Consider the following 72,089-nt stretch of genomic DNA (forward strand, 5'->3'; position numbering starts at 1 on the left):
ACTTTTTTTGGTCATTTTGCGCATTCTCTAATTGGCCAAATACTTCTAAGTTGACTCTGCATTCTCTGATTGGTCCATTGCTTCAGTGTTCTGAAATTGGGCTAAAATTACAGAGTTGTGGTATTTCCATTGAATTCGAATAAGCATCCCTAATAGAATACTTCTAACAAATGTACATGCCATGTAACATGAGACGATGTTACCCACAATTTGCTAACACCAGGGGTATTTGGGTAACACCATCATGAATACAGGCGTACATGCAGTAATAAGGTTCTTCATTATTGCAGCAGTAATAATGTTCTTCATGATTGCAGATACGCTATAAAATGTAGATTGACATCTATTATGTTTCCTACTTTGAGTGTCACATGGTAATAACTGATTTAACTATCTGTTAACTGCATCCAGAGAGAAGGGTAGCAATATTCATTGGCGTTTGGGAAATTTTGCCAAGAAAGCTCATATGCAATCCAGCACTTTACGTCTATATGCTGTTTATATTCACTTAGTGGATCACCACCAACATGATTGCTATTATAATTTGAGTTGTTTCAATTCAAATCAATAAATGTCTCTTTAGTAGGGCAACATAATGTAACCTCCAGAATGTAGGACCATTTTTGGAAAGCATGGAAGCCATTCAGGCCTGGAATCCACTACAAATCGCAAATCGCTATCGCAATCGCTAGCGTTTTTAATGAGCGTTTTGTAAGCAATTTCTGCCAAATTTGGTAGCGATTTTAAAAATTATAAGCTTTTCGCCAGTGATTGTGCACCGATTTGCGATTAGCGATTTTAATTCTGATGGGTCCTTTCAACTAATTTTCATTTTTTTACAATGTGCAGTAATTTAATTTAAAACCTGTGTAGGTTTTGACAAGCGATTACGCCAGCGTTTATATACTTTACATTGCAGAGATGGCACGCAAAATGCTAACGCTCAAAAATGGTGCATGTCCTGCATTTGCGATTTTGGAAATCGCAATCGCTGCAGGGGAAATTGGCCCATACATTGGCCCATACATTAAGCGTTTTGAAAACCTCCCTAAACACTAAAAAAAATCACTCTAGTGGGTTCAGCCTTCAACCATGTTTTTTTTGGGGGGTTTTGAGAGGACCTGGACAACACAAAGGAAAGACACAAATATGAGAAAAACATATAAAATCCACGCAGATGCTATGGGACTGGTGATGTGTGGCCCAAGCGCTAACTACTTAATCACTGAACTAAATGGCAATCATTTATTTTTGTTTGTAATACCAATCAATGTACAGTAATGCCCAGGAAATGCTCATGAAGATACTACCTATACCGAAAATATACTTAATTCCACTAAAAAAAGAATATGTGCTCTTTTTCAGTGGAAGTCAGCCAGTAATGGGAGAATTCTTTTGTAATGTTTTATTACAAAACTGCCTTATTGTGACAATATTTGCAATTGGCCACACCTGTTGGTGACTTTCCATCTGACTTCTGATCACTAAAGATGGACTAACATGTTCACTGGGGCAGAGCCGTCTCTGTCATTAGGCAACTCTAAATTTTGGCCTAGAGCGCCGTGGGTGGAAGTGGGCGCTCTTTCGCCGCGCTGTGTGTGTGTTTATTTTTTTTTTTTCACTATCAGGTCGGCGCCGGCTGTGACAGGCAGCTCAGCCTGTGCCTGGTGCCGCCTACTGGTCCGCCCCCTTCCTCTCCCTTCAGAGCGAGCAGCCGGCTGTGACAGGCAGCTCAGCCTGTGCCTGGTGCCGCCTACTGGTCCGCCCCCACTACCTCTCTGTGCAGAGCGAGCGGCCGCACGCTAGTTCGTCTATACGTGCGGCGCCGCCCCTACCTCCGCCCTCCGCCTGTCATACGTGCTTGAAGGCACCGTGTGACGCACCAGGGACCAGTGCCACCGCCGGCTGGCTACAGGAGACTTCAAGGCACCGTGTGACGCACCAGGGACCAGTGCCACCGCCGGCTGGCTACAGGAGACTTCTGCAGGTGAGTAAATGCTGCCCACATTAGCATAATTTACTGGTGATTATCTCCTTATCTCCTACGATTATCTCCTGGTGAACGCTGGCCGCATTACGATTATCTCCTGGTGAACGCTGGCCGCATTACGATTATCTCCTGGTGAACGCTGGCCGCATTACGATTATCTCCTGGTGAACGCTGGCCGCATTACGATTATTTCCTGGTGAACGCTGGCCGCATTACGATTATTTCCTGGGGAACGCTGGCCGCATTACGATTATTTCCTGGTGAACGCTGGCCGCATTACGATTATCTCCTGGTGAACGCTGGCCGCATTACGATTTTCTCCTGGTGAACGCTGGCCGCATTACGATTATTTCCTGGTGAACGCTGGCCGCATTACGATTATTTCCTGGGGAACGCTAGCCGCATTACGATTATTTCCTGGTGAACGCTGGCCGCATTACGATTATTTCCTGGTGAACGCTGGCCGCATTACGATTATTTCCTGGTGAACGCTGGCCGCATTACGATTATTTCCTGGTGAACGCTGGCCGCATTACGATTATTTCCTGGTAAACGCTGGCCGCATTACGATTATTTTCTGGTGAACGCTGGCTGCATTACGATTATTTCCTGGTGAACGCTGGCCGCATTACGATTATTTCCTGGTGAACGCTGGCTGCATTACGATTATTTTCTGGTGAACGCTGGCCACATTACAATTATTTTCTGGTGAACGCTGGCCACATTACGATTATTTTCTGGTGATAGCTGGCCACATTACGATCATTTTCTAGTGAACGCTGGCCACATTACAATTATTTTCTGGTGAACGCTGGTCACATTACGATCATTTTCTGGGGAACGTTGACCACATTACGATCATTTCCTGGGGAACGTTGGCCACATTACGATCATTTTCTGGGGAACGCTGGTCACATTACGATTATTTCCTGGGGAACATTGGCCACATTACGATTATTTCCTGGGGAACGCTGGCCACATTACGATTATTTCTTGGGGAGCGCTGGCCACATTGCAATCATTTCCTGGGGAACGCTGGCCACATTACGATTATTGTATGGTGAATCATTGCTGCATTATAATTATTTTATAGTGAATCATTGCTGCGTTATGGTTATTTTCTGGGGAAAGTCTGCCGCATTACTTTTATCTTATGGTGAATCTTTGCTGCGTTACGATTATTTGCAGCAGGGGGGCACCACACGGGGAGGGGGGCAACACCGGTATTCTCGCCTGGAGTGACAAAATGGCTAGAGACGCCCCTGCACTGGGGAATAATGGCTGTTCACCCGTTCTCATTCACTGTAAGTTTTCGTTTCCAAAATTTGCATTTGCATTCAACATTGAAGTCAATGGCTGCCAAATTTAGTGCTTAATAGCAAAACCCCCATGCTAGGAACAAATGGGAAAAATGAGATATCACCATGAACCCCGCCCCCCCCCCCCCCCTCCTGGCATCAACAGTCCCCAACTCCTCCTGGGAACCAGAGATAGGGAAGAGTGATATCATATTTCTCCTTGTTCCCACTGTTCTTCTTAATATACCCTGTGAATTTGGTGATTCTAGCATGTATGGTGCTTTGCTAGTAGACTAGCCACCCCTCAATTATATAGCATAAATATACATTAACAAACAAAAAACTAGTTGAGGGTTTGTGGGCCTGTATTTTGGAGTCAGATATTCATAAAATGTAATTATTAATTACAGTAGCTTTTGCAGGAGATCGTGTGCACAGACGCGCACGCATCTCCGCTTGAATGACGGAGCTCCGCTCCATTATCAGTCTCCGCCGATAGCTGCTAGAAGACTGTTAGATGGCGAAACCGTCATCTATTTCCATCGCTCAGGGCTACAATCTATGGCAGCGCTGTACTGGGAACAGCCATGTGACACGGCTGTCCCCCTGGGAGGCTCAGGAGAGATCGGCTGTCATACGCATCAGCCGTTGTGATTGGCTGGCAAGGGAGGGAGGGAAAAAAATTATTAAATAGGGCAAATTTATTAAAAAATCCAAACAAACATAAATAAAAATAAACAAATAATGCAGCAGCGATCAGAGCCCACCAACAGAAAGCTCTGTTGGTAGGCAGAAAAAGGGAGGGCCCTGCAGCGAGCGCTTAAAGCTGAAGTGGCCTAAATTGTACAAAAATAGCCTGGTCACTGTGGGGGGGGGGGGGGGGGGGGGTGTAAGCCTATGGTCCTGACGTGGTTAAAGATCATGACAAATGATAGTTAAAAACATTATGTGTGAAGTCCAGTATACAACCTCATCTCAAATGTTTTCTAGGTGTCACCTATCGTCTGGTCAACCAAGTAAAAGTCAGTAATATAATTCAGTAAATCACTGAAATATTAGTAATTATAGCAGTCTGATTAGCTGCGTATCCCAAAGCTATTGGCTGTCGAGTTGTGAGCGACTGTAATGTATTCCTCAGAGGCGCAATGGCACGTTAGGAGCTGGAGTAAGTTGAAGCTTTTTAACTCACTCCAGTTTCTACCATATCATTGCCACGCCAAGAACTAGGTCACAGCCATAAACATCTCGACAGCCACCAACTTTGGTATGCAATGTTAGCATTAGCACTGCAGTATTTTACATCAAGCCGGATCATCAATCGTCAAGGTTTCCGCCTTGGAACCCGGACCCAATTGTTGCGTGCAAATGGTCAACTCAATACTGATATTTGCATGATTTGACCCTCCCAGCAGCACCTGCCCTTGTCTATTTGAGATCTTTCTGCAGGGACAAGCACATCTCTATTTGTTTGAGATTATCCTTATGAAGTAAAACAAACATTTTCACACCCAATTACGCCTCATATTGTCTCTATCTCCATCAGTTCTCTGACTTTAAAAAATATCTACTCACAAGCCTCATGGCAGAAATCCTCCTTACAAGGCTACATCACTAGGCAGCTGTAAAGAAAAATTGCTATGAAAGAGGCCACAGCTAGGGACTGAACAGCACACATTGCCAACAGCTGCTACCTGGAGATATTAGTGAGAGTAAGTAGCTTCACATAGATGTCAGTGATTATTATTCTGGACCTCAGTGAAAGTAAAGAGCTTGAGCTAGCCCAGCCCATCCAGGGAGACACAGAGAAAGATCCAGCAACAGGAAACATTTTTCCTAAACACTTTATGGCAAATATTTACATTATTTTTTGTCATTTTAATGTTCTAGTTCAGGCAAATAAAAAAAAATAAATATCTATTATAGATCTTTGATTATTAAAAAGTGCATTTAAAATTATACTGTGCAATTTTGTTTGTGATTCTCATTCCAATAATTTAGAATCGCAATGCTATTGCAGCATTTGCTGAACGTCGGTGATCAGCAAAGCACATAAGGTGAGGTGAAAGCGCCTGAGTGAGAATGGGGCCTTAAAGAGAACCTGTACTGAGTAAAATGATTTAAAATAAACACATGAGGTAACTTCAATTGAACATTACATAGTTATCTTGCCATCAGTTCCTCTCAGAAGCTCACCATTTTCTTCTGACAATGATCCCTTCCAGTTCTGACAACATTTTGTCAGAAGTGAAATATATCAGTTGCTGTCAGTTATAGCTGAGAGGACAACTGCTGTGCCAAGTAATGTCCATGTTTCCCTATGGCTCAAGTGGGCGATGTTACAGTTTAACTGTGTGCTGACCAGGAAGCTGTTATGAGGTAACGGCCATTTTTAAAATGGAGGACAGAGATTTCTCTTGATCACAGTGGACAAACAGGACGCAGGAGAGGAGAAAGAGATTGAGGAGTAGACTACATGGGAGGTAAGTATGACCTGTGTATGTTGTTTTCACTTTTAATTTTCAGTTCAGGTTTTCTTTAAACCTTGTATATTTTAACCTTTTTCTTACTGAAAGGCACGCCCTCTTTTTCCCTCTTTTTGGTAGTGACCACTGTGATTGGCTCACAGTGATCACAGGGTCCAGACCCAATGAAATTGTCTTCTGACCAGCCAATAGACCTCAGATCTATCCAGAAAGAATAAGAGACTCCAAGCAGGGTGTAGGTTTTAATGTCCTGCATCCGTTTAAAGGTTAAGGTGTGTGTGTATGTATGAGTGTGTTTGTACAGACATACTGTATATCTTAGTGTATGTATGTTTGTGTCTGTGCATGTGTGTGTCTGCATGTGTGTGTGTACAGAAATGAGTGAGCAGGGGCGTTTTTAGGCATAGGCAGTACAGGCCACTGCCTGGAGTGCCATTGGTCCTGGGGGTGCCATGCCCCTAATTAAGCCACACACCCTGAACTAAGCCCACACTTGGATGAAGCCACACCTCCACGGCTGTTTCTGCCTCCTTGTGGGATCTTTAGTCCCCCTGTGCCACCTCTGCCTCCTGTGCATCCAGAGATGGATTAAAGTAACAGCCACTCTGCTTTTTTGGCATGATTTGGTGGGGGTTAGCATAAACTGGGCACCTAGAATCTCTTTAAGCCCTAGGCATCTTCCTAAGTTGCCTTTTGGATGGATCGGCTTTGTGTGCATACCTCTGTGCTACCCTCTGTCCCACTATGCCTCCTTCTGCCCCCCTTTGTGCCTCCCTCTGTTCCCTTGTCTCACTATCTGTTCCCATCCCCTCCTGCGCTCCCCCAGTCCAGTTTGTAAAGGTAGAGTATAGCGCAGCCAAAGCTGTGTTTTAATCACCCCTCTGGAGTCCTGTGCTGTGCCTGTGTGACCATTCTGCCCCCTGTAGTGCTGGCTCTACTCATGTGGCGTGTACTTACTCTACATGTGGTAAGAGATGCTGGGCACTAGGGTGAGCAGACAGAGGAAAGCACAGTACTGGATTGCAGCGGAGAGCTGAGAACACAGCTTCTGCTGCACTACTGTATACTCTGCCCTTACACACTAAGCTGGGATAGTGCAGGAAGGGAGTGTGCAACCAAATGTGACAGGATTGGTGGGTTGTTTGTATCTCAGGGACTCCCTGTATTATGCATCCACCCTATATGGCACATGGTTTATATTCTCTAGTATGTGGTGTTTTTATTTGGGGGGTGGGGTGGGTTGGAGACACAGGACTTCTTGCCTGGAGTGACACAAAGGCTTTAAACTCCCCTGTGTGTATGTGCATGTGTGTGCACGTGTGTGTATGTATGTGTCTGTATATGTGTAAGTGGAAATGAGTATGTGTAAGTGAGAAAGCCTGTGTGTCAGTGGTATATGTGTGTGTGTGTGCGTGCGTGCGTGCGTGCGTGTGTGTGTGTGTGTGTGCGTGCGTGTATGTGCGTGTGTGTGTGTTTGTCTGTATGTATGTATGTATATGTGTAAGTGTAAATGAGTATGTGTAAGTGTGAATGCCTGTGTGTGTGTGTGTGTGTGTGTGTGTGTGTGTGTCAGTGGTGTGTGTGTGTGTGTGTGTATGACAGTAGTGTGTGTGTGTGTGTGTGTGTCAGTGGTGTGTGTGTGTGTGTCAGTGGTGTGTGTGTGTGTGTGTGTGTGTGTGTACGTGCGTGCGTGCGTGCGTGCGTGCGTGCGTGTGTGTGTGTGTGTGTTTTGCGATGAATACTCCATAGAGCTTAAACCGTTTGTTATCAGCAATCACAGGAAGGAGTAATGGTATATTTAAAGCCGTTTGGCATAGTCAGCCCAAAATAAGAAATGAGCTGTGCAAATCTTAGTAAATTATCTCTAGAGACTTCATGACCAAAAGCTCAACTTTTGTCTACAAACAGTAAATCTCTCATTAAAACCATAGCAATTAGGGTGAGCTATGAGTCCAGAATAAAAGCACTGCCGAGATGCTGTCTATATCCAGCTAGCCTCTCAGATTTATGCCTGAGAGATGAATGAGAATATCCCAGAAGAAATAAATTAAGGCCACATATCTAAATGAATCTAAAAGTAATTTAAAACACCATCTAATACTTCCAGGTAAAAACAAAAAAAATGTGATGAGCTATATTAACTACACAGGATTAATTATGTCTGACTTCAATTAATGATTTTTTTTTCACAAGGACACTTTTGTTTTAAATTAAGAGCATCAACAAGTATCAGTAGATCTTGCTGGTGCTTTAAAGATGTTTGTGAATGCAAATTTGTGGAAGGGAAATAGATATACAGACTGGAAAAGAAGCAGCAGACGGACTCACATCTGCGGATCTAAGAAAGGTTTCTAGCTGACTGACTCGCTGCCTACAGAACATTTTGTGCTCGGTTTTGGTAATATTGTGTTAATATTAGTATTACACATTTGTCAGGATTACAGATTTAACTCTTGAATCTGTTGTTCTAAGTAATGTATAAATCATTTTTGCTCTTAGTTTATTTACTCTGCTTGCAATTTGTAAAAAGAAAACAAAAAAATAATCTGGATCTTTCACTAAAATGATAGGCCTGGCAACAATAAACATTAGCATAATTTTCTCATTACAAATCGCAAGAAAACTTCCCATTTTCATTCCCATATTTTTTTGTTAAATGTTTTTGCAAACCTTCATTTATTTAATGCACCTATTGCGTCACCTATTCTAACAACATAAGGAATGTGATAAGGGAATAAGAGTTGTTATAGATTGTGTCATTAGCTAGATTTTCCTAATTATCACCTATTATTTAGTAGGGATGGATTAACTAATTAGCCGGGGAAGAGCACCTGGCAAATAACGATCATTCACCGTTAGTTTTGCCCACAAATTTTTGTGGTAAAAATTTGCGTTTGCATTTAACATTGAAGTCAATGCCGCCAAATGTAGCGGATAATAGCAAAGCCACTGTTCTTGCTAGAATTGGGGTATATTAAAAAGAAAAGTGGTAACAACTGGAAAAAAGATTTTTCAAAAACATTTTGTGGCTTTTGAGTAAATTGATTTTGAATACTTGCACTGTGCAGCAGATACCGGCTATGTTGACACTTGTAGTGCTTTAGGTAAAGGCTATGCTGGCACTTTTAGAGATTTAGGTGCTATGTCAAGGCATGCCCAGCTTTCGTGCAACCTGTTTCTCCGCATGTAGCCTACACTGTCCCAGGGGTGCCTCTCCTGGTCTGATGAGCTTGCCGTGTAATTAGCTCCCATCCTCCCATACTCCTGTCCTCCTCCTTCCCGGAAGTCCACAAGCCGCTCTGTAATAATTATGAGTACTAGGCACAGCTTTCTTCTTCTCCTTCTTCTTCCAATCCTCCTCCTCCTTTTCCTCAATCAACCCCCCCCCCCCTTCCCACACACACACACACACACACACAAAAACAACAACAACAACAAAAACATAACAGTGAAAAAAAAATAACTACAGAGCTAAAGCTCTATTTTTTTCTGTAATAATTCCAATTAACAATGTAATGTTGCTAAGCTTGCCAGCAACCACAGTGCCAACACAGCCAAATCAAGCACATATTATAAGATAATTAAATTACCACTAGATAGTCCCTTGCTCTTTTTCGATCTCTTGTCTTTGATAATCAACACTTATTGAAAAATACTAGGGGTGGGACGACGAATCCGGCGAATCCACAAATCCCTCGAATATTGGGAAATATTCGAGATTCGTGGATTCGAATCCCGACGCCATTTTTCACTTTTCGAATCCGCCGAATTCCAACGCTGCATCGCCGCATACGCCGCTCCCCCCCCCCCCCCCGCTCGCACTCGTCCTCCCCCGACCTCCTCCGAACCCCCCGCGCCTCCTCCGTTCACCAGCATCAACTCACCTGAGCGGAGCGCAGAGCGGCAGACCTCTCGCCGACTTCCTGGTTCCCCCTAGTGACCGGCTCTTACCATGATGTCATCTGTAAGAGCCGGTCCGGCCACTAGAGGGAACAGGGAAGTATCGAAGAGGTCTGCCGCTCTGCGTTCCACGGAAAGGTGAGTAGATACTCATGCAGGGGTGAGCGGAGGAGGCACGGGGGACGGAGGGGGCCGCAGGGGGGTTGGCGGTGAGCGGAGGAGGCACGGGGGGGGATGGAGGAGGCCGGGGAGGGGGGTTGGCGGTGAGCGGAGGAGGCATGGGGAAGGCCCCTATACCTACCTACAGGCCCCTATACCTACCTACCTAAAGGCCCGTATACCTACCTACCCATCTACCTACCTACAGGCCCCTATACCTACCTACCCACCTACAGGCCCCTATACCTACCTACCTAAAGGCCCCTATACCTACCTACCTAAAGGCCCGTATACCTACCTACAGGCCCCTATACCTACCTACCCACCTACAGGCCCCCCTACCTACCTACCTAAAGGCCCCTATACCTACCTACCTAACTACCTACCTAAAGGCCCCTATACCTACCCACCCATCTACCTACCTACAGGCCCCCCTACCTACCTACCTAAAGGCCCCTATACCTACCTACCTAACTACCTACCTAAAGGCCCCTATACCTACCTACCTACCTACCTAAAGGCCCCTACACCTACCTACCCACCTACCTAAAGGCCCCTACCTACCTAAAGGCCCCTATACCTACCTACCTACAGGCCCCTACACCTACCTACCCACCTACCTAAAGGCCCCTACACCTACCTACCTAAAGGCCCCTATACCTACCTACCTACAGGCCCCTACACCTACCTACCCACCTACCTAAAGGCCCCTACACCTACCTACCTAAAGGCCCCTATACCTACCTACCTACCTAAAGGCCCCTATACCTACCTACCTACATACCTACCTAAAGGCCCCTATACCTACCTACCTAAAGGCCCCTATACCTACCTACCTAAAGGCCCCTATACCTACCTACCTAAAGGCCCCTATACCTACCTACCTATACTTAAGGCCGTATACCCTGCTACCTATACTGAAGGTCCCTTTACCTACCTACCTAAAGGCCCCTATACCTACCTACATACCTACCTATACTTAAGGCCCTATACCCTGCTTCCTATACTGAAGGTCCCTTTACCTACCTACCTAAAGGCCCCTATACCTACCTACCTAAAGGCCCCTATACCTACCTACATACCTACCTATACTTAAGGCCCTATACCCTGCTACCTATACTGAAGGTCCCTTTACCTACCTACCTAAAGGCCCCTATACCTACCTACCTAAAGGCCCCTATACCTACCTACCTAAAGGCCCCTATACCTACCTACATACCTACCTATACTTAAGGCCCTATACCTATACTGAAGGCCACTTTACCTACCTACCTATACTGAAGGCCCCTATACCTAGTTAACTACCAATACTGAAGGCCCATATACCCTGCTACCTTTACTGAAGGCCCATATACCCTACTACCTTTACTGAAGGCCCATATACCCTGCTACCTTTACTGAAGGCCCATATACCCTGCTACCTATACTGAAGGCCCATATACCCTGCTACCTATACTTAGGGCCCCTATACCCTGCTACCTATACTGAAGGCCCATATACCCTGCTACCTTTACTGAAGGCCCATATACCCTACTACCTTTACTGAAGGCCCATATACCCTACTACCTTTACTGAAGGCCCATATACCCTGCTACCTTTACTGAAGGCCCATATACCCTGCTACCTATACTGAAGGCCCATATAGCCTGCTACTTATACTTAGGGCCCCTATACCTTGCTACCTATACTGAAGGCCCCTATACCTTGCTACCTGTACTGAAAGCTACCCATATTGAAGGCACCCATACCTAGCTAGCTATACTGAAGGCACCTTTACCTCGCTACCTATGCCTGGGTACCTATACTGCGGGCAACTATACCATGGATCGCACAATTCTTATGTGCAGGATTCGTTAGATTCGGGATTCGAAAGGTTCGAGATATTCGAGAACCTTTTTAGATTCGCATCCGGATTCAGATTCGAAGAAATTGTGGATTCGTCCCATCCCTAAAAAATACCCAATGTTTTCAATTTTTGTTACTAAAAAACCCTTTTCTAATGTACAATGCAATCCCATTTAAATAGGGTAGCATATGATCATTTTTAACTACCAAATCCAAAAGGCTGAAATTCTATGTCTATTTGTTTTTGTAAACCTTGTACTCAGTGTATGTGAAGTCTCAGCTGACAACACAAGGTGTTTTTGTTGATGCTTCCTAGGAATGAGCCATGACTTAAATGGTGTTTGAATTTAGGATCTACTGCAAAAATTTCTGAACCTGTTTGGGGAAATTACCTGTAAAGCAAACCTGAACAGAAAATTAAAAATCAAAATAAACATACACATGTGATACTTACCTCCCCCATAGTCTACTCATCAATCTCTTTCTCCTCTCCCATGACCTGTTTGTTCACTGTAATCAATGGAATGATCCATCCTCCAATTTGAAAATGGCCATTACCCCGTAACAGCTTCCTGGTCATACTGGTGCTGCTGCTCTCTAAGGCTGCTCCAGACATTACATCTCATTTCTGCTACTTTAAACCTCTTAATGGAAAGACTGGACTGAAATTTCAGTGGATTCTAATGTATCACTTCTCCAGCAACACCTATAACCTTTCAGAACACCTGGATTACTTGGGATGGCAAAGATTTAAGCTAGATTGGATCTTTCTTAGTATCACTCACTGCTGAACACTGCACACCTTCCTTGGAATTGACCTGAGACCTTAAAGACCTTCTGCCTCTTTGTGCCTGCCCTTTCCCATCCCGTGAGTAACTTTCATCGATTATCTACAGCATCTATGCTCAATAGACTATATTTTTCTACATATATTATATATTATATCTTCAAACTCCTAAACAAAGGACTGTGTTTTCAAATCCATGCTGTCCATCCATACATCTCTGTGTAAGGACAATTCAGTCTACACAGGCCCTTTGATCTCTGCAGGATACCAGCCGCAGCTGAGAAAATTCACACCTTGACTCTAAATAGGGCCTTTCTCAGCAGGAGCCCTGAGCTGTCGCTTTTGTCCATTCTAATGTGTAAACATCAATATTCAGTAGAGACACTTTTTGCTGTATACCAACCAAGAAATATCTATCCAATTGACAAATCAACAATAATTCTACTTAAGTCTGTTGGAATCCTCAGAAAGGCTCGAAGAGGGTCCAGAGGGCGTGGGAAAAGATGTTCTCCACTGCAGAACCAAAGTAACTCTGTGACAAAATCTACAGAGTACAGCCAGGCAACAACCCTAATAGCTCCAGCACAATCCAGCAGAGATGACAGCCACACATCTGGAGATTGTTCTCTCCTGGAGCCCTCAATCTCAGACCCTAGCTCCCAGGTAGTGTTGGGCGAACACCTAGATGTTCGGGTCCGCGAACGTTCGCCGAACATCGCCGCGATGTTCGGGTGTTCGCGCCGAACTCCGAACATAATGGAAGTCAATGGGGACCCGAACTTTCGTGCTTTGTAAAGCTTCCTTACATGCTACATACCCCAAATTAGCAGGGTATGTGCACCTTGGGAGTGGGTACAAGAGGAAAAAAATATTTGAAAAAGAGCTTATAGTTTTTGAGAAAATTGATTGTAAAGTTTCAAAGGAAAAACTGTCTTTTAAATGTGGAAAATGTCATGTTTCTTTGCACAGGTAACATGCTTTTTGTCGCCATGCAGTCATAAATGTAATACAGAGAAGAGGTTCCAGGAAAAGGTACCGGTAACGCTAACCCAGCAGCAGCAGCACACATGATGGAACAGGAGCAGGCGCAGGAGGAGAAGGCCATGCTTTTTGAGACACAACAACCCAGGCCTTGCATGAGGACAAGAAGCGTGCGGATAGCATGCTTTTTACCGCCATGCAGTCATAAATGTAATAAAGATAAGAGGTTCAATAAACAGGGACCGGGCGTTAACGCTAACCCAGCAGCAGCAGACGTGATGGAACAGGAGGAGGCGCAGGAGGAGAAGGCCACGCTTTCAGGTGCAACTCAGGCCTTGCATGAGGACAAAAAAATGTGTGCGCAAAGCAATGCAATGAGTAGTTTTCAGGACACAATGGGCTATTCGGAGGAGCTATTCCCACCCCCACAATCTTCTACCTGTGAAAGGTCAATGGAACAGCCACAAATGTTGTGCCCGGATTCACAACCTTTTTCTGTGGAAAATGCACCTCACACTGAAATGCAAGGCGAGGCCGAGGATGAACATGACATCAACAACGCAACATGACGCAAAATGGGGGCGGAACAGAAAGCTGCTTTTAATGTTTTGAAGGCCTTAATTGCCTCCGGTGGCCAGTTAGATGCATCATTTATCACACCCAAATCCCAGAGCAATGTGTGCAGGAATTTGAATCGCAGGAGGTGTACCGAGATCATCTGGACAAGTGACCAAGTGACCAAGTGACCAAGTGACAAGTGACAAAGTGAAAAGTGACAAAGTGACCAGTGACAAAATGACAAAGTGACAAAATGACAAAGTGACAAGTGACAAGTGACAAAGTGACAAGTGACAAGTGACAAAGTGACAAGTGACAAAGTGACAAGTGACAAAGTGACAACTGAGAGGTTGTTCTGGGGAGCTCCACTGCACTCAGTCGCATATGAGGAGAGGTCTCGTCGGGACTGCTGATCCTCCTCAGCTTGCTCAAAGCCTTGAGGGTTCCTGAAGATCCTCTGCTTGGAGTTCGCCGGGGTTCAGCTTGGTGTCGGGGTCGGCGGCGTCCTCCTCACTCCAACGTGGCAGATCTTCTGTTGAAGGAAAAAAAAAAAAACATTGTTAAAAGTCCAGTACCGCTTCTGAAGGACTCACCAAGAGATGCAGGAGCGCTTCAATCTAGCGCACCATCGCTCGCTGGGTGATGTCCCTCCCTACGCGCTGGAATTCTACGCTGCACATGCTAGCACGCTTTTGCGCAGTGCCGAGGCGCATTCCAGCAGCTAGCTACCAAGCTTCTGTGGATCTGATTGAGCCACCATGTTGGATCTCTGCCAAGTCCTCCAAAATTTTGAGCAATCCACGTTGCGTGACTGAGCAGTGACAACTCTACAGTCAGCATTACAATACCACTGCTGTGTTTACTGAAGAAATCAATGTTGAAGATGGAAAACCGCTGGCATGATGCAAGTGGGGGATTCTGAAGATGAAAACGATCAGCGTGATGATACCAACATCAGGCAACCTGCCTCAGGAAACGCTGGTCCCAGCTATGACAAAGAACAGGACGAGGAACAGCTGGAGTTGGAGCAGGAATTCGATGCCCCCACTGCCGAGGGACAGAGCGGTGCACGTTGGACTTCCACAATTTAGCGGGAATGGACAGCAGAAGAGGAAGAAAGTGATGCTGGTGACGAATATGGTGCATCACAACCATCACAACGCTCACAAGAACATGAAGACAGAGGAGTCTGGCAGGACTCTCTGGCACACATGGCTCAATTCATGCTAGACTGCATTGAACGCGGCCCGCGCATTATTCACTATACATTATTATTCATTATTCTGGAATCTGGACAACACCAATTACTGGGTTTATACCCAGTTTATACAAACACAATGTTAAAAAACTGATTGAAGAACGTGTCAGACAGGTCAAAAATGGAACAATTCCAGCAGGCCCTTGAGGATGGAGACTTTAGAGAGGAGATTGACATCCTCCTCCTTCTCTAGCCAGTTGTACGCCGACAGACTGACTTCAGCAAACCCAGGAGGACCAGGAGGGCAGCAAAGAACACAAGCTGCTGCTAGTGCCGAAAAGGGAATGGTATTGGCAGTGTCCTTGGAGTGGGAACATTTTCTGACACCCATGCAGCAGCCCACAGAACAGCAATCGGGCAGTTCCACGTCCTCCAACACCAATCGCCAGGAGAAGATGGTCAAGGTCCAGGACTACATGTCAGATGGCGTAGCTGTGTTGAACAATCCATCTGCAGACAGACGGTGAGTGTGACAGGCAGCACAGAAGGACCATGGCAACTCACTCATAGTACCACAGTTTGATAGTGCTGCCCAAAAAATTATATGGATCCGTGGACCCGGGCACTGCGGGCAGTACTGGGAAGTGGGAACGCAGATTTTAGTACCTAAACACACGATACAACATGTTTTCCGGGGTCGGACTCTGAGGCACATACAGATGGTCCCGATCATCATCCTCATCATACAACTCTTCTCCTGAGTCTGACCCACCCACCACCTCTGCCACCCCAACATCCCCAGACACAGACCCCTCATCGTCCTCAACATTAACTTGGGATGCTGGCCTGAGCCAGACCTCCTCCTCCACATCAGGCCCCATCATCTCCTCAATGGCAGCCCTCATTAATCGCTCTGGCGACGGACCGATGGACACAACGTTCTCCTCCGGGGAGGGCTGCTGCTGACCACTGGCTGCTGGGGTGGATGTTATAGCTTGCGTGGGGCGTTGGCTGTTGCTGTTGTTGGGAGTGCTGCTCACAGCGGAGGTCTCTGAGGAACTCATGGTGAGCTCATATAGTGGTTGGCGGTGAGTGGAGTATTACTGATCCCAGCAATATACACACTGACTGGCAGAGTACGCAATGCTATATAGTCTGGCTGAGCGGTGTACACAGAGTGGCAGTACACACAATGCTATATAGTCTGGCTGAGTGGTGTACACAGAGTGGCAGTAAACAATGCTATATAGTCTGGCTGAGCGGTGTACACAGAGTGGCAGTAAACAATGCTATATAGTCTGGCTGAGCGTTGTACACAGAGTGGCAGTAAACAATGCTATATAGTGTGGCTGAGCGTTGTACACAGAGTGGCAGTAAACAATGCTATATAGTCTGGCTGAGCGGTGTACACAGAGTGGCAGTACACACAATGCTATATAGTCTGGCTGAGCGGTGTACACAGAGTGGCAGTAAACAATGCTATATAGTCTGGCTGAGCGGTGTACACAGAGTGGCAGTAAACAATGCTGTATAGTCTGGCTGAGCGGTGTACACAGAGTGGCAGTACACACAATGCTATATAGTCTGGCTGAGCCGTGTACACAGAGTGGCAGTACACACAATGCTATATAGTCTGGCTGAGCGGTGTACACAGAGTGGCAGTAAACACAATGCTATATATAGCGTGGCTGAGCGAGGTACACAGTGGCAGTACACACAATGCTATATAGTCTGGCTGAGCGGTGTACACAGAGTGGCAGTAAACACAATGCTATATATAGCGTGGCTGAGCGAGGTACACAGTGGCAGTACACACAATGCTATATAGTCTGGCTGAGCGGTGTACACAGAGTGGCAGTAAACACAATGCTATATATAGCGTGGCTGAGCGAGGTACACAGTGGCAGTAGGGCTGAGCTCTCGGATTCCGAATTTCGAGTTTGCCATCGGAATTTGGCAGTTCCGAGTCAGCACTCGAAACTCGAAAATTCTGCAATTCCGAGTACCGAATTCGTGTTTACATTGAAGTCAATTGTGCTAAATTCCGTGGTGAATTGTGAAGCCTCCTTACATGCTATCATCACCAAATTTGGCATGTATATTAAGCAGATGAGTCGGAACATGGTAAAAAAAATTTTTGTGAAAAGACCTTATAGTTTTTGAAATAAACGATTTTAAAGTTTCATAGGAAAAATTATTTTTAAACTGTGTAAAATGACACTGCTGCAGTACAGGTTACTGCATTCCGAGTTCTGTATACATATTGTATACATTTCATGAAAACAGCGATAGCTCTGTGTGCCGCTGGTCTGGTATTCTGCACTGACACTGTCCAATCACGCTTGCGCAGTACTCCCTGTGAGAGCATAATTGGACAATGCAATGCAGGAGACCAGACCGGCAGCGGCACACAGAGCTCTTCTCTCGGTAAGTGATTCCCGTTTGCTGCCGCTGCTGGCTGCAATTTTGGAGGGGGAGCACGGAAGGGGGACCCTAGGTGAGGGAGGGGAGGCTTCCCCCCCCCTCCCCGCCGCTCTGTGCCCACTTTCCCACCTTCCTGCGCTGTGCGGTGCCCCCCTCTATCCTCTTAGGAGATCCCGCGCACCTGCCGATCCTGCAGAACTCCTGGGGATGAATGGCTTTAGACAGCCTCTGCAATCTGTATTTCATAAGCTAGAAACATGAAAATTGTTTGCTAAAACAAGAATTTTCGGCAAACAGTGTCATAAACAAAATGGCTGCTGGGGAATCCCCGTTCCCCGGAGGCCACCTCAGAGTGTCAGAATACGTGTTATTTCACATGAATGGGTGGGTCCAGGGGATTAGGGCACCTCCTGCTCTGGTCACCTGGACCCACCATCTATGTGAAAAATCACTGGTTTCGCCACTCTAGTGTGGCCTCCAGCGATCGGGGCCTTTCCAGTGGCCATTTTGATTGCATCACTGTTTGCCGAAATTTCTTGTTTTAAAGACAAAATTTTCGTGTTCTCAGCCTCTGCTATACAGATGTAGAGGCTGACTGTGACCATTCAGTGGTGGGAGTTCGTCAGTGTGGGAGGGAGGTGGGATGTCATAAGAGGATACTGGTGTGGGACCACTCCTGAGGTTACTGGCGTGAGATTATTGCAAGGTAAGTATCACTGGTTAATTTAGAACAATAAAGGACTTTTTTCGTTGTCGTGTTTTTATTTCTTTTTTTAACTCTGCTGAAATGGGTAAGGGGTACCGTGTACCCCTATACTCATTTCTCCTGGGGAGGGGGCGGCTTCTGGGGTCCGCTTGTTAAAGGGGAACCCCGGATGGCACCATGAACCCCCCAGGACGTCGGCGGCCCCCACCTCCTCCTGGGGCACCGGAGGTGGGGAAGAGCCCCTTGTCCATGGATTGGACAAGGGCTCTGGGGGAGAGGGGGAGGTTTGCCACCCCTCTCCTCCCGAGTCCCCCCATACCATGGACCATGCGGGCTGGTATAGCTCAGGGTGTGAAGCCCCACGTGGCCGGGACTCTGCATTCTGGCTATCCCAACCTGCATGGGGGACAAGGGGTTAAGGAGGCTTGGGAGGGGGGACCCCACGCTGTCTGTTTTCATGAAATGTATACAATATGTATACAGAACTCGGAATGCAGTAACCTGTACTGCAGCAGTGTCATTTTACACAGTTTAAAAAACATTTTTCTTATGAAACTTTGAAATCGATTTGCTCAAAAACTATAAGCTCTTTTCACAATTTTTTTTTACCATGTTCCCACTCATCTGCTTAACATACATGCCAAATTTGGTGATGATAGCATGTAAGGGGGCTTTACAATTAACCGCAGAAGTTAACACTATTTAATTCAATAGAAATGCACTCGGAACACGAAAATTCGGAACACGAAACTCGGTTTTCGCATGCGGTACACGAAATTTCGACGAAATCGGAATTCAGCTGTTCCGATCAGCCCTAAGTGGCAGTACACACAATGCTATATAGTCTGGCTGAGCCGTGTACACAGAGTGGCAGTAAACACAATGCTATATATAGTGTGGCTGAGCGAGGTACACAGTGGCAGTAACCAATGCTATATATAGTGTGGCTGAGCGAGCGGTGTACTACTGTTCCCAGCAGTGACACACAATGACTGGGGGGGACCCTGGCTAGCGTGGCTGGAGAGCGAACTACCCTGCCTGCCTACCCAAAGCTAAACCCACAGAGAAATGGCGGAGATATGACGTGGTTCGGGTATTTATTTACCCGAACCACGTGACCGTTCGGCCAATCAGAGCGCGTTCGGGTCCGAACCACGTGACCCGTTCGGCCAATCACAGCGCTAGCCGAACGTTCGTGGAACGTTCGGCCATGCGCTCTTAGTTCGGCCATGTGGCCGAACGGTTTGGCCGAACACCATCAGGTGTTCGGCAGAACTCGAACATCACCCGAACAGGGTGATGTTCTGCAGAACCCGAACAGTGGCGAACACTGTTCGCCCAACACTACTCCCAGGGTAGCCCCATCAAGGCTGTCCTCTGCAACCTCAGATCAATAAACAACAAAACAGCAATCATACATGATCTAATAGAGTCTTCTGATCTGGCCTGCCTGACTGAAATCTGGCTTTCTGAACCAGTTGGCCCCACCCTGGAGTCCGCCGTGCCAACAAACTATTCCGTGATATACTGCAACAGGAAAGAACGCAGGGGTGGGGGGGTTGCACTTTGCTTTAGATCAGCTTTGAAAATCAGACCACTTACTGTAGGACCTACCAACTCGTTTGAATGCTTGGGGGTGCAACTTTCAGCTGAGAAAAACATTAACATATTGCTGATCTACCGCCCACCAGAAAAATACTCAGACTTCCTTAAGGAACTTGTAGATCTCCTATGCAACCTAACACTGGAACACCCCAGATGGATTGTTCTTGGAGATTTCAATACATGGGTGGATGACTCCTCTTCACAATTTGGAATAGAGCTACCTCGTGCCTTACATGAACTGGGTTTCTTCCAATCAATCAGCTCTGCTACTCACAGGAAAGGTCACACTCTGGACCTTATATTCCATACTGGGCTGTCAATAGCCAATGTGGAAATTAATCCTGTTGCCTGGTCAGACCATCACACTATCCACTTCTCCCTCTCAATACCAGCTGTCAAACACCAGGTCAAGAATCAAATAAAATATCGCCGCTTAAAAGGGCTAACACCTCAAGATATCCGAGATAACCTTAGCTTTGATGAATTGACTGAATCCAGTTTGGACTCTGATACTCTGGTGTTTAAATACAACAAATGTGTGTCCTCCACCGTTGAGACCATTGCTCCTCTGTGCACCAAATATCTTACTCCACACCATCATGCACAGTGGTTTGATAACGCCATAAAAGAGCTGAAAAGACAAGGCCGGAAACTTGAGAGACTGTGGCGCAAATCTCAGTCCCCAGAAGACAAACATGCCTTAATCCTCCACTTGAAGAACTACCAAAAGGTAATCACGGGAAAAAAATCATCCATTCTATCACAAGAGATTGCAAATGCAGTTAACAAACCAGCCCAACTGTTCTGCACAGTGGAAAAACTCTGCAACCCGGCATGTCAAAAACTTAATATCGAGTCTTCAAAGGACCTCTGTGACCAATTTGCCCATTTCTTCACAGACAAAGTCTCCGCAATAAGGTCTGCCATCTAACTTACAGCATCTGAGCCTAATATAGAGCCGAAAACCATTAGCAGAGACAACATAACACCTTGGTCAAACTTCAAAGAAATTGATGAAGAAGTCACATCAAGCATCCTCCTTCACCTCCGCCTAACTACCTGTGACCTGGATCCTGGCCCAACACAGTTCATGTTGAACTGCCCCGACCTGTTCGTACTGGTATTCCTCAAAATTGTTAACTGTTCCTTACAATCAGGGATATTTCCTGCTTTACTGAAGGAAGCAATCATCGGGCCTCTCCTCAAAAAACCCTCCCTGGACCCTGATGCAATGACCAGCTACAGACCTGTCTCTAACCTCCCCTTTCTGGGCAAGCTAATTGAAAAAGCTGTGTACCTTCAGCTAGAAGCCAAAATCCTACAAAACAACAGTTATGACCCATTCCAGTGTGGCTTCAGGAAACACCACTGCACTGAAACTGCCCTCATCCAAATATGCAACCACCTGCTCATGGCAAGAGACAGAGGAGAGTGCTCAATCCTCATACTGCTAGACCTTTCTGCAGTCTTTGATACAGTTGACCATGACATCTTAATAAACAGGCTACAGGAATACTGCGGCATTGATGGCATAGTTCTTCAGTGGTTCCAATCCTTCTTGAGTGGCAGAACCCACAAAGTATCTATGGGCCCCTTCCTGTCCACCCCTGTATCACTTAAATATGGGGTGCCCCAGGGCTCAATCCTCTCTCCCCTGCTTTTCACGATTTACATGATACCGCTTGGAAAACTAATTCAAAAACATGGCCTGACATACCACTGCTATGCAGACGACACCCAACTATATCTTTCCTTCAAGCCTGGTGTGACAGACCCAACTCGAACTATAAACGCCTGCTTACGTGAACTACAGCAATGGATGAATGACAACTGGCTGAAACTAAATGCAGACAAAACGGAAGTCCTTCTGATTGGAGGGCAGCGCATGATAACAAAACATCTTAACTTGCAGTCTTTACTACTGGGAATAGGAGGCACGGATCTACGCAGCTCTAATCATGTGTGTAGCCTGGGAGTTCTAATTGATGGGGACTTAAACTTCAGAACTCAAATCTCTGCTGTGGTGAAATCATCCTATTTTCACCTGAAGAACATTGCAAAAATCAAGCACCTCATCCCCCCAGAATATCTGCTAACCTTAGTCCATGCCTTCATCACATCCCGACTGGACTACTGTAATGCTCTCTACACTGGCCTTCCAAAAAAGGTCTTGTACCGCCTACAGCTGATACAGAATACTGCTGCCAGACTGCTAACCAACCAACCAACCCCATCACTGCCACATAACGCCAGTCCTGCACTCCCTTCACTGGCTACCTATAGAATGGAGGGTCCTATTCAAGATCGGCCTACTGACATTTAAATCCCTGAATAATCTAGGTCCTGAATACATGAAAGATATGTTGCAGCTGCGTAGCAATCCCCACATTCTCAGATCCACAGGTTCTAATAATCTAGTCATACCCAGAGTCCATTTGGAAACTTTTGGTCCCAGAGCCTTCTGTCATGCTGCCCCTACGTTTTGGAACTCCTTACCTCAACAGATCAGGACAGCTCCATCCCTGGACGTGTTTAAATCCAGACTGAAAACCCACCTGTTCAGTTTGGCATTTGCAGAAATATAACTTTTGTTGTGTGAATACTTCATCCTACTACCAATTACTGAATCTGAGAGAGCCTAAGCGCTTTGAGTCCTATGGGAGAAAAGCGCTATAGAAATATTATTGTATTGTATTGTATTATTGTAACACTGTTAAACTGTAATATCGCCCACTTGAGCCATAGGGAAACATGGACATTACCTGGCTCATCAGTTGTCCTTTCAGTTATAACTGACAGCAACTGATATATAACTGACAGCAACTGATACATTTCAGTTCTGACAAAATCTTGTCAGAACTGGAAGGAATCATTGTAAGAAGTAAATGGTGAGCTTCTGAGAGGAACTGATGGCAATGGTGTGCAGCTCCCCTCTTGTAATATTCATTTGCTAGTACGTCATGTGTTTATTTTTATGTATTTTACTTTGTTCAGGTTCCCTTTAAAGTGAACATAGGCAAGCTCAAGCAGCATAGTATGGCTTGTTTGCCTTTTATCATTTAACAACCCGGTGTATCCAGGGCCGGCCCGCTCATAAGGCGGGGTGAAACTTTTGCTTTAGGCGGCAAACTTCTAGGGGTGGCACCCGCCCGTCCGTGGGTGTGGGGGGCCGGCCGCCAAGTCGGACCCCCCCTCCCTCGCCTGGGTCCCCTGATCTGTGCTTCCCTCCAGCTGTAAATAGTTAGGAAGCAGCCGATAGTAAGAGGCACGGGCGGGGAGGACTCACGGGGGACCCAGGCGAGGGAGGGGGGTCCGACCTCCTTCTCACCGCTAGGCCCAATACCCCCATCCTGCCTGCTACCCTTCTGGCTCGGCGGTCCCCACGGGGGGAGGGGCGGCAATTTTCTTTAAATTTACCTCAGGCAGCAAAAAGTCTAGGGCCGGCCCTGGGCGTATCCCTCTTCAACAATACCAATCTGAGTCCAACTAAGTCACTGGTGATATCCAGGGTGAAAAGCTAAATTATAAGGCTGGCCTCTTAGAGGAATGTATTGAACACAGCTGTTGTTCAATTATCTTACCACCCCTTCAATACATACTCTTTCTCTAAAACTTCTTACTAACTCAACAAACCAATCTCTAGTTTAGCCATCTGGTTTAAATCATTGCTTGAAGCTCTTTTAGACTGCCGAAAAACTGCCTAACTGCCACCTCACAGTTATATGTTGAACACAAGGAAAATTCTGAGCACATCAGTCAGTAAAAACCCTGAATGACTCTTGAAATGCATTCCCACAACCTGTAAAATGTTGCAGGATTATAGCTAAACAGTATTGTAATGATGGTATGTAAAACAAGAAGGTAGACAATCGAGAGCTTGAATCGTGTATTATTGATAATACAATGTAATATATGGTATGTAGTGAATAATACTGACAAGTATGGGTTGCCAAGACCAGGCAACCACTCAAAAAGCAAGAGGGGAGATTAGGCCTGTCCCCACTCAGGGTAAGAAGTTGCTCTCCGTAGAACAAGTGTGGTCACACCCATCCACCAGGTGGATAATTATCACTTAGACAATACAATACAGAGGCGCCAACAGAGTAAAAGTATCAAGTTAAAAAGGTATAAAATAAGGGGCAAGGTTGGACTTACCTCCCCAACAAAAACACAACTATTGTATAAGATCAAGAAAAACAATATTTATTCTTACTACAAAAAGTTTTTGTATTGTCTAAGTATTGTAATGAATTCAAATTAAAACATAACATAATAATCATGCATTATTTGACATAAATGAGAGATATGAGAAATAGTGCTAAAAAAAAATAAAAATCAAAGATTAGCCTTCTTGCTACATTACTTTAATGCAGTTGTTGTTGTTGTAGTTGTTGTTGTTACAGTTGTTGTTGTTGTTGTTGCAGTTGTTGTTGTTGTTGCAGTTGCTGTTGTTGCAGTTGCTGTTGTTGCAGTTGTTGTTGCAGTTGTTGCTGTTGCAATTGTTGCTGTTGCAGTTGCTGTTGTTGCAGTTGCTGTTTTTGCAGTTGCTGTTGTTGCAGTTGTTGTTGTTGCTGTTGCAGTTGTTGTTGCAGTTGTTGTTATTGCAGTTGATGTTGCTGTTGTTGTTGTTGTGTCATCATTCCCATAATGCTGAAAGAAAGAAATAATAAAAGCATGGATGCTGTTGCATTATACAGAGCTAATGAAAAGCAATAACAAGCATCAATCCGACAATAACTAAAACCCAAAGTTATTTAACAAAACATAGAGCAGTGATAAAGTATAGCAGTAACAGCCCTGCCTTTACAAGCATATAATTGTGAAGGGCTGAGAAAAGAAGTAAATAAATGTCTAATGCAAAGTGACCATCAGATTGTTAGCAGCAGTTTCCAGTAAACTTCCAGGAAAGATAAAAACACACATAGGGACATAAAGAGTCCAATTTGATGTAGTAGTTGTATAGGTGCACAGAATAGGAGTAAGGGGTACTCACCAACCCTGGTTGCCAACCAAGCAACCACCAACCGTAAGTGTGTGTGTGAATAATGCCCACACATGGGTGTGCAGCTCCCCTCTTGGTTTGGTTGGCAAAATAAGAATATTTATCAAAGGACCATAAAACATTAACAGTGAAAGGTACATTAAACTAAAAACATTAGGAGGTGCCCAACTGGCCACAAGACACTGTTTATTGGCCTGAGGAAGTCAGTCCAAACTGTTTTAAGTATTTTATTTTTCAAATTGGGTGCTTCCTAGTCCTCTTAGTATCTTGTCCAGCAGATGACCTAGGTAAAGAATATAAAACAGCATTGTTTCTTTCCACATGCATTTTAAAGATACTTTAAAACAGTAAGCCAGCATCTATTCAGTGAGGAGACTTTGGACAAGACTCCCAAACACTGTTACTGCCTATAAAGTGTGCCCTAGTGGCTGCAGCTCTGACGCTTTGAGTCCCTCAAGAGAACGGCATACTGTAAATGTTCTGTGTCTGTCTGTGTACAGTAACTTAAACATGTAACGTCTCCATATTGAGAATCACTCCTCTAAACTCTATATAGCTTACAATATTCTGTACATATATGTCTTTGCATTTCTTAGCTTAAATCATTTGGACTGAATAATATGTTTGGTCAAGCTGCAACAAGATGGCCCCTATTCAATTAAGTTTTTCTCCAAACTTTTCTCCTAGGTAATATTCAGTGGTGCTCAGCAAGATTTTGGATATCCGAACTACCCAGATAATCCGAACTTTTTCCACTATCTGAACTTTGAATTGCAATTCGGATATTTTTGTAAATTCGAATAGACTATCCGAGCAAACTCGGATTTCCCATCTGAAATCCGAAATCTGGGCGGATAGTTAGTTCAGATATCCAAGCAGAAGCCAAACTCACCTTCAATGGCAAAAATCCCTTTCGAAGGGAAAGAGAGAGAGAGAGAGAGAGAGAGAGAGAGAGAGAGACTTTTGCCATTTCTATCCGGATATCCAAATCCGGCCGGATATCCAGGATATTGGGTTCGGATATCTGAGTTTACTCGGATACCAAAAGTTCGGATTCGGATATCCGATTCAGATCCGGATATCTGGGTATCCAGATCTGAATCAATTGGGATTTTAAAAAGGGGTATCCGAGCACCCCTGGTAATATTTTCACAACTTCTAAAAGAAAAAAAAACATTCAGAATAATTTTGATAGTACTTTTTCACCTACTTTTTTGTACCTTTTCAATTACAAAGTGCTTAATATGTATTGCAAAGAGAAGATGCAAAGTGATCTCCTAGGAGAAAGCGTAGGGAAGAAAAAGTGAACTGAATAACAGAAGAGAGTGTCTGGTCAGGGAGGGCTACTTAATTGTTCTCTCTTCTTTTGATGTACCATGACCTGGATAACTGACAAACCAATGAAGGAAAATGCACTTAAAGTAAAGTTTCCTATGTTTTTGGTATCATTGTTTAAGATTTTTAGCAAGTTTAACTGGGTTATTGAAATACCGAACTGTTCAAAAATACTTTAAAGTTCTTTTGGGACATAGCCAGATAGTTAATATTGTATTACATTTTATAGTTGTCACTTAATCAAGCTATTTAATATTATAGTACATTTTAAACCTGTCACTTAATCACATTTTCTTGACCCTTTTATGTGAATTAAAGATCACTGAAGATAAAAAATGGCACACTCGAGCTTAAATAGATTCAGTATGTCCAGTTTGACAGTTACTTCTGAGACATTAAAAGAATTCTGTGTGATTAATGTGACCCACACACGTAAAATGGTGTAATGTTCCATCTCTTCAGCCATTAGAGGAAACAGTTTGAGACAGAAGGTGCCAAACGTTACCCTGCTGTATCTGATGCTAAAACAGAAGTCTAAGGACAATGCATGATTATACATGTGGAATAGCACAAGGCACACAAAAAAGAATAAAATATGCACATTACAATTAGTGGCCTTTTTTCTCTCTGCTAACACATCTGATGCTGTCAGACATTAGGACAGAGAGCAGCCAGATGACGATGTGAAATGCTTTCTGCTGACAGTGATGGAAAACCAACACAAAAAGAAAATGTGGAGCAAAGAAAGCTATTGCAAACAACTGGATTGTCTCCAATAGTTAAAGGAATACTATCGAACTTAACACATTTCTGTCAGTAGCATAAATCAAAATTGCATTAACAGCTAGTGCAAACACAGCATATCTTTTTGCTGTGCAATGTTTCTTTTTCTTTTAATTTACCTTTTAAACGGATCCCCCGACAAGCTGACGGCGACGGCTAATGGGGCAGCTCATTATGTCAGAGGGGATTCCTTTTTACAGTGCGGTACGAAAGTCTCCTTCTGGGGGGATTGGCTGGGCAGAATAGGAGCGAGAGCGTTTGTCTCTTGCTCCTCATAGCAGGCTACTGTGACAGATGCCTGGCATGCTGAATAGTGTTGGGGAAGCATAGTAATAGTAATGAATAGTAATAGTAATGAATAGCATGGGGAAACATGAAAATAGTATAATACACTACCGCAATGTAAAAAGGAATCCCCTCTGACATAATGAGCTGCCCCATTAGCCGTCGCCGTCAGCTTGTCGGGGGATCCGTTTAAAAGGTAAATTAAAAGAAAAAGAAACATTGCACAGCAAAAAGATATGCTGTGTATTCCTTTAAGTAGTGGCTAAGATGGCCAAATCCAGCTAGATTTGCCCTGTTGGTAAAGTGGCACAAGTCTCTAATATCAGAAGGATAAGCGGCAACCAAAACGGATAAAACTTAATTAAAAACAATTAAAAAGTAGAGAGAAATGGTGGTTTACCTCAAAAGATGACACTAGATTAAAGACAAAAGGTTTAACACCTCTAATGCGTTTCACTGGCCTTTGCTCACTTCCTCAGGAAAATAATTGTGCCTAGAAATCATCTATAAAAAGAAATCATCAATATAAAGATACTTAGAGCTCTATACACAAGTTATCGCATAGGATAAAGTCTACTTCTTTTGTGTAGACCTGGACAGGCATCAGTGTTTACAGTATTAACTATCTTAAGAAAAAACATAAAAAATCCATTCATAATGTAGACACATTCTGGTTTCAGTGCTAGCTGGTAGTAATGACCAATGTATAATTGCTTGGAAGAAGCAGGTATTAAAATTACAAAAAAAGTAAAAACATAAAAAAAAAGACTAGGCATGTCAAAAAGCCATAACACAGTGACACACCTCTCTAATATTCTTGATCAAATATTTATAATACACTGCCCACTCCCACAAGTCAGATTAGGATAAAGATGTTTTTGTCACTTATTGCAATTGTCTCTCTAAGCAATAAAAAAAAAAGTAGCATAAACCTGAGAGCAAAAGTGCAGGACACTTGCACATGCTGCTTTAGCAAATGTCATTTTTAGCAACAAGCAGGATCACTTCGTAAGTCCTTCTGGGACCTCCCTCCAGATTATGATGTTACTTATTTGCCAATGGATAGGACTATCAGTTTAGGCTGATGAACTTTAATGTTTAATACTTTTGAATAATGTTGTGTCGCCTCTGTCATAAGTACGTAAAGTATATAACAGGTAATTAATGAATTTTTATTCATTGCTATTAAATCAAGTTTTAATAAATTAACACTCTGGGTTTGGGCCTGGTCTTTTATGTATTATAGCTTTTATTGGTTATGTGAGTGCTCAGACAAAGGGTGGATGGTATCAGCCAAGACAAAGGAGGAATCAAGGCATCACAAACAATACAAGGGGATAATCTGAAAAAACATTAAATATGCCAGCACTAAAATACATAGCTATATGCATGGGGGGGGGGGGGGGGGGGGGGGGCACATGGCACAATGGCACAAAAAATAATACAGTAGATAGAATCAGCATGAGATACCATTTATGTAGTTATAATCACTAAACTGCTTTAGAGAGTAACACATAAGCAGTAGACAAGGTATGCATGGTATTTAGATACGTAAAGGATAACCGCACATAACTAATGTTCGTTTCTAACATGCGGTAATACATTTCACATATAAGTAACACACAAATGGTAACTCATGTCTCCAATAGGTGTGTTTGGAATGATTAAGCACAATTTACATATGTACTATATGTAAATCGTGCTTAAAGCGGAATATAACCCTGCATTTCAACTTTGCTCTAAAACATTATTTACAGCATATTATATGCAACCAGCATTTCTTTTTACTAGACCAGCATTGGAAGGGTTACACACAGAGCTTTAAAGTTCTGTGGAGAGAAAAGCTGCAGCAGCCGAAGTTTAGATAGATACATTTAAGTAAACACAATGTAACAAGTGAGGAATGTGACTTACTCTCTCTCTGTGTCCGGGAGCTCCTGCACAGTCAGAGTGTGTGTCACATTCCACACTTGTTACATTGTGTTTACTTAAATGTATCTATATAAACTTCGGATGCGGCAGCATTTCTCTCCACGGAACTTTAAAGCTCTGTGTGTAACCCTTCCAATGCTGGTCTAGTAAAAAAAATGCTGGTTGCATATAATATGCTGTAAATAATGTTTTAGAGCAAAGTTGAAATTCAGGGTTATATTCCGCTTTAAAGAGGAACTCCAGTGAAAATAATGTAATAAAAAAGTGCTTCCTTTTTACAATAATTATGTATAAATGATTTAGTCAGTGTTTGCCCATTGTACATTATTTTAAATCCCTGATTTATATTTTGACATTTATCAAATGGTGACATTTTTACTGCTGGCAAGTGATGTAGCTGCTGCTTGCTGTTTTGGCAGTTGGAAACAGCTGTAAACAGCTATTTCCCACAATGCAACAGGGTTCACAGACAGGAAACTGCCAAGAGTACGTACTCAGAATTTCTTTGTGGAAGGGGTTTCACCACAATATCAGTCATACAGTGCCCCCTGATGGTCTGTTTGTGAAAAGGAATAGATCTCTCATGTAAAAGGGGGTATCAGCTACTGATTGGGATAAAGTTCAAATCTTGGTCTGAGTTTCTCTTTAACCATGATTTAAGCACGATTTACATACACATTTTCTTGACCCTTTTATGTGAATTAATTAATCACTGAAGAAAAAAAATTACTTTCTGCCAGCCAGCTTTTGTAATTCCCAGTATGGTCAGGCTCACCCGCAACGCATGCTGGAAGGTGTAGTTTGTGGATGCAAGCACTCTATACTTTCATCCATGAACTACATTTCCCAGTATGCATTGTAACACATGCATGTGACAGTTATGGGAATCACAAAAAGTGGCAGTCGGTGCAGAAGAGGTACATCTCGTAAAGGCCGGGGGCCAGAGAAGTAGCACCTTGTAGGCAAGTATTTATGCCCCCCCAACAATGATATACACTACAGCAGAGTCCCCGAGGGGGGATTGCCTGATACATGTGCTTGCCGATTGCTTGATCAACCAGCCTAAAAAGCACAAAAACCATCCCTAAATACTTACAGAGCCTCCAGCCGCATCTAGCAGCCTTCCATTTGCTCCTAGCAGGCTCCTAGAGGCTTTCCGGCTTCCACCATGCACGCAAGCAGGCGTGTCACCTGACTTGCATTCAGAAAGGCTGCTAGACGTGGCTGGAGGCTCTGTAAGTATTTTAAATGCCTCAAAACCTGCCGAAAACAAAATCCCTGCTTTCTATTAGGCATGCTGGTTAGTTGAGGTTTCCAGTTGCCTGAGTTCTGGTCGGATAACGGGGACTTTGCTGTATTACAATTTTAACAAAAAACAAAATCAGGTGCTCAGGTAACTTTAAGGCTGAAAGTCATCATGTAGAGAGGTCAGTTCTTGTTCCCATCACTCACTATGAGGATCACCAGAAGCAAAAGGGGCTTTGGTAGTGTGCCCACATTCCCAATTCATCGTTTTCACCAATGCTCTATGGAAAGCAAACTGGAGTAGCAACCTGGCATAGGCACAATATGCACCCTATTTGAAAAACATGTGTTGCTGAAGATTCTGTAAAGAAACCTGCCGTGCGACAGACTGATATTGTGTTTATGTTAAGAAATTTCGTAAAAGATTTTCTAAAAACACTTGATATTTTCTTTCTGAAGTCCAAGTTCTTTTCTCTCTTTCAGCTGTTTCCTGTAAACATTTGCAATCAAAGTAGAAAAAGGTGAACCAACCAGCAGATGGTGATGTTCACTTCTGTGCTAATGAATCTATTTCCTCACTCTGCTGAAATGTTTTTCTTCTTACGGGCTTTGAGCATCAAAGAAATAACAGATAATTGAGGAGAAATGGAATCTTGCTTGTAAAAATACATTTTAATTTTACCAATTGTCTCCAGGTGTCAGGGCTGGATTCAAAAGAGCAATAAGAGGCCCATTCATGCTTGTCTCTTATTGCAAACTAAAGTGTGGCATTATTAAAGTAGAGAGAGAGACATACGATATTTACTGAAGGAAACATGAAGACAAATAGACGGTATTTCAGTGTAAGTAAACTTCAGACCTTCTTTATGACAGCATTTCAAAGAAATATTCTTTTTTTGTCCATATCAACCAATTGTCTTACATTATCTAACTTACATCTAGCGATGATGGGCAGATTCGACCAAAAGAGAGAGATATTCAATTAGAGACATTTGTTGGCTGCCCCATACACCACAGGCCGATTCCAGATCAATTCCATGCTGAAATCGATCCAGAATTGGCTTTGTGATGTTATATCTGCCGCCTCACCGGCACCACGCTGTCCCCGCTAATGTTCTCTGTGCCCTTGTGCCCAGTAATATTTGTATATACACTTCTTGGTGGCATTGCTGATGCACTACACCTAACTCATGCTGCCAGCGAGCAATGTGGTCCATGCTCCATCTCAGGACCCACAACCTCCTCTCGCTGCTGCCAAATTTAAGTATTAGTACTCCATTGACGCCACTTGTATATACATTTCTGAGCTGCTTTGCTGATGCACTATACCCAGCTCAGGCTACAAGCTAACAATGGGTCTATGCTCTCCCTCAGGTCCCACTGTCCGCTCCTGCTGCTCTTGCTGCCACCACTTTTCACTATCAATACTCCGTTGTTGCAACTTTATGTACATTTCTAGGCAGCATTGCTGATACAGTCCACTCAGCTCATACAGCCAGCTAGCAATGCATTCCACAGTCCATCTCAGGGCCCACTACTTCCTCCTGCATCTACCAACACCTTTCAGTATCCGTATGCCATTGACACAATTTGTATGTACAATTCTGGGTGGCATTGCTGAGGCGCTACACACAGCTCAAGCTGCCAAATAGCAATGCAGTCCACAGGGCCCAATGCCTCCTCCTGCTGCTGCCACTGCCACCTTTCTGTATCAAAACTCCATTAACCCAACGTGTATGTACACTTCTGGGTGACATTGCCAATGGAGTTCACCCAGCTCATACTGCCAGATAGAAATGCGGTCTCCCAGGGGATAGCTGACCAGAGGCCACACACTGCTACTGCTCTCACTGACCCATGCTCCATCTCAGGTTCTCCATCTTTGCATCCCTAACGCCTCTACTCCAAAGCAGGTGGTTTCAGCTCACAGAGCTCAGCGCCAAGCACCAAAACTAGGCTCTGTCATAGCAGTAATGTTATTCTTGCGTGGCATGCGTTAGGGTAATTTGGGGTTCCAGTGATCGCTGGGCCCTAAATTACTCAACCCTCCAAGTTGCACCAACTCGGAGGGAGAATAGAATTTAATGCCGCCTGGGATTTGAGCGGCAGCAGGGTAAGCTGCCATTCCGCTCACCCTGTGCCCAGCTTACCAGTGGCGTACTTATACGCACACCACCATTGTACTTCTAGACACATTTATGGGTGGCATTCATTACAGATGTCATCCAGTTCATGATGCCAGCTAGCAATGGGGTCTTCTGCTTTTATTGACATCAGAGACTGCTACTAACGGGCTGAGCTGACACATAAATAGCACCACCACTTTATCAGTTTCAGGTCCTCACTTCATGGCCTTATGTTTACGCTGACCATCATGTAAAATTCTTATTTGCTTGATGTCACTTCAACTGAGGTTCTATGGAAAACCACAAGAAGTTCTTCTGGAACCCCCTCCGCACACACACACATACGCACACAGACACACAGACACACCACTTATGTTTATTCATCCCATTGACTTTCATGGAATAGCTCTGTTATAAACTGTTCTTATCACCTTGCTTCGACACCATCGTCTCACAGACTGTGAGATCACTTGACTCTCCACACAGCAAACAGGATATAGACTTGCTCAGGCTTCTTTCAATGTTTCCGTCATTTATTCAAGTCACAGGAATACAGATAGATACATTCATCATATCCTAGCCATGCCAATCTTCATGTTGCGTTATAAGCTCATGATTAGACTCCCTCTTGAAGTCAATCAGGTACCTTCTTCCTAACTACGTTACACTAAACTACATATGTACAACATACATTATATCAGATTACAGAAAGGACGAACATGCTTAGGTCCCAGTCGGCCTTGCGAGCTAGTGCAGAAGGAAGAAGCAGAAGTGAGTTCTCCATTGCTCGCTCCAGCTTTAATACCGGCTAGGAAAGAGTTAAATATGACATCATCTTCGCCACCCCCTAAATAAGTCTATTGGTGGACTCACTTGTGGTGTCATCATACACACCTACTCGATTAATAATCGATGAGGCACTTGACCCAGATGCGGGAATGTGAATGTTTAGTAAATATGGCCAATGTTTACTGTTCCTGTCCTGTAAGTGGAGGTCAGAGTAAACCGATGGCCTTCTCTTAGGAACATGTTCTCAGTATCTGCGTGTATCTTCTGCTACACGCAGACCCTGAGATGCCTCTGTCTATTTTAAAGGCATACACTGCGGACAAGCCTTTTACATAAAACTCAGGCCAAGTAACTGAGGCCTACTTAAATTATAACAAGCTCCACCAAAAATTTGCAGTACCACCCAAAGTTTGAAGAAAAGTTTGCAAGACTGTTATATTCTCTCCCATCCTTACAGGTTAACTAAACCCAACCCAAACTGAGAGCAATACAACCAAAATGGTGAACAACTTAGCTTAGTGCAGCAATTGTCCATCATGATTTACTGTATGTGTTTAAACTATTGGAAAGGCAGCTGAAGTGTAGCTGAATAAGCCTCAGTGATGTTTTCTTCCCTTGTTTTTCCACCTCAATGTTTGCCTACAGTAATTAAAGAAACTCTGCACATTAATCACTCATGGATAGCAGACAAGGAAAAACCCTATACAATTCCGCTGCAGTCTCTCTCTGGTTTTGTTTTCTCTAATATAATCTATACATGTAATTTACATTGAATAAGCCTCACTTAACAATAACACAGTTACAGCAAATAATGAAATAATCTATGAATTTTTTCAGCAGTCTTTTTATGTCTTAAGTAATATAATCAATCTAATTTAAAGGGTCACTTAAGTCACACAAAAAAATTAGTTTTACTCACCTGGGGCTTCCATCAGCCCCCTGCAGCTGTCCGGTGCCCTCGCAGCCTGGCTCCGATCCTCCTGTCCCCGCCGGCAGCTACTTCCGGTTTCGTAGTAGTAGTAGTAGTAGCAGCAGCAGCAGCAGCAGCAGTAGTAGTAGTAGTAGGCCGCCACCACCAAAGTGCCATCACCCCAGGGCAAAGGGGTGTGGAAATTTTTGTGTGTGTCTGCCTCAGATGAGAGCAATGCCATCTGTACTCTCTGCCACCAAAAATTGAGCAGTGGAAAGACCAAGACCCGCGTAGGGACAACTACCTTACGAAGGCACATGATTACAAAGCGCAAACTGCAATGGGATGACCACCTGAGTGAAAGCAGCACACAAAAGCAAATCCACACACCTCAGTGGAAGATATGCAATTATTTCTCAAAAAAGGCAATACCCAAACTGTACCATGTTGTTGAAAGGCTAGTAGTGTCATCTCTGCCACACAGCGTTGGGTCAAGGGTCCATCTGACCACGTGGTCTGCAAAGCACGGTCAGGCCTGCCTGAAGACTAAGTCAGTCCCCACACATAGCATCTCTGCCTGCACGCCGTGTGACTGCCTGCCCCAAGAGTAAGTCGCTCCCCACACAGCATCTCTGCCTGCAGGCCGCTTGACTGCCTGCTCCGCCACCACCAACACTGTCCAGGACTCCAGGCAGATTCATTAATTTTTATGAATAATTTTTCTGGTGCATGTACATGCCTGCCTAATTTTTCTGGCTGCACTGCGGCTGCAACAACAAAACAAAAGGCATGTACATGTGACAATTCCCCTTCATGATCATTACCTTGCCGCGGTGAAGGGGCTTGCGTATCACAATGAAGCAATGACTGCCGGCTTTATGAGTGTCTCGGGGGGGGGGGGGGGGGGGGCACACGCAAGATAATAAGGTCGTTGCTTCATTGTGGACAGACCAAATTTAATCAGCTGGACAGTCACTGATCTGTCATTCAGCTACCTCAGCCCGGCGACCATATGGGCTTGAAAACCGCCACGGCCTGCACTCTCCCCATGGTGCGCACCAGTCCAGCACGGCCATCACTACACAAACAGCTGTTTGCGGTGCGTCACACAGTGAGTTTGGTTTGTCAGTGTGAAGCAGTACTCTAATTACACTCCCTAATTGATGTATACACATGCAAGATGTTGTAAAGCACTTTAGGCCTGCTATTTAGCATTAAATGTGATTTTGGCTCTTAAAACGCTGCTTTGCGTCAAATCCAGATTTTTCCCCGGAACTTTTGGCGTCTATCCCACTCCGCCATGCCCCCCTCCAGGTGTTAGACCCCTTAAAACAGCTTTTCCATCACTTTTGTGGCCAGCATATATTTTTCTAGTTTTCAAATTACCCCTCCCCATTGAAGTCTATTGCGGTTCGCAAAAGTTCGCGCAAACTGAAATTTCGCGGGAGGTTCGTGAACCCGGTTCGCGAACCTAAAATCGGAGGCTCGGGCCATCTCTAATCATGAACGATGCGGGCCATTTGCACCTACCCTATACTTTCCCATAGCTCCACTTTTGACCCTCCATCCTGAAGTCAGGTAGGACTGGAGAGCCATTCAGAACTGATCACCACCTGGGCCACTCCACTCCTATAAAAGGCATGATCTTGGTGGCCATTTTTATGCTGCATTAGTCAGTGAACGGAGAGGAACTGCTGCAGATAGAAACATACTGAGAGATAGGATTTTTTTTATATTGTGCTGTGTAGGTGCATCCTCCTAGGTGCTCTACCACTTGTAGTTCACCACCTAGGGACCCTCCAATAGTCCTTTTGAGGACCATTCCTAATCACAAAAGTCCTTTTGAGGACTGACATTGACCCTGCTGCATTGATCTTTTGTTTATGCTTTTTGTGGTGTGGTGTGTTGCAGCAACACAACAGCCATATACAGTATAGTGTGAGGCTGCATCACTGTTATAGCCCCCCTTACTGCACAACTGTGTAAACAAAGGATGTGATGATGTTGTGGTGATGTATGTCATGTGGGTGCTCACAAGGGAGAAACAGGAAGAGAAGAGTTCAGAGGGAGAGACCTCGGAGGGGGGGAAAAGGGTATCAGGGAACCAGTGAGATGTAGCAGGGGACAGGAGGCAGGGGCGTATCTGGGTAATATAGCGCCTATGGCGAATACTGAAATTGAGCCCCCCCAGCAGACCATCATGTCCCATAATAACAGCTTCTTTTCTTGCAATGATACAAGTCACCCCAGTATATGTTGCTAGAGTTGGCCCCCAAGTAAAAGTAACCAGAAGTAGCAACCTGGTATAGGTAGCCAGATGTAGTTCACCCAGTATAAGTATACAGCAGTTTACGTTGCCCTCCCAGTATATGTAGTTAGAGATGTCTCCCCAGTGTAAGTAACCTTCTTTAGCATAAGTGGTAAGAGATATCCCCCAGTATAAGTAGTCCCCCAGTATAGGTAATGAGAGGTTCCCCCCAGAAGTAGCCCCCCCCCAGTATAGGTACTGAGAGATGTCCTCCAGTATAAGAGCAGGTACAAATGCCTGAGAGGCATCCCTCAGTTTGGTGGTGAAGCATGAGGGAGGAGGAAGCAGCGATGGTGCCCATGGCACAAGCCATGCCTGCACCCCTCTAGATACGCCTCTGACAGGAGGAAAACAGCAGGGTGTAAAGCAGGGTGTAATGTCACCTGGGGTCAGCCAGACACTGCGCCTGGTCACTTCTAGCTGTACTAGACCAGCTCAACAAGGCTCATTAGCCTGGAAATGCCCTGTGGCAGAACGCCCTTAAAGAAAGAAGCACTCAAAGTGTAACCAGGGCCGGGCCGAGGCATAGGCTGGAGAGGCTCCAGCCTCAGGGCGCAGTGTAGGAGGGGCGCACAATTCATTCAGCTGTCATTCCTAATTGTGTATGAAGCAGAAATAAATAAGAAAAAGGGATACATAGCAGTGACTGCAAGCCAGATAACTAGATATTAAGGTGTTGGGGAGGTTGTGGGCCCTGTGGCCCTCTTAGTCTAATAGCAATCAGTGTGTGACAGCTGGGGTGGGAGGGATGGAGGGGCGCACTTTGGTGTCTCAGCCTTGGGTGCTGGAGGACCTTGTCCCTGCTCTGAGTCAACCTTCTTGTGTTCCATCTTAAAACTCCTTCTCTCCCTCGTTCTTTGTTGTTCTCCACTCTTCCTTCCAGCCTGTTTCATAGTCATTGCCACAGAGTCAGCGTTCCATCCCACAGGCAAATGGCTGCTGAGGGTGATGTGCCAATCATATCTGAAATTAGGTCCTTCTTTTGTACAATGCCTCAACAGGTTGCTACTGAATCCACCCTCAGAGAATGCCTCGACCAAAAGGTATCCGACTACCTTGGGTTAACAATCATTGTGGCCACGAGGAACCTTTGAACTTTGACCTGTGACCGGAGATGGCACTATTTGCCATCAGAAAGACATTCAGTGCAGCTAAAGGGAATGTGAAAGACATGCAAAGTTGCCTAGCACACAGCAGAGTTGATTACTTGATATTCATAAAAAATGAACAAGATGTGGATATCAGAGGGTTACATCACAGATGTGTAACACGTCATAACACATTATTGCCCTCATACATGCCAGTTGCGCCAGGCCTCATGTCTGCCCTGACCAAATTAACAGCTATCCTGCATCACTGCCAGCAGAGCACCCTGTATTTCATTTGGTCCTACTTCAATTGGCTTTACCCAAATAAGCAATGAATATTATTGCACAGCGGGAGACATGGCAGCGCTTTCAAACAAAACTTATACCTGAATGATTTATCTGCATTGATGTGCAGAGCTCCAATAACTGGACTATATTACACACCTAGCCCTCACTACAGGCAAAGGGGGGTGTTAGCTTCAGTGATAATGTGTGCACAGATTATTACCTAATAGACTTCCCCACAGTGGTGACGGACCCCCTCGGGGAAGACCTAACACTAATCTAGCATTAAAAACATAATATTCCTTGTGCTGCTAATCATAACTAGTATACATATTTCATCAAACAAACAGACAGACAAGTGACAGCACTCAAGGTTGCACCTGGATTGTAGACCAACAGAGGCAATGCAGAGCCCCCCTGGGACTAAATACATGCCTTGAATGCAAAACAGATGCAAATTATGTGCAAATTCTAATCTAAAAATTTGGAAGTAAATGTGAAGCAGTGAATGCAGCTAGCCACTAGTATACTTACGTTAAATTTACACAGCGGGAGACATGGCAGCGCTTTTAACCACTTGAGGACCCACCCTTTACCCCCCCTTAAGGACCAGCGCTGTTTTAGCTGATCTGTGCTGGGTGGGCTCTGCAGCCCCCAGCACAGATCAGGGTGCAGGCTGAGCGACCAGATCGCCCCCCTTTTTTCCCCACTAGGGGGATGATGTGCTGGGGGGGTCTGATCGCTCCTGCCTGCCGGGTGTTGCGGGGGGGAGCACCTCAAAGCCCCCCTCCGCGGCGAAATCCCCCCCCTCCCTCTCCTACCTGGCCCCCCTGGTGAACCGGGCTGCACAGGACGCTATCCATCCTGTGCAGCCAGTGACAGGCTGTCCCCTGTCACATGGCGGCGATCCCCGGCCGCTGATTGGCCGGGGATCGCCGATCTGCCTTGCGGCGCTGCTGCGCAGCAGCGCCGTACAATGTAAACAAAGCGGATTATTTCCGCTTGTGTTTACATTTAGCCTGCGAGCCGCCATCGGCGGTCCGCAGGCTATTCACGGAGCCCCCCGCCGTGAATTGACAGGAAGCAGCCGCTCGCGCGAGCGGCTGCTTCCTGATTAATCAGCCTGCAGCTGGCGACGCAATACTGCGTCGCTGGTCCTGCAGCTGCCACTTTGCCGACGCACGGTATAAGCGTGCGGTCGGCAAGTGGTTAAACAAAACTTATACCTGAATGGTTTATCTGCATTGATGTGCAGATCTTCAATAACTGGACTATATTACACACCTAGCACTCACTACAGGCAAAGGGGGGTGTTAGCTTCAGTGATAATGTGTGCACAGATTATTACCTAATAGACTTCCCCACGGCGGTGACGGACCCCCTCAGGGAAGACTTAACACTAATCTAGCATTAAAAACATAATATTCCTCGTGCTGCTAATCATAAATAGTATACATATTGGCCAGATACCAACAGGTAATACCGCATAGTAACGCGGTATTCCCTGAAGGCCTGTTTTGCCGTGCTGACGCCAATGTGCAGTGTGAGACCGGCCTCACTGATGATGCATGGGGAGGAGAGATATGGGATCTGGTGCTAAATAGCTTTGTACTAATCAAATGGTATAAAGTTTTACTAGGAAAGGTTTTGATTTGGTCAACTTTTGAAATGGTTGTTCATGATGAAATGACCTAGTGCAAGGTAGTAAAATGTTTTTTCCTTCTGGCTTACTTCTAACCACAGAGAAATTGATTGCTGGATTGAGCTGCCAGCCAAAATGTAAGGCCACATTTAAAGAAAATCTGTTAAGACTCATATGTGCAGCATGATGGCATAGTGGTTAGCACTCTTGCCTTGCAGTGCTGGGTCCCTGGTTCGAATCCTAGCCAGGTCAACATCTGCAAGGAGTTTGTATGTTCTCCCCGTGTCTGCATGGGTTTCCTCCGGGCACTCTGGCTTCCTCCCACACCCCAAAAACATACAGTTAAGTTAATTGGCTTTCCCCCCTAAAAAATTGGCCCTAGACTACAATACATACACTACACAATATATACATATGACCATGGTAGGGACTAGATTGTGAGCTCCTCCAAGGGACAGTTAGTGACAAGACTATATATATATATATATATATATATATATATATATATATATATATATATATATATACAGTGGGTTGCAAAAGTATTCGGCCCCCTTGAAGTTTTCCACATTTTGTCACATTACTGCCACAAACATGCATCAATTTTATTGGAATTCCACGTGAAAGACCAATACAAAGTGGTGTACATGTGAGAAGTGGATCGAAAATCATACATCATTCCAAACATTTCTTACAAATAAATAACTACAAAGTGGGGTGTGCGTAATTATTCGGCCCCCTGAATCAATACTTTGTAGAACCACCTTTTGCTGCAATTACAGCTGCCAGTCTTTTAGGGAATGTCTCTACCAGCTTTGCACATCTAGAGACTGAAATCCTTGCCCATTCTTCTTTGCAAAACAGCTCCAGCTCAGTCAGATTAGATGGACAGCGTTTGTGAACAGCAGTTTTCAGATCTTGCCACAGATTCTCGGTTGGATTTAAATCTGGACTTTGACTGGGCCATTTTAACACATAGATATGTTTTGTTTTAAACCATTCCATTGTTGCCCTGGCTTTATGCTTAGGGTTGTTGTCCTGCTGGAAGGTGAACCTCCGCCCCAGTCTCAAGTCTTTTGCAGTCTCCAAGAGGTTTTCTTCCAAGTTTGCCCTGTATTTGGCTCCATCCATCTTCCCATCAACTCTGACCAGCTTCCCTGTCCCTGCTGAAGAGATGCATCCCCGAGCATGATGCTGCCACCACCATATTTGACAGTGGGGATGGTGTGCTCAGAGGGATGTGCAGTGTTATTTTTCCGCCACACATAGCGTTTTGCATTTTGGCCAAAAAGTTCCATTTTGGTCTCATCTGACCAGAGCACCTTCTTCCACATGGTTGCTGTGTCCCCCACATGGCTTGTGGCAAACTGCAAACGGGACTTCTTATGCTTTCTGTTAACAATGCCTTTCTTCTTGCCATTCTTCCGTAAAGGCCAAGTTTGTACAGTGCATGACTAATAGTTGTCCTATGGACAGAGTCTCGCACCTGAGCTGTAGATCTCTGCAGCTCGTCCAGAGTCACCATGGGCCTCTTGACTGCATTTCTGATCAGCGCTCTCCTTGTTCGGCCTGTGAGTTTAGGTGGATGGCCTTGTCTTGGTAGGTTTACAGTTGTGCCATACTCCTTCCATTTCTGAATGATCGCTTGAACAGTGATCTGTGGGATGTTCAAGGCTTTGGAAATATTTTTGTAGCCTAAGCCTGCTTTAAATTTCTCAATAACTTGATCCCTGACCTGTCTTGTGTGTTCTTTGGACTTCATGGTGTTGTTGCTCCCAATATTCTCTAAGACAACCTCTGAGGCCCTCACAGAGCAGCTGTATTTGTACTGACATTAGATTACACACAGGTGCACTCTATTTAGTCATTAGCACTCATCAGGCAATGTCTATAGGCAACTGACTGCACTCAGATCAAAGGGGGCCGAATAATTATGCACACACCACTTTGCAGTTATTTATTTGTAAAAAATGTTTGGAATCATGTATGATTTTCGTTCCACTTCTCACATGTACACCACTTTGTGTTGGTCTTTCATGTGGAATTCCAATAAAATTGATTCATGTTTGTGGCAGTAATATGACAAAATGTGGAAAACTTCCAGGGGGCCAAATACTTTTGCAACCCACTGTATATATATATATATATATATACTGTATATATATATATATATATACTGTATATATATATATATATATATATATATATATATATATATATATTTATATATATATATATATATATATATATGCTCTATACAGCGCTGCGGAAGATGTCGGCGCTATATAAATACTAAGTAATAATAATAATATGAGACCATTAAATAGCAAATTATTCAGTATATGTATTTTTTACCTTAATTATCCTAGTTTCAGCATCAGACATGCTTTTTTATCTATACATTACTGTTGGTATATTATCCCACTCTCCCAGTGATGTTTAAGATAGGGTAGATGTATACAGCCTTCTCACCAAGAGCATTCTGGGAGATCATGTGATGCTCCTTCATAGAGGGAAATAAAAACCCACAATAATTTACCTGCCAGCAGTAAAGATGTGAGCATCTCTGATAAATTTATAAATGTAAATTGGGACAAGGTAAGTTTTTAAAACGGCCAAACGTTAACTTAATAATTTATGGATGAATAGTACTTAAAAAATAAGAAATGTTATTTATTAAGTGATATATAGTAAAGTTTCTCTGTAAGTGGCAATCTCGGATCTAGCTGTCCCTCCTTTGCTCTCTTTTGTTATCTTGCCTTTTCTTTATCACCTTTTGTCCTAACATTTATTTTTTTTTTATTTTTTTTTAACCTCTCTTTAATAATGAGGTTTGTTTATGTCCTACCAGATACTCCTCGACATCATTTATGTTTCATATTTATTATATTTGTATTGTGTTTATGTTTGTTAAGTACTAGGTTGTGTCTTTACAACATTTTCTGTACTGTTAAATGTAAAATGATTGTATGTGTGTTATTTCTATAACCAAAATAAAAAAATAGAAAAAGGAGGGATTTGTCTTGTTTCAATAAGGTCAGAAATCAGAAAAAATGAAACACTCTACTTAGGTTACACACAAATAAGCCACATCACAAGTTTGAGGTTCTAATAATCACATCAGTACTTTATGGAAATGTACAATACCACAACCAACCCATTTCCTTTTCTGCAAAAAAAAAAAAATTGTAACAACATATGCTGCTAAATTAAACACATCTTCACAATTGAGGCCATGGTCAAGTCAGTGAAGATATATGTACAGTGATTTTTTTTCTGCAGTTTTTTCATAAGTATATGAAAGGAGGAAGATGTGGAGACACCAACCGGTTTCAAAGCTTCATTTGCAAGAGTCAGAATTCAATTCCAAATACAACTGCTTATGAGACCACCCCTTCCATGAACTTTGAGACTGTGAGACTGGATTTTGCTTCAGCATCCATATTGAATATTGGACTCATTTCCTAGACTTCATCTGTAAGCGTTTTGGACTGTAGTGAACTCTTTATCTGTGGACACTGCAAATGTTCTGGTAGCTCTTTCTTGTGTTGTGCTACTCTTATTGAAGTTGTGTTTTTTGTTTGTTTGTTTGTTTGTTGTTTGCAAGAGCATCAAAGTTATACAAATCAAAGTATTATTGCGGGTTAATAAAACACCTGAGCCCTTTCCATATTGGCCTCTGCTCATGCCCTGTCATTTATCAGACACACCAAACAGTTGTTTTTGCATATGATCCAATTCTTTGGCGCCAGTTTTAGTATGGCTGTTTGCTGTTTAGTGTAGACACCCTTGTGCAACCACCCACCTGGGCATCCTCCCCTCTTTCTCTATGAGCACTTGTGACTTGAATTGAATGGTAACTCTGCCAAATAAAGATTTGAGACCGGTTTGTGCCTCTACATCTTTCTCCTAGAATATATGTGATACTTCACCCTTCAGCGATTGAGCACACCTGAAGAAGACATGGCTGAAAATGTGGGTCTACGTTCAACCGTTTTTTTTCATGGGATATGTACATAAAAAATATTAAACAGTAAAAGTTAAAATTATGGTAGCTAGTCAAGTAAATAAGAATGTATGCTAGTACTATAAAAATGCACCTATGCTGTTAATCCACAGCTGTCAGGAATCTGGGGACATGACCAGTGTGAGAAGGGTGTAGTAAGGGTGGTGGCATGATATGGGTGGGAAAAGGAATAGCAGAAGCAGGACGGGTTGTGGCTGAGCAAAAATATATTACCCAGTCTCTTATGGGCAACATAAAACCATTTATATCAGTTAATGTTATCCGGAAACGGCACTGATGGGTGTTTCTTAAAAAGTTGTGTGTCAAACAGGGATCTCTTTAACCTTGTAAATTAAACGTACATAAATAAAATAACTTTTCCATGCGCTGACTAAAATCAAAAGCTGCTTTATTGTACACAATTATCAATGGTCATGCAATGCATATGAATCCAAAATTATCCACTCACACCTCACAAATTCACACACACATCACAATCTAGAAGGGCCCTTCTATCTTTCTATTTCAATTATGTCTAAAAAATATCTAAAAGATATTGCCCTCAGTATTAGGCACAGAAAAAAAAAAGCACAGTACAATCCGCTTTCGTATCATCAAAAAAGTTCCTGTTGATATACAAAATCGCTGAACAATTTCCTTCTGATTGTCAAGTTACTTTTATAATTTTTCCACTATGGGTTCAGAGTGTTATAACAAACTCCGAAAGTCTTTAGTCAATATAACTCACCGTTTGGTGTTTTGATCAATGATGCTCTCACCGTTCCTTCACTTATATAGAAGACTCTGGTTCCCTGCGTACTCTTATACATCGGCTGTTATGCCGGATCCTTGTAACTCTTTCCACGGTCTCTCCGCTGCCTCCCAGTCCCAGAGTGTTGTACTCTGTACTTCCGCTCCGCTATGCTGGTTCTGGCTGGCTTCTCTGATTGGGTGACGTCACCACTGGGGTTTGGAACTTTTGTTTGCAATGCGGCTACTGTGCGCTGCAGTCGATTAATTCCAATGATCCCCACTCCTTTCCAGATCATTGAATTAATAGTATAGCAACCACATACGTTAACCTCGACGCGTTTCTGCCAATAAAACGTGGTTCTTCATTAGGAGGATTTCATTTATATCAGTACCTATCTCAAAAAGAGCTCTCAGTCTTATTTCCATGTATGACATATACAGGTATAATGTGGGAAATTTGGTGTATACCAGGTTAGATGCCATTATGTGTTTAAGGATGTGGGAAAACCATACAAAAATGATAAAATACTGGTTCCCAGAAAAATAAATCACTGGTGGGACTCAAATCTGAGTATGTAAAATACCCGCAAAACTCGTGAACACTCAGAGCCAGGATAAGATCCTCCAAAGCTGAGATGCCAAAGTGCTCCTCTCCATCCCTCCCACCCCAGCCGTTTTACTTGTAGTATGCAGTCAGTGTTGTAAAGCTTAAACTAGCAGGTGCTGCTTAACATCTTTACTTTCTCACAAGACAATAAACTAGACATGATTGCACTTGTTTAGTGATGCCAGCAGGATGTAACTATACCCCTCTGGGCAACCCAGCAAACACAACACTCACGGGGCCCCTTGCAGAAAACAGTTTTTTTTTTTGGGGGGGGGGGCATGCTACCATGCAGGCTGGTATAGCTGGGATGGCTAAGTCACCCTGAGTGGGGGTCCACCATACTACCCCACATAGTACATGGTGTGGAGGGCTTTATTAGAGAGAGGCAACAAAGCCTCCCCTTATACTGTACTGTGTGTACTACAGAGTAGGGATGATCAATGATCTTCAAATAATTTCTCCTTGCGTTTAAAATGTATGTTTAAATGCAGCGTGAAACTGGAACAATAGATTTCCTTTCAATTCTTATTGGTCCAAGATCAATCTGCATACCATTTACATAAATTTGAATGGAAAATAAATTGTATCTCATTGACCATCCATACTAGAGAGCACCCAGGAACTTGTCCAGGCACTCCATACTTCCAGGTGTAAAGTTCATCCTGAGGCTACCACAGTATTATATTAGTATGGGCAGTCACTCACCGTGACCCTAAGGCAAAGATCTATATGCATCCACCTAAGTGTAGATGTCTAGCCCTAGTAAAGTTATTGATATACAGTATTATCATAAGAAGTATGGTGCCCCTGGATGGCTACACTCTTTAATTTCACTACAAGCAGGCAAACAAATGTACTATTTAAAGTGGATCTGAGATGAACTTTTACTCATTGCATAATTGTGTTCATTTCCTATTGTTTATAGGGCATTCCTCAAGCCAAATACTTTTTTGTTTTTGTTTTAATACTCTAATTCCCTATAAACTAAACAAGCCACACCCAGAGGTTTTCAGAGAGCCAAGGCACTTTCAGACAGTAGCAAGGGCTCATGGGAGCTCAGTCTGGGCAGGAGGAGGAGGAGGTGTTACCAGCCAGAGATTTCAGCGGCAGATGGAAAAAGGGAGGAGAAGGGGGATTCAGGTTTTTTTTTTTTTTGCTCAAGATGCAGATAAGCCTGCCTCTGTGTAATGTTTACAAACAACATGGCTGCTGTCATTGTATCACAGGAAGAAATAATCATATACTATTTAAAGCTGTTTGCAGCTAGATTTGTTGTGTAAACCATCTAAACTTTAGATAAGATATATAGACAAGTTACTTGTTATAGTTAGTTTTTCATCTCGGATCCGCTTTAAACACATTTGTGGTAGCATTTAGGTCTAATTTATTTTCAGCAAGACAATTCCAAACTATATCCTGTGCTTAATACAGGGGTGTCCAAACTTTTTGGCAACTGCTAATCAGTGGCTGTTACTGCTGCTGACATAGTGGCGGCTGCTAATCAGTGCCTGCTGCTGCTACAGTGGTGGCTGATAGCATACAAGTGAATAAAGAGGGAAGCAGAGAGGCAACACAAGGTGGCCCCTGCATGTGGCACTGCTGCTATGGCCTGCGGGCGGCATGAAATTAACAATTGTCGAGAGCTTTAGGGGCCTCCAGAAAAGTCTTGGTGGGCAACATTTGGCCCTCCGGCCAGACTTTGGACATGCCTGGCACGCCCTGGCTAATACAGAAAAATGGCTCCATAATAACAGACAGACACAGAGCATTTATATTGTACTTTTCTTCTGGCGGACTCACACCAGAGTTGCATCCACTCTGGTGTGTTGCATTGCACGCTCTATAGGCAGTAGCAGTGTTAGGGAGTTTTGTCCAAGGCCTCATCAGTGAATAGGTGCTTGCTTACTGAATAAGAAGAGCCAAGATTTGAACCCAAGTCTCCTGTGACAGAGGCAGAGCACTTAACCACTACACTCTGGGTGTCCAATAGGTCAATCGCGATCTACCGGTAGATCGCAACCACCTGCTGAGAAGATCGTTTGACCGTCCTGTCAAAATCTGAAGCCGCGCAGCCATCCTCCCTCTGCCATAGCAGCATCAGAGGGGAGAGGCGTGGCTGAAGGGGAGGCGTGGCTAAAGGGGAGCAGAGCAAATTAGTCTCCTCCACTCCAGGCTGTGAGACTTGCACAGTGTCTCCTCCCCTCCAGGCTGCCTGTGAGATGTGCATCTCCTCACTTTCAGGCAAGTGGACAGCAATGTGGGCAAATAGTTTCAGGAGGATTCTGAAGCTATTTGCTATGTTTGTATGTTTAAAGGGGGGAAAAGGATTGTGGACTGCCTAACTGCTGGGATAGGGAGTGGGGATTCATTACACTGTGTAGGGGAAAAGGCTTCTGTAGGTATTTACTAGGCTTGGAGGTGGAGGGGGTGGGGGGAAGAATTCTGTGACTTTGTGACTGCCTATGTATGCTGTGTGTGTGTGGGGGGGGGGGGGGAGGTGTTAGGTAGATTTTGAGGAGTTTTTCTAAAGTAACTCGCGAGCCGAAAAAGTGTGGGCACCCCTGCACTACACTATCCATCCAGCCAATAACAGTCTACAATCTGTTGAGCAGCTACTATCCTATATCAGGCTAAAATTATACAACAGTTTACATACACAAAAGAAAAACTACAGCAATTGGTCATCTCAGTTCCCAAACACTTAAAGAGACACTGAAGCAAAAAAATATATATGATATAATGAATTGGTTGTGTACTATGAATAATTTCTAGAAAACTAGCAGCAAAGAAAATATTCTCATACTTTTATTTTCAGGTATATAGTGTTTTTTCTAACATTGCATTATTCTATAATATGTGCAGATTACACAACACTCAGCATTCAAAATGATTCTTTCAGAGCAGTCTGTGAAGTAATGACCTCTCCTCTAGCAGAGAAAAAGTAAACAGTTCACTTACAGTCGAGATAATAAAAGTCAGATAACAGCCCTCTCCACGACTAACTTAGTCGGAGAGCTTAATGGCTTGTTTGCATAGAGATAACAACTGGAGTTTCTCAACTCTTCCTGTACTGGAAACAATTACACTGATGTATCTGATCTTAATGTTTTATTTCTTAGCTGTACTACACATACAAATCATAATATCATCATTTTTTTTTCGCTTCAGTGTCTCTTTAAGAATTTTGGTAAAACAAGAGGTGATGCAACACAGTGATAAATATACTCCAATCAAACTTTTTTGGAACATTTTTCATCAAAGTAAAATTGAACAACCAGCATATTGTACATGTTTCATACAACAACAATACTTCTCAGTTTCAACATTTGCACTACTTTCAATTATATACAGGGTTTACATGATTTGCAAATCATCACATTATGTATTTATTATATTTTACACAGCATTTTAAATTTTATTTTTGGAAATGAGGAGGTAATTTATTAAACACGGATGACCCATTTTTTATAATAATACATGTTCTACATATTGTATTAATCCAGTCTGAATTATATTTTTAGCTCTGAGAAGAAACGTTTTCAACTTTCATATTATGGGGAATAGAGCCAAAAATATAACATATCTGTTTTATATTAACATAGTTACTAATGAGAAAAACAGACAAATACTACAAATAGTTTGGCAAACAGCAGAGCATGATCGTTACAAAAGACCCCAAAAAATGTTTTTTTTTGTTTTTTATGTTTCTTGGCTTAAGAGCCTTTACTTCTGTTATATTTTAAATTCTCTGACCTTGAAAATGTTGCTGCCGTTTGCTTATGCTAAAATATATGTCATGTTATGGAATGAAGTTGCTGGATCCTGGCACAGCTCACAAAAGGACAATACTTTATGTACCCTACATCCAATATAATGTAAACTGTATTTAGATGAGAAGCTCCGTGTGAACAAAACAGAATCAGTAAACTTACATAAAATGTCCTTATTCATTTGCTATTTTTATTTTTGTATATCAGCATTCCAGTCCCAGAACTAATTACATTTTCATTGGTAGAACGATTGTTTTCTAGTTTATTTTAAATGTTCTAGATTAAATATGAACTTATAAAGGAGTCTTTCAGGTTCCCTAGTTTACAGGATACCCTACCAGCCAGCGAAAACCGGAAGCATGGTCTCCAAAACACACTGCATTTTCAACACTTGCTCAACACTCCACTTCCACTCAGATGGGGACACAGCATTTAAATGAAGAGGTCAGGACAACAAAGTACCCCTTATTCATTCATTAAAGGAGTTATCCGGGCTATATAAAGAAAATAAACGCTACTTACCGGGGGCTTCCTCCAGCCCCAAGCTCCTAGGACCTCCCTCGCCACACCTCTGCACACAGCCATTCGCCGGAGCTCCGTCCCGGTCCCCAGCGATGACGTCAGAGTGACCTCCAGGTCGCTCTGTACTGCACCTGCGCGAGCGGCGCTGTCAATCACCGCTGGAGGAAGCCCCCGGTAAATAGCGTTTATTTTCTTTATATAGCCCGGATAACTCCTTTAAGTGATCAACCTACTAATTCAAAAATGTTATTAAATCGGAAGAGAATTGGTGCTGCTACATGGCCAGCTGCCAGACATGCTGGAAATTCTTGGGCACAAGGGCTCAAATGGGTGCACTGCAAGGCAGTACTGATGTTTGATATCGCGACAATTGACAGACACCCCCGGGTCAGTGTCCCCCCAAGTGTAAAGTATTCCCTTTTGCCCGTGCTTAGTGTTTTAAAGTCTCATCTATCCACTGACGCTCTTGATAACACTGAACATCAGAGAAGGCCACGAGTCATGCTGGGGGATAGGTAGGATTTTAAAACACTAAGGACAGGCATGGGAATGGCTATACTTTACACTTGAGTGGCAACAGCAGGACAATTTGAAACAGATTTCATGCTGAAATCCATTGCAAATTGCTGGACAGTGTGTGGGCAGGCAAAACATCCATCTGTAGTAGTCTCAAAGATTTTTATTAAGGATATATCAAGACTTATAAGAGTACAGGTATTACAAATTTGTAGCGGATACATAATCATCAATTTTTCTAAATAAATCATAAGTTATAATAAGTAATAAAAGTTTTATAAATATGACAATAAAGTGTACTTTCAAAAGAGTACAGATTAATTGTTCTTATGTACCATATCTGTTGTAGAGATGGCTCGAACCTCAGATTTTCGGTTAGCGAACCTCGAACGTGAACTTCTGCAAAAGTTCGGTTTGCGTCAACTTTCGAGAACCGCAATAGACTTCAATGGGGAGGCGAACTTTGAAAACTTGAAAAATAAATTCTGACCAGAAAAGTGATGGAAAAGATGTTTCAAGGGGTCTAACATCTGAGTTTTTGCATGGATGAGTGGGATACACGCCAAAAGTCCCGGGGAAAAATCTGGATTTGATGCACAGCAGCGTTTTAAGGGCAGAAATCCAAATCACATTGCAATGCTAAATTGCAGGCATAAAGTGCTTTAAAACATCTTGCATGTGTATACATCAATCAGGTAGTGTAATTAGTGTACTGCTTCACACTGACACACCAAACTCACTGTGTAACGCACCGCAAACAGCTGTTTGTGTAGTGACGGCCGTGCTGGACTGGTGCACACCATGACGAGAGTGCAGGTGGTGACAGCTTTCCAGCCCATATGGTTGCTGGGCTGAGGTAGCTGAATGGCAGAACAGTGACTGTCCAGCTGATTGAATTTGGTCTGTCCACAATGAAGCAACAACCTTATTATCATGGGTGTGACCCCCTGAGACACTCATATAGCCATCGGTAATTTCTTCATTGTGATATGCAAGCCCCTTCACCGTGGCAAGGTAACAATCACGAAGGGGAATTGGCACATGTACATGCCTTCTGTTTTGTTGTTGCAGATGCAGTGCAGCCAGAAAAATTAGGCAGGCATGTACACGTACCAGAAAAATTAATATAGCGGCCGCTGCTAGCAGAGGCCTTAAAAATTCAGGAATTCGCCTGGTGTCCTGGACCCTGTTGGTGGTAGCGGACAAGGCAGTCAAGCGGCCTGCAGGCAGAGATGCTGTGTGGGGAGCGACTAAGTCTTGGGGCAGGCAGTCACACGGCGTGCAGGCAAAGATGCTGTGTGTGGGGACTGACTTAGTCTTCGGGCGGGCAGTAGCCCTCCGGGATCCATGCCTCGTTCATTTTGATAAAGGTGAGGTACTGAACACTTTTGTGACTTAGGCGACTTCTCTTCTCAGTGACAATGCCTCCAGCTGCGCTGAAGGTCCTTTCTGACAGGACGCTTGAGGCAGGGCAAGACAGAAGTTGGATAGCAAATTGGGACAGCTCTGGCCACAGGTCAAACCTGCGCACCCAGTAGTCCAAGGGTTCATCGCAGCTCACAGTGTCTACATCCACACTTAAAGAAAGTCTGAAGTGAGAATAAATCTCGCTTCAGACCTCATAGATAGCAGGGGCATGTGTGCCCCTGCTAAACCCCCGGTAACGCGCCGCTAAAAGGGGGTCCCTTCACCCCCAAATCCCCTCGGTGCAGCGGGGGAGCGCTTCTTGGTTGGGGCAGGGCTAACCGCCACAGCCCTGCCCCACACGTGTCTGTCAGCGCGTATCTCTGCCTCTCCCCCGCCCCTCTCAGTCTTCCTTCACTGAGAGGGGCGGGGGAGAGGCAGCGATGCGCTGCTGATAGACGCGACTGGAGGCAGGGCTGCAGCCGTTAGCCCTGCCTCCAGGAGCGACCAAGTCTGCGACCAAGTGTTGCAGTGGGGGGTTTGGGGGTGAAGGGACCCCCGTTTAGCGGCGTGATAGCGGCGGTTTAGCAGGGGCACACATGCCCCTGCTAACTATGAGCTCTGAAGCGAGATTTATTCTTGCTTCAGAGTCTCTTTAAGGCCAGGTAGTTGGCTACCTGACGGTCGAGGCGTTGGTAAAGGGTGGATCCAGAAGGGCTAAGGTGAGGTGTTGAACTAAAGAATATCCGCATGTCCGACATCACCATGAGATCGCTGGAGCATCCTGTCCTTGCCTGCGTGGACATGGGAGAAGGATTACTGGCAGTGGTACCTTTATTCCGTTGTGTTGTGACATCACCCTTAAAGAGACACTGAAGCGGAAAAAAAATGATGATATTATGATTTGTATGTGTAGCACAGCTAAGAAATAAAACATTAAGATCAGATACATCAGTGTAATTGTTTCCAGTACAGGAAGAGTTGAGAAACTCCAGTTGTTATCTCTATGCAAACAAGCCATTAAGCTCTCCGACTAAGTTAGTCGTGGAGAGGGCTGTTATCTGACTTTTATTATCTCAACTGTTCCTGGACTATTTACTTTTCCTCTGCTAGAGGAGAGGTCATTACTTCACAGACTGCTCTGAAAGACTCATTTTGAATGCTGAGTGTTGTGTAATGTGCACATATTATAGAATGATGCAATGTTAGAAAAAACACTATATGCCTGAAGATAAAAGTATGAGAATATTTTCTTTGCTGCTAATCTTCTAGTAATAATTCATAGTACACAACCAATTCACTATATCATATTTTTTTTTTCGCTTCAGTGTCTCTTTAAATGCACTGTTAAGCATAGTTGCCAGCTTGATCTGCAAGTGCTGCATCCTTTCTGCCTTGTGGTGATTTGGAAACATCTCCGTCACTTTGTGCCTATACCGAGGGTCTAGTAGCGTGGCCACCCAGTAATTGTCATTCCCCTTGAGTTTTTTTATATGGGGGTCCCTCAACATGCGGGACAGCATGAAAGATGCCATCTGCACAAATTTGGATCCAGACGTACTATCCATCTACTCTTGCTCTTCCCCAGTGACGTCAGGTAAGTTCTCCTCCTCCCCCAGCCACGAACAATACCACAGGAACGTTGAGCAGCACAAGCCCCCTGCGATGCCTGCTGCAGTTGTTCTTCTGCCACTGCCTCCTCCAAAAAAAAAAAAAAACCTTCCTCATCATCCAAATCTGACTCCTCTTCCCCACACGACTCGTCCTCCTCCTCCTCCCCCTCTGTGCTGCCATAGGTGTTGAGGAAACATCTTGTTCTGATGAGAATTTATCCCACAACTCTTCCTCCTGTTCCTAGTACTGTACACGCTCGTCCACAGCTTGATCCACCACTTTACGCACGCACGCTCCAGAAAGAAAGAATACGGGATCAAGTGGCTGATGGCGCGTTCACTGCAGCTTACAATGTTTGACACCTCCTCAAACATGCGCATGGGCCTGCAGACATTTCACGTGAGTGTCCAGGTCTTCGGCCAGAACATCCCCATCTTCCCAGAGTGTGTCCTTCTACTGTAGTTGTAGAGATACTGGGCTTTCTCCTGTTGAAACAGTCGGTCGAACATCAGCAGGTGTTGAATTCCAGCGAGTCATGCTATCGCAAATCAAGCGTCTCACCAGCAAGTTGTTTCTCCGCTGAATATTGGCAAAGCATGCCATGGCCTGTGTAAGACCGCCTGAAATGCCCACATAACTTCCTGGCCTGCTTCAGGATGTCCTGTAAGCCTGGGTACTTTGACACAAATCTCTGAATTATGAGATTCAGCACATGTGCCATGCAGGGAACATGTGTCAACTTTCCCAAATTCAAAGCCGAAATGAGATTGCTGCCGTTGTCAGACACCACGTTGCCGATCTCCAGTTGGTGCGGGGTCAGTCACTGATCCACCTGTTTGTTAAGAGCAGCCAGGAGAGCTGCTCCAGTGTGACTCTCCGTTTTGAGGCAAGACATTTCTAAGATTGCGTGACACCATCGTACCTGGCATGCAGCATAGGCCCTGGGGAGCTGGGGCTGTGTAGCTGGAGAGGAGATCGCAGCACCAGTAGAGTTGAACTGCCACTCAGCCAAGGAGGAGGAGGATGACGACAGCGAAGAGGATGTAGCAGGAGAAGAGGAGGTGGCAGGAGGCCTGCCTACAAGCCATGGAGGTGTCACGAGTTGGTCCGCTGCACAGCCACGTACTCCCTGCTTGCCAGAGATCACCAGGTTGACCCAATGGGCTGTGTAAGTAATGTACCTGCCCTGACTGTGCTTGGCAGACCAGGCATCCGTGGTCAGATGGACCCTTGACCCAACGCAGTGTGCCAGAGATGACACCACTTGCCTCTCAACTTCATGGTACAGTTTGGGTATTGCCTTTTTAGAGAAATAATTCCTATCTTCCACTGCAGTGTCCCAATGGCCACAAATTTACGGAAGGCCTCAGAGTCTAACAGCTCGTATGGTAACAGCTGGCAAGCTAACAGTTACGCCAAGCCAGCTGTCAGACACCGGACACGGGGGGGACTGGCAGAAATTGGTTTCTTCCGCTCAAAGATTTCCCTCACGGACACCTGACTGCTGATGTGGGCAGAGAAGCAGGAACCGCTCAAGGTGAGAGGTGGAGTGGAGGAGGGTGGCTGTGATTGTGAAGGTGCAAGGGAGAAAGCGGCTGAAGATGATGCACCTGAAGGAGGAAGAGGAGAAGGAGGGTGGCTTTTCTTTTGTGCATTGCTTTTCCTCCGGTGCTCTTCCCATTGCAGTTTGTGCCTTTTCTCCATGTGCCTTCGTAAGGCAGTTGTACCTACGCGGCTGTTGGCCTTTTCATGGCTCAATTTTTGGAGGCAGAGAGAACAGATAGCATTGCTCTTATCTAAGACAGACACACAAAAAATTTCCAAACTGCTGAGCCCCCCTGGGGTGATGGCACTATGGTGCACTGAACAACAGGTAGGTATATGCAGTGATGGGTATTACAAATGTGCACCTGTCACACACACACAGGTACCATGAACAGGTGCAGTGACACTGTGTGTAGTCACGTAGGTAGGTGGGTGGGTGCATTGAACATCAGGTAGGTATATGCAGTGATGGGTATTACAAATGTGCAGCTTTCACACACACAGGTAGTCACTGAATGTGCTGGACCGGGCAGTGGCACAGTAGGAATTACCAAGGGGCCAAGGTCCAGCAGCTAAGACTGATTGGCAGTGCTGTATATGCAACACAAGTGTCTGTGGAACACACACACAAAAAAAAATAGATCACAAGAACAACATTAGCTCTCAAAAGAGCAACCTAACAAGCCTAACTGTAGCCTAACTAAGCTTTCCCTAATGTCTCTGCAGCACCTCTCCCTTCTCTAATTACTGCAGCCACTGACGTTGCCTGCTTTTTTCAAAGGGTGTGGGGCTCCAGGAGGGAGTGTAGCCTGATTGGCCTGTGCCTGCTGACTGTGATGTATAGGGTCAAAGTTGACCCTAATGATGTAGTATAGGGGGCAGGTCGAACCACCATAAAGTTCGCGTTCGTTCACGAACGCAAACCACCGAAATTTGCGTGAATAAGTTCGTGTGCGAACCGTTCGGGCCATCTCGAATCTGTTATACTTATATATATAAGTATTACCGTCAAGTTGCATATCCTATATAAATTTAGAGAAAGAAAGGAAAATATAACGTGGCTGGTAGGAACGTATAGCCAAAATAACAAACAATTGTCGGTGGGCTCTCAAACGCAATGCTATCTCATACAATGATGATTATTTTGGGTTGCATGTAAAATACAGTATGTCAGGTTCGCTTAATCAACATCTATACGTCAATGGGCACTAAAACGTTTGCTGAATGAGTGGGGAACCTCATAATCTAGTTAAAGTATAATTCAAACCTATAGCTGATAGATTATCTATCCAGGGGGACCAAACTTTGTGAAAAGATATCAAATTATCATTGATTTTCTTTTTAAACCATTATGTTGGATATAAGATTAACCACTTAATGACAACGAGACTTATAAAAACGTCCTGCAAGAGCCTCTTAATGGCTCCAGGATGTTTTTATAAGTCAAACAGTGCTGCTGCCGCTGTGCGCGTTCACATGCGCGCTCCCGTGTGTGCGCGTGCACGTGCGTTCCCATGCGTGTGCACGCAAGATTAGTGAGGAAAGAAAAAACCCATAGAAAAAATACACCTTTATTTCCAAATAATATATTGTCACCATACTTTGTACTAGGGACATAATTAAAATGTTGTGATAACCAGGACAAATAGGCAGATAAAATGTGTGGATTTTATGTACAATAGCAGTGTTTATATTAAAACTGTACACAATGTAGAAGGAAAGGGGCTGGCACTACATAGATCCCACCTGCAAGCAAGGCTTGGGTAGTGATAAAGCTCTCACCCTTCAAGAAGGCTACTTCAGCGTGCTCTGGTGTATAGATACAGTATATGCTGCACATGGAGAGTGAAAGTGAACCGGCACTGTTGAAATGTAGCTTAATTTGTATCCAAGTTTAAAACATCTGCTCAATCAGGCAAAGTGTTGTCACAAAAATAAGTGAATAACAACTGCACATACCATCATGTGTGAGGGCTGAGGTTGGGTGCGGTGGGTGCTGGGAGCTGGAGCCTGATGGCTGTTTCGCCCGGGGTTGTGCTTCTACAGAGGCTGCAGAGTTTATATTAAAACTATAGTGGATGGAATTGGAGAAATTGTGTATTTTTTCATTTTTTCCTTGTTTTTCCCTTTAAAATGCATAGAAAATAAAGTAATTACTGAAAACAAATAACAACCCCAAAAAGCCTAATTGGTGGTGAAAAAAACAAGATATAGATCATTTCATTGTGATTAGTAGTGATTAAGCTATTGGCAAATGAAAGGGATGAGCACTGAAAGGTGAAAATTGCTTTTGTCAATTGAGACATTGAGACATATTTGCAGATATGTCTCAATTTGGTTAGGGGGTTAATATGATTAGTTCTCCATATTAAGTCATTTGTCTGCAGGCCCCTTGGAAGATCTGGGTTACCAGTAGAGATGGCTCAAACCTCCGATTTTCGCTTTGTGAACCTCAAACGCGAACATGCGCAAAAGTTCGGTTTGCACAAACTTTTGCTAGCTGCAATAGACTTCAATGGGGATGCCAACTTTGAAAACTAGAAACATTTATGCTGGACACAAAAGTGATGGAAAAGATGTTTCAAGGCGTCTAACACCTGGAGGGGGACATGTATGAGTGGGATAGACGCCAAAAGTCCCGGGGAAAAATCTGGATTTGACGCAAAGCAGCGTTTTAAGGGAAGAAATCACATTGCATGCTAAATTGGAGGCCTAAAGTGCTTTAAAACATCTTGCATGTGTATACATCAATCAGGGAGTGTAATTAGAGTACTGCTTCACACTGACACACCAAACTCACTGTGTAACGCACCACAAACAGCTGTTTGTGTTCTGACGACCGTGCTGAACTTGTGCGCACCATGGGGAGAGTGCAGGCCGTGGTGGTTTTCAAGCCCATATGGTCGCCGAACTGTGGTAGCTCATTGATAGAACAACAGTGACTGTCCAGCTGACCGAATTTGGTCTGTCCACAATGAAGCAACGACCTTGTTATCTTGGGTGTGCCCCCCCCCGCCCCCGAGACACTCATATAGCCGGCGATCATTGCTTCATTGTGATACGCAAGCCCCTTCACCGCGGCAAGGTAACGATCACGAAGGGGAATTGACACATGTACATGCCTTTTGTTTTGTTGTTGCAGTTGCAGTGCAGCCAGAAAAATTAGGCAGGCATGTACACGCACCAGAAAAATTATTATAGCAGCCGCTGTTAGCAGCCTTAAAATTTCAGGAATCCGCCTGGAGTCCTGGACCCTGTTGGTGGTGGTGGAGAAGGCAGTCAAGCAGCCTGCAGGCAGAGATGCTGTGCGGGGACCGACTTGGTCTTGGGGCAGGCAGTCACACGGCATGCAGGCAGAGATGCTGTGTGTAGGGACTGACTTAGTCTTCGGGCAGGCCTGACCGTGCTTTGCAGACCATGTGGTCAGATGGACCCTTGACCCAACGCTGTGTGCCAGAGATGACACCACTTGCCTTTCAACATCACGGTACAGTTTGGGTATCGTCTTATTTGAGAAATAATTGCGGCCTGGTATCTTCCACTGCTGTGTGTGGCTTTGCTTTTGTGTGCTGCTTTTCCTCAGGTGGTCATCCCATTGCAGTTTGTGCTTTGTCATCATGTGCCTTCGTAAGGAAATTGTTCCTATGTGGGTCTTGGTCTTTCCACGGCTCAATTTTTGGTGGCAGAGAGTACAAATGGCATTGCTCTCATCTGAGGCAGACACACAAAAAAATTTCCACACCTCTGAGCCCTGGGGCGATGGCACATTGGTGGTGGTGGCCGACTAACTGTTAAGTGGGGTGCCAGAATCAGAGCAGGAGGAGGAAGATATGTCATGCTTCCGTGCGGAAGCTGAGGATGATGAGTTGTTCTGTGTTAAATAGTCAACTACATCCTGACAATCTTGGGGGTTGATGGCACGCGCCTTCTGAACACTGTACTTTGGTCCAGGGCAGCACGAAATCACGACAGCACGACTTCAAACAGACCTGTCGGGTGGCCTGCCTCTGGCTCTGCCTGTTTTGCCCATATTGGGGGGGATGAAGTGAAAGGTATGCACTGACTTGACTAATACAATGTGCAGTCACACAGGTGCATTGAACAGGTATGCAGTGAGTGACTGGTATCAATACAATGTGCAGCTGTCAAACACACACACAGGTACTGTGAACAGGTGACACTGCGTGCACTCACGTAGGTAGGTGGGTGCACTGTGAATAACTGTGAATAACAGTAACTGTGAATAACTGTGAATAACAGGTAGGTATATGCAGTGATGAGTATTACAAATGTGCAGCTGCCTGGGTACCGTGAACAGGTACAGTGACTGGTGGTATTATATATCACACTGCGTGCGCTCACGTAGGTAGGTGGGCGCACTGAACAGGTAGGTATATGCAGTGATGGGTATTACAAATGTGCAGCTGCCTGTCACACACACAGGTAGTAGTCACTGAATGTGCTGGGCCTGGCAATGGCACAGTAGGAAACAGTAGGAATTACCAAGGAGCCAAAGTCCAGCAGCTAAGACTGACTGACAGGGCTGTATATGCAACACAAGTGTCTGTGGGACACACACACAAAAAAAAGAAAATAGATCACAAGAACAACATTAGCTCTCAAAAGAGCTGTTGAGGATGAGGAGTGCTTTTTAGCAATAAGGATCAGCAAGAAAGAGCAACCTAACAAGCCTAACTAAGCTTTCCCTAATGTCTCTGCAGCAAGCTCTCCCTTCTCTAATAACTGCAGTCCCACGAGTGAGTGAAAAGGCTGACGCTGCCTGCCTTTTATAAGGGGGGGTGGGGCTCCAGGAGGGAGTGTAGCCTGATTGGCTACCCCGTGCCTGCTGACTGTAATGTATAGGGTCAAAGTTGACCCTAATGATGTAGTATAGGAGGCAGGTCAAACCGCCATAAAGTTCGCGTTCATTCGCGAACGCGAACCACCGAAGTTTGCGCAAATAAGTTTGCGGTCAAACTGATTGGGTCATCTCTAGTTACCAGTCAATTCCATCCATGGTGATATTCTGTTATGGAAACCAAATCGGAACATAGCCAACTTCCAAATTTTCATAGTGTGCAGTACAACAGGGGGAGAATGAATACCTGCTTCTAGAGGTGGTAATTGTACTAGTTGACTCGTGATATAGTATTTATTATTGCATCCATCTCTGATCATATTCAGTCGGAGAGGGATCTATCTAATGGTCGAGCTACACTAAACTAGTGGAGAAATCCATTCACAATGAACTATCACAGAATGTAAGTTTGTTTGTTTTGCTAATTGGTGTACATTTGGATCTCCTTGGTGTGTATCTGGGACCACAATATCATTGCCCTGGGCTTACATAAAAACTCCTACCGAGGTAGACTCCTAAGTAAGTAGTAAAGATAAGTAAAACAAAGATATTTCTTGTACCAGGGGTGTAGCAATAGAGGTTGCAGAGTTTGCAACCGTATCGGTGCCCTTGGGCCAGAGGGGCCCCGAAGTGCCCTCCCTCAACTGCAGTATTAACTCTCTATTGGTCCTGTGCTCATAATAATCACTTCTATATATGCTTTGTATAGTAGTAACCATTAACAAGCTGTTTCCCATTCCCATCTTGCACCTCTGACACTGTAGTTGCCATTGGCAGGTTTTGGTGCACCGTATCAATTGTTATTTATAGAGTGCTTGGGGGGCTTCATTGTCAAACTTGCATCGGGGCCCATAGCTCCTTAGCTACCCCACTGTCTTGTACTTTTTTACTCTAGAAGTTCTAGCTATAAAATCTTTGTTACATCACCCATTCAGATGACCCACACACAAGAGACCTTTATCCGACAATTGTTTTGCACCCTCTGGTGCTTGATCATATGTCACACGGCTTCATGTCGGGGATGTAAGTATTGTGTAGTATGATTCTCTGAACCATTCCCTACTTTAACCATTTCCCCTCCCCCGGGACGAGTAACTACGTCCCTGCAAACTGCCATAACTCTGTGCAGGGATGTAGGTACTACGTCCCTCCCGCCACGCCCCCCCGCTCGCTCCCCCGCGCTCGGTACCGCCGCTCATTACTGCCGATCGCCCGCCGCTAGATCAATGAATGGGAAAACAAATCCCATTCATTGATCTAATTCCCCGTATGAATGGCTGCAGCCGTCTTTTATTTTACGGTAGCAAATACCGTGTGAATGGCTGCAGCCGTCTTTTAATTACGGTAGCATGTTTCATTTTGAAAATATAATGGCTGAAAACTGAGAAATAATGTTTTTTTTTCAATTTTTTTCTTATTCTTCTTATTAAAACTGAGTTAGAAGAAAATAATTTTTAGCAAAAAGTACCCTCCAAAGAAAGCGTATACAGTGGCAAAAAAACAAGATATAGATTGTTTCGCTGTAATAAGTAGTAATAAAGTCATAGGTGAATGAATGGAAGGAGCGCTGACGGGTGAAAACTGCTCTGGTTTTTTGAGCAGAAAAACCCTTTGAGGTGAAGAGGTTAATTATACAAACCACTACCTGCAACCTTAAAGCACTGGGTATGATTAACACAATAGATGCACTGAACCCCGGTGTCAAGAATATTTAGACCTTTCTAATTCTGATAAATATTAATTATCTTATGTTGTACATAGGTATGCAAAAAATTGTTAAAGTTGACCAAAGTCACTGAATCTTAAGCACAGCAAAATGGTTTTGTATTTTATAAACATATCTAATCCTCTTTCATTATTTTATTTTTATTTCTGTTATATTCTACCCTCTTTTCCTCACTTCTAGACCCACTATTTAATGAATAAGTCTCTTTAACTGGTACCGAGACAGCAGCAAATCATTTAAAACTTTTATTGTAATGGGAGAAAACATAAGATCCTTCGTAAAGTTTTTATTGTTGTGCTTCATTTCCTGTCTGTGAAATGTTTTCAAAAGGACTGTTATGAAAGCTGCAGAGTTCTGTGGAGATTCCAGAAACAGCGTCAAAGAGAGATAAAGGCCCATATGCAACTCCCATTTTCCTATGAGTTTTCTCCCAGATGATATTTTCCCTTGTCATAAAATGCTTTTTAAACCGCCAGCAAGCAAAAAAATACTCAAAATAGGTAATTTTATTAGTACTTTTTCAATTGTAAAGTACTGAAAAGTTATTTTAAAGAGAAGATAAAAATGATCTCCTAGGAGAAAACATAGGAGAAAAAGGGAATTCAATTAGGGCCAAAATATCTAGAGTAAAGCTGGCCATACACTTATAGATTTCCACCCAATGGCCCATATGCAATTAACTTTTTCTCCTGAGTTTTCTCCCGGGTGATATTTTTAAATGTGTCAATAAATTGCATTTTAAGCCATCAGAAATCAAGAAAATGCTCAAAATAATTTTAATAGTCCTTTTTCATTTACTTTTTGGTACTTTTTTTTGTTGAAAAGTGCTGGAAAGTTTAAATTTGAAGATGAAAAATTATCTGATAGGAGAAAACTCAGGGGAAAAAGTGATTTGCATATGGCCCAATGTTCCAAAATGATCAACTCCTTTCTGAAAAGAATCGATTCAGAAGGATCATACACTTCACATCAATTTTCAATAGATTCCATCAGAGAATCTATTTAAAAACTTGATCGAACTGCAGAGCTGCACTGTTCAACGTAGTGCAAACCTATAGGCTGCCAATGCTCGTGCCCCACCCCTATCTGATTGATACTTTCAATGAATTTATAATCAAAATCGATAAAAAAATGATCTGACAATCTGGGGACTCTATTCCCAGCACATGCATTGAATCTTCAAGGAATCAAATGAGAAAATGGATGAATGTACCTTTAGACCAGCGAAAGCAGTATGTTCTTAAATAGGTTTTAAAACTTTCCAAACTAAAACAAAAAAATGTGCTTTTTTTTCTTGGTATTTAGTTTTATATAACATGTTGCTTAAGTAATGAAATAAATGTGTTTTGCATTCCTAGATGCAAATTTCAGATTGACTGTTCAAACCATGAACATTGATATTTTCAAATTGGTTCTTTAAAGCTAATGGGAGCCCGTTTTTTTTTAAAAAAAAGTCAGATACTCACCTCACCTAAGGAGAGGGAGGCTCTGGGTCCCATAGAGCATTCCCTCTCCTCTCCCGGTGCCCGCTCCCCCGTAGCGGTATTCGACCGTTTCGGTCAAATACCGCTGTCTCCAGGCTGAAGGGAGGCTTTGGAAATGCTTCGGGAGCCCGAGTGCTCCCGAAGACGGGCCACTCTACACTGCGAACGCGCGTGCACCCTCTATGATGCACTCGCGTGTGTGCCGCCTGTCTTCGGGAGGACTCGGCTCCGAAAGACTTCCGAAGTCCTCTCAGCGGGGGATGTGAACAGAGGAGCCAGCACAGCACCGGGGGCACCAGGAGAGGGAGGGATGGCTCATTAGGACCGAGCCTTCCCTCTCCTTAGGTGAATATCTGCCCTTTTTTTAAAAATATGGGGTTACATTAGCTTTAATCTAAAAAAAACTTCAGTTACTGAGTGCAAAACACAACTTTTTACATCTGTCTGCTCCAGATTAAAAAAAAAAAAAAAAAAACTATATTTTTATATGTCTATTTTCCCACCACACAGAATTTATAAATCACTCCAAAGATGTAGGGTAACTTTGAATTCTAATATCGCTAATGATAAGGTGGTCAGTGGCCGCCGTTCAAGACTCATCTTTTGTGGATACCAAATCAATCTACGAGAGGAACAACTTTGAAGTTAACTGCCAATAAACATCACTTATAAAAGACAAAGACGTAATGTGAAATCTTTGCCTTCATCACATGTAATAATCTTCTCCCTAGCACATTTTATCTAATCAACTAACATTTTATGTAGTTAAGAATTTAGCAAGAATAACAATGTGGTGACAATTAAGTTCTCTTTCTCCTTTGTAAAAAACACTGTCTTCTGTTTGGTCTTGATTCAGGTCAAGACATTCCACTAATTTGCTAGTCATTAAAAAGATATTTTTATACCCAGCCTGTAACATTATACTCTTCAGTGATTATGATAGGTCCCAACAGAATTCCAGACTTGAAAATGAGGGCTGAGAAGCTGAGATGCAATTATGATACTTTAAATAATTCCACAAAAGTAGGACCACTGTTAAATAATTTATAGCCTTTGATCTTGTCACAGATCTATTGAAATCTTTACATCACTCAAGTTAAATATTTTCAAACAGAAATATGATAGGATTCTTTTGCAGCGTTCACACAGAAGAACAGACCACAGATATTGGCTTCTTTTCATTCTCTCGAAAAACGCCTTGTAATTTTGGCATTATTCCAGGAGGGTTACCAATAGCACGCTCAAGTTAATTGGAGAGGGATTTATGATTTTGTTGTCCATTGTACTTTACTCAGAGGACAGGTTTCAACGTTTACAAAAAAAATCAATTGATTTAATTGGATCTTCTATTGTTTAATCTCTATTTTTTTTCCTAACAGTAGCAGAGCAAACCTGGCATTCATAAAATCAATAGCTACTACACAAATGAATACCTATATAAAAATACATATGTACAGACATAGTCAACATATAAGTATAAATACATAATTTAAGAATGCTAAATGGAACAGTGGTAAGAAACTGTCAAAGGGAAACTCCAGGATGTGCTAAATAAACGTATTCCTACAGTTGTGCTGTTATAATTTATATTGTTATTCTATTTTCCCTTGTTTATATTATGCTTTGAAATATTCCTGGAAGCAGCGATCTACCTATCAGTTGAAATGGGCGCAGGACGTGTCCTGTTTAAGAGGCCACCTGCTATCATAGCAGCACCCTTTTAAATAGGATGCCTCATAATTCCGGGGTTAAGGTTAGGGTGCCCATGGGGGGGGGGGGGGGAGGGTGTCAGAGAGTTAAGGTTAGGTTCCCACAGGGAGTTAAGGTTAGTTGTCCAGCAGGTGTGTTAAGGTTAGGCACCCACCAGGGGAGGGATAAGGTTAGTTTCCCACAGGGGGTTAAGGTTAGTTGTCCAGCAGGTGTGTTAAGGTTAGGCACCCACCAGGGGAGGGTTAAGGTTAGGTTCCCACAGGGGGTTAAGGTTAGTTGTCCAGCAGGTGGGTTAAGGTTAGGCACCCACCAGGGGAGGGTTAAGGCTAGGTGTCCACCAGAGGGGTTAAGGTTAGGCACCACCAGGAATTTGAGTTAGGAAGCGCACGGTTTTGACAGAATGATATGCCTGGCCTGAGGGTTTGGCAGCATGACCTACCAAAAACACTTATAGAAACAATAAGACCAGCATCATTAATTTTAGTATTAATGCTCATTTATTTATAGACAATCATGGCACATTGCATTATCAAAAGGAGCACCGTTTTAGAGGCTCAACCTCCTTTATCAAGCCATGCCATGTGTCTGATAAGTATACAAACAATCACTTTTATATAGTAGAACTGCATAGACTATGAACAAATCACCAGTTGTTGTCACCTGTGGTAACCAATCCCCTTGTGTCCCGCTGTGTGGACCAGATGGGGACTATATCATAATATGCAAAATCGTATGCTGAGACAAGCAGCATTAAAATAAACGGTGTTTGCAATAATTCAGCTTTAAGTGAGCAAGTGTGATTTCCCATGATGCATCACTCAAGAATATTGTTCAGATTAATAATAGAAACATGGGGTGCTATGCAATTCACAGCAATAGGTGGTTGGCGGTAGTGATGGGCAGTGGCAGGAAAGAAACTTCAATCAAGATTTAAAGGAGAAGAAAGAAGTAAAAGAAGAAAGAAGTGACAAATGAAAAACAGAAGAATATAGAAGAAGTAATCATTTTGATGGTAATAAGTAATTAGTATGGAGGAGCCTCACACATATTGACTCCTGGCTATACCAGCCTGCCAGGATGAATTTCATTGGTCCACCTAGTGGACAAATAGAAAGCCTTGGTGGGAGCTATGAAGATGCTTTTGCTGGGGCTACAGTGAAATAGAAAAAGAAGAGGAAAAAAGCAGCGGTGGTCACAGCGGTTCTGGTGAGGTGGTGCAGAGCCCCGGGAAGCAACTGGAAAGTCTGGCGCGCAGGGGCGAACATTGGGTAAGTCCCAGAGATCTTGCTGGGTCTAGCATCAGGGGACAGTGACAGGTAAGCCTGCATCTCCCAGGGGAATGAAGCAGTACTGCTGTGGTGCTGAAGGACAGCTCCATGGATCCTCACTACTATAAAATATTGAGAAATCTTATAATATCGTAATGAAAAATATTGAGCAATGTAATTGCACACATATTAAAGGATTAGCAGGACAAATGGCTGGAGCTCTTCACTAATTAGAAGCTATGGCCCCTATGTAGTTCACTTTTTCTCCTAAGTTTTCTCCTAGCAGATAATTTTTCATTTTCTATTTAAAGTAGCATTTCAGTGCTTTGCAACTGAAAAAAAGTACCAAAAGTAGGCAAAAAAGTACTGTCAACATTTTGAATATCTTCTTGCCTGCTGATGGCTCAAAATGCATTTCTTTGATAAGGTGTGAAAAGATCCCCAGGAGAAAATTCTGGATGAAACGTTAATTACATATGGGGCCATGTGTTGCTTCTAGGTGACATAAGTCTACAACTTCTTATGCCAGCAGTCATGATGCCAATAATGTAAGTGTCCAGACAAGACAAATAACATTTATATTGTGATTTTCTCCTGGCATACTCAAAGCTCCTGAGTTGCTGCAACTAGAGTGTGCTCTATAGGCAGTAGCAGTGTTAGGGAGTCTAGCCCAGGACACCTTACTGAATAGTTGCTGGCTTACTGAACTGGAAAAGCTGAGATACAAACCCAGGTTACCTGTGTCAGAGGCAGAGGCCTTAGCCATACACTACTCAAAATTTCCAGTAATGTGTCCCTCCAGGTCTCAGGCGAGACATTGGCTGGACTTAACAGGCAACCCTACCCTGTGAGTATACAGAGGACAAGTAGGCCAATACCATTAGCGCATATACAGCAGTAAAAAAATAAAAATAAAATAAGAGGAGAATAAATAAAGAAAAAAAAGTCCAGTCTTACAAGAATATATGTACTCCGGTTTCCTGTTTTGGTCTGAACTATATCCTGACTTTTTGTCCTTTAAATATATAGGTTATATATAAGTCAAGTACTACATAGAGGTACAAGCCTTCTATGATCACGGTATCAATGCCAGGGCCCAAATGCAATTAACTTTTCTACTAGGTGATATTTTCTCACCTTGTCATAAATGCCTTTTAAACCACCATAATTTAGATGGTACTTTTTCACCAACTTTTTGGTACTTTTTCAATTATAAAATGCTTAAAAGTTATTTTAAAGGGAATATGAAAATTATCTCCAAGGAGATAATTCAGGAGAAAAAGTTAATTTCATATGGGCCCAGGTGTCAAGTAAACACATCTAACGTATTCTTGGTTCTGAAGATCACTCATTCAGTAAGATGAGAATCTGAAGACATTCTGAATACCAAAAAGTAAGGCAAGGTTTAAACTTGGAGAAATCCTGCTCTGTTTTCCTGCATACAGATTTGCACCAGATGTAACAACCCAGGTCAATCAGTGGGCTGGTTCACACATAATGCATAGGATTCCTATTGCTGACAGTCAGCAGCTTTTAACCCACTGAAAATGCACATTACAAACAAAAAAATCACCCACAGGAAAACTGCAGTCATCTACCGTGCACTTACAGTAAGTGTGAATCCTCCCTTAATAAAACAAAACACTACTATCATGGTTGGAAAGAAGTGACATGTAAACATCCTGGCAATTTTACAAATGAATGGCGGGCTTAAAACTAAAATAGAAATGAATCTTTTCATAATATTAATTTAAAGAGCAACTGTAACCAAGGATTAAACTTCATACCAATCAGTAGCTAATACTCCCCTGCCCATGAGAAAGCTTTACATTTTCTCAAATAGTTCATCAGAGGGGTCTGTATGACTGATATTTGGTGAAACCCCTCCCACAGTGTGATGTCAGGACCTAGGTCCTGACAGTTTCCTGTCTGTGAACCTTGTTGAATTGTGGGAAATAACAGCTGTTTCCAACTGCCGAACAACCAGAATCTCCCTCTGTGCATATGTACATCTATTTAAAAAACCAAAACTTTTTAGCCTATCACATTGTAAGGGGGTGTGGTTATAGATTATGGCAGTTGGTGCTGTCTGGTCTTTTCATGTCTACCTGTAGTAAAGAGGATGATGTGCAGACTCATTGTGGATCAAATAACATGAACAAATTACATGGCGAATATCAATAATTTCTCTCATTTATTTTTCAAGTTCTCACTTTGCAACAAATTGATTTATTTTTTTCCATCCCTTTTTGCTAAAGTTCCTCTTTAACCCTCCTGGCGGTAATCCTGAACTGAGCTCGGGCTCCATTTCAGGAGCTGGAAGCGGTAAGTCCGAGCTCAGTTCAGGTTGGCCAAAACTGCCTCTCCTTTTTGCTGCCTGGGTCCTGTGCATGATTAGCGCTGCGCAGCAGGACCCAGGCTTCTACCCCTGACAATCTGCACTGTCTTCAGCTGCCGGGTCCCTGGAAGATGAGCTGGGACATGGGGATCCTGGCGACCAATCAGAGTGGCGGTGACGGCACTATTTTTTAAAGTGGACCTGAACTTATTGTGCAGGGCAGAAGAAAAACATAGAGAAATGCACCCTGTGAAAATACAGTATATATATATACAGTATACTATACACTGTATATACAGTGCTACCCATAATTATTCATACCCCCGGCAAATGTTGACTTACAGTTACTTTTATTCAACCAGCAAGTAATTTCATGATGGGAAATGACATAGGTGTCTCCCAAAAGATAATAATTCGTGGTACAAGACACATTATTGTGGGGGAAAAAATTATAAACTTGTATTTACATTTGAGCAAAAAGTCTCCAGTCCAAAATGATTCATACCCTTCACAAACTTTCACAGTCTGTGTGAAAATCCAAAGTTCTATACCATTCCAAATAGACCAAGCTGTTCTAAAGTATCCTAACTAACCTGATTAATTGGGAACAGCTGTTTTAATCAACTCAGCAGGTGAAAAACAGCAGCTCTCTGCAGTTGGTTTGTGGACAGTCATGGCTAAGACAAAGGAGCTCAGTGAGGACCTGCGGCAGCGCATTGTGGCTGCTCAAAAGTTAGGAAAGGGCTACAAGGCCATTTCTAAATGTTTTCACGTTCCAGTGGCTACAGTGCAAAGTATTAATAAAAAATACAAGATTTTCCACTCTGTGAAAAACATCAGAGGGCGTGGTCGAATGCCAAAAGCGACACCAGTGCTGGGCAGGAGGATAGTGAGAGGGGTGAAAAAGAATACAAGGATCACCACCAAGGCCTGGTGAATCTGGGCTCTGCTGATGGCAATATCTCAAGGCAGACAATCCAATGGACACTGCACACTGCACACTGCTGGGTTCCATGGATGTAGACCTAGGAAGATGCCATTTCTCCAGATAAGGCACACAAAGCTCGCTTGACCTTTGCAAATGCTCATCTGGACAAAGAAGAAGATTTCTGGTCTCCTGTGTTATAGTCAGATGAAACAAAAATTGAATTGTTTGGTCACAAAGATGTTTCCTTTATTTGGCGTAAGAAAGGAGACGTCTTCAACCCAAAGAACAACATCCCCACTGTCAAACATGGTGGTGGGAACCTATGGGGCTTTGGGGTTGTTTTTCATCCAATGGACCATGGAACCTAATTACAGTAAACGGCACCGTGAAAAAAAGAGTAATGCATGAGGATCCTCAACAACAACATCAGGCAGTCTGTAGAGAAACTTGGCCTTGGGCACCAGTGGACATTTCAGCATGACGATGACACAAAACACAAAGCAAAAGTGAAGAAGAAATGGTTAGCAGATAACAACATTAATGTTTTGGAGTGGCCCAGCCAGAGTCTCGACTTGAATCCAATTGAGAATCTGTGGAGGGAGGAAAAGATCAGGGTGATGGCAAGAAGACCCTCCAACCTGAAAGATTTGGAGCTCATTGCTAAAGATGAATGGGCAAAAATACCTGTGGAGAGATGCAAAAAGCTGGTCTGCAATTATAGGAAGCATTTCATTGCTGTAATAGCCAATAAAGGCTTTTGGTTCCCAACAGCTCCTGAGCTAAGTGCTTCTGCCATACTGTTACTAATTTTTGCCTGAATTTTGACTTCGCTCAGCCTGCCGCCTGCACCGACGTTTGCCTGGATTTAGACTACCCCCTGCCTGCTTCCTGCACCGACCTCTGCCTGGATTTTTGTCTACTCTCTGCCTGCTGCCTGCACAGATGTCGGTCTGGATTTTGACTACTCTCTGCCTGCCTTATTTGTAGTTTCACAACTTTTTAAGTTTATTCATAAATTTAATGAATTCAACAAATTTGTGTTCTAGTCTTTTGTTTATATACAGAATGTCTACCAGGCTTTTATTCTGACATATTTTGGTGAGTTATGTCTTAGGAATTGGAGGCCTAAAATTCTTGAAAAAAATGCATCGCTTTTGACTCATAATTCCAGACAGAAATGCACCAACAGGGAGGTTAAGTATTACTGATATATGTTTATAATTTTTTAAAAATAAACTGGAATTATTCTTAAATTGTGACCTGCCATTGGAGAAAGCACATGAGCTACAGCTTTGTTAAATATGATATAAAATGCTGGACTGAGAAAGAGATCACAAAATATGTAGATTCCAAAGAACAATATATCGGAGCTTTGTCAGATAAAAGAATGTCAACTCTACTTAACTCGACAAACAGAGATAGCACGTAATCCATATTTCTACAGAGGAGATGATTACCTTCCACATTCCAAAAGGGAACACACATTCCTTTGTCCTCTTCCTTCCCTTTCCCATCTTAGCTTCCTCCTTTGCTCCTCTTATCTTTATAATTATCTGAACAAATCTTTGCTTCAGAACTGGCTGCTTGTTTAACTATCTCCTCCGTCAACCTGAGATTACCCTTTCTTCTCCCCTTCCACAACTTTACTTCTACTCTTATCTACTTGTTTGTTTCAGTGATTATATTATCATTTTTTTTTATTTAGAAACTAAAGGTTTTTTTTATTTATATTTTTGAATTTTTTTTCTATTGTGATTAACATAAAAATGACACATGAAGAAAGAGAAATTTTGAAAAACAAACATTTAACACATTTCACTTTACACTATGAAGTAGAATGAAGAATTTAAATGTATTTTTAAAGAAAATTATGCAGTACAAAGACTCCCATGTGGTGATTTTTGTTCCATTCTATGCACCTTAAAATACTTTTAAATGTTAGCCTTTGTGAGTTCATTTCAAGTCAAAATACACCATTTGGTTTACTAATGAGTGCTAGAAAGTTAAAACAGGTATGTACAAGTCTCCATCGCTCCTAGACCATTTTTAGCTTATGGAAGAAGCAGAGCCTCAACAGTTAATGGGACAGTACTACATTAACTCTAATTGGCAGTCTATGACAGTAGAGAAAGGATGGCTAGTGCTCTGCTCACATCATCACTATTTAACCTGTTCTAAAAAGGGATTAGTACATACTTTTTTGCCTAAAGGATCGCCACTGGCTTCCAAACTGTGGGGGAGGGGAGAGCTCAAGTGAAATAAAACTGTTCTACATTAAAGGAAACCTGAGGCACACATGTGTGGGCTGGCTGAGCACAGGCCCTGGCTGTACGTTCCCCAGTCACGCTCCCATTGTTGGGAGCATTCTGCGCCTGTACAGTAGAGTTGGGCCGAACCTCCGATTTTAGGTTCGCGAACTTCCGCGGAAGGTTCGGTTCGCGTTAAAGTTCGCGAACCGCAATAGACTTCAATGGGGATGCGAACTTTGAAAAAACAAAAAATTTATGCTGGCCACAAAAGTGATGGAAAAGATGTTTCAAGGGGTCTAACACCTGGAGGGGAGCATGGCGGAGTGGGATACACGCCAAAAGTCCCCGGGAAAAATCTGGATTTGACGCAAAGCAGCGTTTTAAGGGCAGAAATCATAATGAATGCTAAATGACAGGCCTAAAGTGCTTTAAAACATCTTGCATGTGTATACATCAATCAGGTAGTGTAATTAAGGTACTGCTTCACACTGACACACCAAACTGTTCACTGAACAGAACAGGTATGCAGTGGCGGGTTCACTGAACAGAACAGGTATGCAGTGGCGGGTTCACTGAACAGAACAGGTATGCAGTGGCGGGTTCACTGAACAGAACAGGTATGCAGTGGTGGGTTCACTGAACAGAACAGGTATACAGTGGTGAGTTCACTGAACAGAACAGGTATGCAGTGGCAGGTTCACTGAACAGAACAGGTATACAGTGGCGGGTTCACTGAACAGAACAGGTATGCAGTGGCGGGTTCACTGAACAGAACAGGTATACAGTGGCGGGTTCACTGAACAGAACAGGTATGCAGTGGCGGGTTCACTGAACAGAACAGGTATACAGTGGCGGGTTCACTGAACAGAACAGGTATGCAGTGGGGGGTTCATTGAACAGAACAGGTATACAGTGGCGGGTTCACTGAACAGAACAGGTATGCAGTGATGGGTTCACTGAACAGAACAGGTATACAGTGGCGGGTTCACTGAACAGAACAGGTATGCAGTGGCGGGTTCACTGAACAGAACAGGTATACAGTGGCGGGTTCACTGAACAGAACAGGTATGCAGTGGCGGGTTCACTGAACAGAACAGGTATACAGTGGCGGGTTCACTGAACAGAAC

The sequence above is a fragment of the Hyperolius riggenbachi genome, chromosome 4, assembly GCF_040937935.1.
Source record: "Hyperolius riggenbachi isolate aHypRig1 chromosome 4, aHypRig1.pri, whole genome shotgun sequence".
NCBI lineage: Eukaryota > Metazoa > Chordata > Amphibia > Anura > Hyperoliidae > Hyperolius > Hyperolius riggenbachi.